The 72089-nt window shown below is 46.8% G+C and overlaps 1 long non-coding RNA gene across 1 annotated transcript; it reads right to left on the bottom strand.

The window, feature by feature from the left end:
* Window positions 1-27261: 27261 nt before the first annotated feature.
* LOC121441381 lies at window positions 27262-55656 on the bottom strand. Its single transcript, XR_005973456.1, has 4 exons — window positions 55574-55656; window positions 38766-38865; window positions 27936-28004; window positions 27262-27281 (listed from the first exon to the last, which is right to left on the bottom strand). It is a non-coding gene; the product is annotated as an uncharacterized LOC121441381 (long non-coding RNA).
* Between the last annotated feature and the right edge of the window lie 16433 nt (window positions 55657-72089).

Genomic DNA, 72089 nt, shown 5'->3' with positions numbered 1-72089 from the left:
TTGGAGTAACTCTGACCAAACAAGTGGAAGACCTGAATGACAAGAACTTTAAATCTTGGCAAGAAGAAATTGAAAGAGACACAAGAAAATGGAAAGATCTTCTAAGCTCTTGGGTAGGTAGAGAATTGACATATGAAAAATGATAGTCTTACCAAAAGCAATCTAGAGATTCAATGCAATGCCCATCAAAACCCCAGCAAAATTCTTCACAGACAGACCTCGAAAGAATGGTACTCAACTTCATATGGAAAAGCAAAAAAAATCCTGGATAGTCAAAACAATCCTGTACAATAAAGGAACTTCTGGTGGCATCAGAATCCTTGACTTCAAATTCTACTACAGAGTTACAGTACTGAAAACAGCCTGGTATTGGCATAAAAACAGAAAGGAGAACCAATGGAACCCAACTGAAGACCCAGATGTTAATCCACATACCTACAAATACCTGATTTTTGACAAAGAAGCAAAAAATGTAAAATGGAAAAAAAGCATATTCAACAAATGGTGCTGGCAACATTTAGAAGAGTGAAAATAGATCCATATCTATCACCATGCACAAAACTCAAGTCCAAATGGATCAAAGACCAACCACACTGAACCTTATAGAAGAGAAAGTCGGGAGTACACTTGAACTCATTGATACAGGAGACCACTTCCAGTAGCATAGACACTGAGAGAAACAATTAATAAATGGGACCTCCTGAAACTGAAAAGCTTCTGTAAAGCAAAGGACGTCATCAACAAGACAAAACAACAGCCCTACAGAATGGGAAAAGATTTTCACTAACCCCACATCAGACAGAGGACTGATCTCCAAAATATACAAAGAACTCAAGAAATTGGTCATCAAAAGAACAAATAATCTAACAAAATTGTGCTCACAGTCTTAGCTAGAAAAGTAAGAGAAGCAAAATATTCAAACAGGATAGGAAGGAGTAAAATTATCCCTGTTAGCAGAAAACATGTGTCTATACTTAAAATACCCTATGAACTCAATTGAAAACTTTAAAATCTGACAAATACTTTTAGTAAAATTGTACCATACAATATTAACACACAAACCAGTAGTGAACCTACTGAGAAAGAAATCAGAAAAAGTATACCACCTAGAACAGCATCAAAAGAAACAAAATACTTAAGAAAAAGCCTAGCTAGCCAAGGAGGGAAAAGGGCTCTACAGTGAAAAGTCAAGACATTGCAAGAAGAGATTGAAGAAGACACATGAACTTGGAACGACCTTCCAAACTTCTAGGTTGGTAGAACAATGTGAAAATGCCTCCATCACACAAGGTAATATGGATTCAATGCAATCTCCATCAAAGTTACAACGACATTCTTCACAGAACTAGAAGAAAAGTTTTTAAATTCATGAGGAGACATACAAGATCATGTACAACCAAACTACTAAGAAGCAGAAAGAACACAGCCATTGCTCCCATAACCCTGGACCTCGAACTATAATACAGACCTTTATGGTAGTGAAGGGTCTTGTAGAATAGTGGACCCAGAAAGAATGGACACAGCTATGGACGACTTACTTTTGACAAAGGTGAAAAAGGAGACAGAGACAACTTAGTCAAAAAAGAGTGCTGGCCAAATTATATATACACATTCAGAGGAATGAAGTTAGAACCGTATCTCTTATCCTGCGCAAAAAATCAAATAGAAAAATGGATCCAAAATCTCAATTTAAAATGAAAACCTCAAACACTGAAAGATATAAAGAGAAACCACTTCAAGATAAAGACAATAGGCAAGACTTTCTGAGTAAGATTCAACAGTACAAGGGAAAATACATTGATAAATGAACTCACATGACACTGAAAGACTCCTATTCAACAAAGGAAGGAGAGAGAGAGAGAGAGAGAGAGAGAGAGAGAGAGCACCAATCAATAAATGGGCCAACAAGTTGAATAAACAACTCTCAGAAGAAAACAAAAGTGGTCAACAGTTAGTATTGGTTTGGTTTTTAGTATTCAACATCCTTAGCCAAAAGGAAAATCCAAATTAAAAGCACTTTGAGATTCCAGATCACCTTAATCAAATGGCTAGTATAAACTGAAAACATGACCACTCCACGGTATGATTAAGAGGAAGGTTTTTATTGTTGATATGAGAGATAACAGCCAGAGGCATCTGGAAGAGTCCAGAGCAGAGAGAAAGAGAGAACTAGACTGAACATGGTCAGCAGACTGGACCCCAGGTCACAAGAGAAAGGACGGTGAAATTGGAAGCTTTCTGTCCCAACTGTCCAGTCTCAAATAACCCATTCAGTGGCTAAATGTGAATTATAAATTCTGGCCAATAACTCAGGTTTGGTACTAGCTAACTCTTTTTTTGTTTTGTTTTGTTTTGTTTTTGTTTTTGTTTTTTGTTTTTCGAGACAGGGTTTCTCTGTAGCTTTGGTGCCAATCCCAGAACTAGCTCTTGTAGACCAGGCTGGCCTCGAACTCCCAGAGATCCGCCAGCCTCTGCCTCCCGAGTGCTGGGATTAAAGGCGTGCGCCACCACCGCCCAGCTACTAGCTAACTCTTACACTTAAATTAACCCATATTGCTAATTATGCTTTGCCACATGGGGGTACCTTTATTAGCATGACACATTCATCTCCTACTCCCTCTGTGTCTGGCTGGTGACTCCTGACTCTGCCCTTCTTCTTCCTATCATCCTTAGTTTGGTCACCCCACCTATACTTCCTCCGTGGCTACTGGCCAATCAGCATTTTATTAAACCGATTCAAGTGACAGATCTTCACAGTGTACAAGAGGATTGTCCCACAATAGGGGAGTAGGGTGCAGAGAAAGAGAGCACAGTGAAAATAGCAGGGTTCTGAGGAGAATGGGAGCTGGGGGTAGGGAAGCCCATGAGCTGGGGAAGTTTAGAGCAAGCATTAGAGTGCCAGCAAGCACTTGGACATGTGTTAGTAGCTATTGTCAAACTGCAGGGTCCTGGAGGCCAGCATGCACTCTGGTATGCTAACAGGCACCATGGTAACCAAATGATCCTGTTGCCAGGGATAAGGGAAATGATTCCTTCTTGTAGAGGGGAACCTGCTCCACAAGTTTCTGGAGAATACTGGCTTTTATCCAACCACCAGAAGTCTCCTTTAGTGCAAGTTGAGCCCATTTCTGGGTATTTGGAGTCTGGGGAACTGGAGTCTCCTCTGAACTACAACTATCAAAGAAGACAATGAAATCTAGTGAAGGCGTGGGTGAAAGTGTAAACTGATTACAGCCACTATGGAAATCAGTGCTTATAGATATTTCTCATAAAACTACCACATGATCTATTTATAGCACCCTTTGGCATATACCTAGAAGATATCCTATGACACAGAATCTTGCACATCCATGGTTTATTGCTGCTCCATTCATAACAGTGAGGAAATATAACCATTCTAGATGTCCATTGTTCTGGCTAGGCTTTTGTCAGCTTAGCACAGCTAGAACTATTCAGGAAGAGGGATTTCAACAGAGAAAAATGCCTTCATCTAGATTGCATGTAGGCAAGTCTATGTGGACATTTTCTTGATGGATGATTGATGTGGGAGGGCTCAGGCCACTATGGGTGGAAAAACCCTTGGGCTACTATTCTGAACTGTGTAAGAAAGTCAGCTGAGCAAGCCATGAGGAGCAAGCCAGTAAACAGAACTCATAGATAGCTTCTGATTCAATTCCTGTCTCCAAATTCCTACCTAGAGTTTGTGGTCTGACTTCCCTCAGTGATGGAGTGTGACCTAAGTATAAGCTGAAATAAGCCGTTTCCTCCCAAGTTGCTTTTGGTCATGGTGTTTCATTACAACAGTAAAAACCCTACAATATCTATCCACAGATAATGATATTATGATACAGATACACACTAGCCTTTTATTAAGTCACAAAGAAAAATGAAACTTCGTGAAATTGGATGGATCTGGGAATTAGTATATTAGATGAGGTATTCCAAACTCAGACTGATGAGATTAATAACTAATATCATAAAGATAAATATTGGCTATTGTCTCTCACATTGGGATCTTAGCTACTAACTTTTATCCATGTGCATTAACATGGGAGTAAAATAGGGTATATGTAATACAGCTATAAGGGGAACCATAAGAGAGGAAAAGGGGTTCTAAGAAAGAGAAGAGAGGGTGCCAGAATACATGAGACATGCATGTGACTGGGGGCTGCTGGAGGCTGAAAGGGATATGCACCTGTGATGCAGGGAGATGGGGGGGTTAAGCAACCAAAGCAAAGGATGCATGCCAGTGCCATCAAGAAAAAAATTAAACTTCATTTTCCTTCTGCAGTGCCATCAAAATGTTAACAGGCTATGGCTAACTTGAATTTTCTGTGCCTCAGAACTCGGGTTCTTCCTTAGATACCAGCTCAAACCCAACAAAAGTGTACCCAGTTGAGGGGCTTCCCAGAGCTAAGGGCAACAAGTTCTACAAGAGGTTATGGAGACAGCTTACTGGTCCTTGAATGCAGTAGTACCCCATCATCATTTCACCTGATTCATGCTGGATTGCTACACAGCTCAGTCAGGAAATGCTGGGCTGTGTGCTCCTATTGTTCCTATTCAGAACTATTGAACTGAATATAGATGTGGGGGAAATTATTGGCAAAAACAGGTAAGTCCAATGCTACACTTGAACTAATGAAGGGCCCAGTGCTTTTGATTCCACAATCAAGGGAAGGCATGTTGCCTTCTGAAAAACACAGGGACAACAGGATCTGGGTTTAGAATGAGAAATGAATCTAGAAGTGGAAAAAATATAAACTTCAGAGGGTGGAGATGGATGGAACTGGGAACAAACAGGTTGTTACTGGAATAGGTCCATTTACCTGCACCAAAGCATCAGAATGGAAATGGGACAGAGAAATGGAAATAGAATAGATAGTTGAGTTTAAATGGAGACAGTTGATAAGGGAAGGCAGAGGATAAAGAAAGTTAAAATGTAAAACTTTGCAGCCTAGATTACTACTAGTCTGGGTGGTACCATCAATGTGACTGAGGGGCAGGGTAGATTAGTTGGTACAAAGCGAAGACTATGAGTTGATTTGGGATGTGTATGAGTTACTTTTCTGTTGGTGTGGCAAAACACCACTACCCAATGCAACTTATGGAAGAAAGAGTTTATTTTTGATTTACTGCTTCCTAGGGATAAGATTCGATCATGACGGGGAGGCATGGCAATGAGTGGCAGTCAGGCGTCAGGAGCAGGAAGCTGAGAGCTCACATCCCCAACCACAAACACAAAGCAGAGAGTGAACTGGAAGTTGGGTGAGGCTTTAAGCTCTCAAATTCTGCAAGGCCAAGCCCCCTAAACCTTCCCAGACAGTGCTACCAATTAAGGACCAAGCATTCAAATTCAAGAGCCTATGTGGATATTCTCCTTTAAACCATCATGGGGTGTAATAGTTCGAGAGTCTCTGGGAACATTCATGAGGAACGCCCCTCTAGATTCTGAAGATACACCACAGCTCAAAAAGACAGTTCAATTAAAACTAAATTAAAAATAAATTTAATTAACAAAATCAAGCCCTTCTGTCACTCAGATTGAGTAGTCTTGGGTAAGGTAGAAACTTACACTGAGCCTTCTAGTTTCAATATTTGAAAAGAGCAGGCAGTGATTACTCCATCACAGGAATCTGAGGATTAAGATACAAGTATGAGAAGCCCTTGTAGTCTGTTTCACAGGACGACACTCAGAAGTTAACTCCCCTGAACCAGGGCAGACCACTCCCTCTTCTCCTGGTGTCATCCTGCCCCCCTCAGTCCACCTCCGTAGGGCGAAACACGAGATCAAGAGGTCTCATCACTCCTCCTTAGAACTGCCCCTCAGTTGTCCATTGCTTTGACAGAATTCCTCAGACAAACAAGTTAAAGTTTGGGCTCATAATTTCAAACCTTTCAATCCATGGTAGGCTGGCTTTTATCCATGTGGTGAGGTAACAACACTGTGGAGGACAGCAGCTCACCATAAGAGGTAGGACAGAGGGTAATCTATCCCTGTCAAAGACATGTCTGCCCCAGGTGACTTCTAAGGGAAGACTAGCCCACTTCCTAAGAGTCTGTCCATTGACAAACCATCAACGGATTCACCTAGTGATGAAGTTAGTGTCTTCAGGACCCAGTCATTTCTCTTACCCATGGCCCTTGTGACACATTCTCCCCCCTCCTGTGCCAGCAGTGCTCTCTCTCCTTCCCCAGCTTTAAAGCTGGCTTCTTGTCCTTCTGGACCTCACATGACGTACTCTTGTGAGCGCCTTTGATGAGTCTTCATCCATCTCAAGCCTCTTCTATCCTGTTACTCTGCTGATATTTTATCTACAGAACACAATTGATGCAGATATATACAACACATATCTAGTTCTATGATTTCATGTTCCACCTCTACAGCCACTCCAGTTCCTTGACAGTGTTTGTCTTATTCCCCATAGAGTAGGTCTCCATAACAGTTGTTGGAGGTATAAATAAATATTCACAAAAGTATTAGGGATCTTTAACTATAAAATGTGTATTTCTTCCCCAGTAGGATGAAACAATTTGACTCAAACATAACCCCATTATGCTGACTGACTGTAACCCGGATGTTACTCTGAGGTGACCTAATTAACCTCCCTGGCCTCTCGCTTCCCTTCTCATTAAGAAAGAACCAACAATTGCCACCCTCGGAGTAAAGAATAAGAGAAACAAATCTGGCAAGCGTCTGGAATTTTACGATGAAAGCCACTCTGCTTAACTATTCAGCCAATCATAAAGCTGACAGGCACAGGCTAAAGAGGCACAGTAGCATAATCAAAAGCCTTGATCTCACGTCAAGCCACTGGGCTATGACAACAGTCTGCCAGAATTTCCACCAAGTACAATGACCATGTAAATCCGGGGATCACAATTCAGGGTGGAAGTTCCTGGAGTGGGGTTAAAAATGAGGTCACACTCCAGATAGACTAGCAATTACAAAGAGAATGCCAAAGGCCTTTGAGCAGAGAATGGCCCACCCATGAGCTCCCAATCTCTAGTCTTCCTTCCTCCCATAGACACATGCAGAAAGCTGTTCCTGGAGCAGAGTCTTCTAAGAGACTTGTCCTTTTTTTTTCTTTCTGAGGTTCACTCAGACAAACTGAAGACCACAGCCTGGTCTGGTGTTTCTTTTCAAGCCCAGGAAACAAGCTGGCCTTGTAAGTCCACGGATAGAGGCTCAGCTCAGAATAACTGGTTTTATACACCTTCAGTGAGGGCTTTATTAGAACTAAGTTCTCAAGCAAGCTTACATCTGGCATAGGGATTAAGAATATGCATTTTTCACTTAAGCAGCCAAGGCTGTCTGAACTTTGTCATCTGAGAGCTGAGTAACCTCAGTGAGTTATCAGAAATTCTCAACAACTTCTATTTTTAATTTGCAAAATCAACATAATAATCCATGTCTTTAGAACAGTGATTCTCAACCTTCCTAATGCTGTGATCTTTTAACAGTTTCTCATGCTGTGCTTATCCCAGCCATAAAATTTTGTTGCTGCTTCATAACTGTAATTTTGCTACTGTTATGAATCGTAATGTAAATATCTGATATACAAATCCAAAGGGGTTGAGACCCACAGGTTGAGAACCTCTGTTTTAGAGGAAAGAGGGGATAGGATAAGAGCTAAGCTGTTCAAGAATATTAGCTGTTAATATGAATCAAGAGCTCATAATTGAGTGTCAATAATAATTTACAAATCCCAGTTATTTCTTTTTAATTCATTTAGCGACTGTGGAATGGACCTGAATTTGATGCCACCATTGTGTAAGATGCTGGAGATGTAGAAACAAGCACGTTGACTGCTCTCTACTCCCACAGCAGATCTGTGTGTAGGCCATTACAGGACAGCACAGTGGGTGCTAGGAGGAGGAGAGTTCAGAGCACCCGGAAGCTTCTGGAAGAGACAAGCATGTGTCCGCAGGTGAGGAAGGCCTTGGGAGGAGATACAGCGTATACAAAGGATGTCATATGAAGGTGGAAGAGGAGGGGACAAAGGGAATCCTATACAGAAGGGACATTATTTGCAGAAGGACAGCATGTATAAAGCAAGAAATTATCAAGTTTCTGAAAATCAGAGCCATCAGGGAACACTGTGTGCTTTTAATTTAAAAGGGTGCCATGGCTGACATCATGCTTTGTAATGATTGACATGGTTATAGTACAGAAACTCGATTAAGAAAGCCACCACTTTGAGTCCATGAATTAAGGATGGACATAGTCTAGAGAGATTTAGGGAGAACAATGACTAGACTTAGCCATTGACAGGAGGGGAGAATGAGAAGGAGGAGGAAGATGGACAGCAGACTGACACAGGACACACAGATGAGAAAGACTTTGGAAGACCCAGTGTGTTGTGTGCTTGGGATGCCTCTGGAGCTGTCTGGTGGAGCATCTAGCCATAAGGTGATGAGGCAAGCCCTGTCTTTTCTCCATGGTCACCATCACAGCTACCTTCTATTGCTACCAAGTGTCCCTGTAATCCAGCCGCATGGGGCTTGTCTCCCTTGAATAGACCATGCGCATGTCTGAACAGCTCTTGCTGTTCTAATAGGAATCCTCTCAGTTTAGATGGCCAAATTCTAATATCAACTTGGGCATTATCTCCATGGAAGGGTTCTCTGTAAGACACTCTGTAGTGGTTACTTTTCCCTTACTGTGATTTAAAAAAAAAAATGACCCAAAATGACTATGGAAGAGAGAGTTTATTTGGGCTTACTGAGAGATAAAGTCTAATATAGATCTAATACCAAGTGGTCAGGCCTGAGACCATATATGTACCATAACATACAGAATGAGCAGGCTGTATTCATTAATTAATAATAATAATATATATGTTTAAATGTGTAGCAACAATTAAATAAATAGAGACCGTGAACTTGAGAAAGAGCAAAAGTAGTATATGGAAGGGTGGAGGATTGAAAGGGAAAAGAGAAAATTAAGCTATTACATTTTAATTTTAAAAATTAAATATATATAAAAGAATCCATGGGGGGGCAGAAGGGATGGCAACAAGTGGTGTTGTGGGATATTTTGATCGCATGCTGATGTTCCCGAGACTACCAATAAAGTTTGCTTTGAATCAGAGGGCAGAGGTAGTAACTAGCTGACCAAAACTAGCCACAGAAGTTTGGGAGACCGAGCACAGATAGAGAGACACAGGAAGTAGTAGGTAGGGCTTAGAAAGAATCCCCACTTTTTATATGGAGGAAGGAGAGAGAGGGAGAGGGAGGGAGGGAGGAAGGAAGGGAGGTCACTGGTCCTCCTCCGCCACTTCTCTGATCATTCAGGTTCTTACCCTGATATCTGATTTCCAAGCTTTTAATGATAAAGAATAATAAGACAAATGTTTCAAGGTGACAGCATTGGGAGATCATATTCTCAATCACAAACACGAAGCAGAGAGAGTGGACATGTGGGGGAGGCTGTAAACTCTCAGAGCCTGTACCCCCACAGTGGCATCTTCCCCCACAAGGGTACACTACCTCCCAATATGGCACCATCAACTAGACACTAAATTCCTGAACCTAGGGGGAGAGTTCATGTTTAAACCACCATACTTTCTGTCCCCAGCATCACAAGAATGTTTTCCAAGCTGTAGGTTAGTACATTAGTTCACTGATACATTCAGAAGCCTAGTGGTTTCTAACCAATAAAGTTTTATTGAAATACAGGAGAAAGTAACAACAAAAATCATATCAAATGGAAGGAAAACAAGAATTTGTCAAAGAAAATAATTTTATATTTCCTAGGTGAAATTATAAAATGTATTTCTTAGTGATAGTTAAAACAAAAGTTTATATTTATTACTCAGAGTATAATATGGGCTCCAATTTGTTTGTTGATTCAGTAAATAACAAGTTTTCCAAAACATATGTAATTTAATTTACTCCCAACTATAGTTCTGTGAGGTAGGCATTATTATGCCCATTTTAAAGATGAGAAAGTTAATGTTATGCCTGTCAAGTGTTTTATCCAGGTAACAAAATGTCTAAGACTGGGTCAAAAGTAAAATCTCAGTCTTGCTGACTGTAAAACATTGTATAATTAATAAAAAATCCCAGAGACAAATATTGGGGTTCAACCTAAAGACCAGAAAAGCAACGCAGCCAAGCCACTAGAGAGCTCTTACCTCTATGAAATCTTCAGATTGAAAGAGAATAAATTCCTGTTCCATCATGCCTTTTAGTCCTCTCTAGTGCTGGGATTAAAGGTATGCACCATCACTGCCTGCCTTCTATGGCTAACCAATGTGGCTGCTGGGATTAAAGGTATGTGCCACCACTGCCTGGCCCATATGGCTGACTAGTTATGGCTGTTTTGTGTTCTGATCATCAGGCAAGCTTTATACATTTATTCAAATGGAACATAACTACATTTTCCCTTTTTTGTCTAAAATAAAAAAGAAGGCTACAACTAATATAAGAAAAAGTATATACAATAAATACAATAACTATATACAACATATACAGGCAATAAATACATCAGCAATGTCTAGTCCATTTGCATTTGACAAATTCAGAGAAAATACTCTATATCTATCCTATCTTGGTGAGTCCAAAGTCTTGTACCTAATTTACTTTCAATCATAACTTGCTTTCTGTGTCTGGTTAAAAAAAAAAACTATAACTATCTAATCTCCAACTCCCTCGGAGACCCAAGAAGGGGATATTAACTGAGTAAGCAGAGAAAGCAAGTAAGCGACTTCCAAAAAAATGTGAGAAATGACAGAAACAGCTGGCTGCCTGGACAGTCACCCAAAGTTCCTCTGCAACATTGGGGCATCCATCTTCTGCTTACAATCCTAGCTTGTGGGACAGACTTTTCTGTGAAGCAGGATATTCTGAAGGGCTGACCCTCCTTGTCTTGATGATGTTTGGCAGTCACTCTCTTTTGTGTCCTGTGTTTCTAATTAGGACAGCCTACTGTCAGCAGTCTAGGCAAAAGCATTTTCTTGCCCAGTGTCTGTTCCTCTCTATTCTTATAATGCAATGCTGAAATTGGCGCTCCATTAAATTCCTCTGTGTGTATTCAAATATCTCTGTGATCTGTTTTATTAAGTTTTTCTAAGGCCTGTATCTTTGCACTCAGATTAACCAACATTTTTAGTAATACAAGAAAAATTAGAATGCTGATATGCTACACAAATCCCATCTAAATTAGTTATTCTCTTATTTAATTGTTTCATTTTTAAACTGTCTATCATATTATCATACAGAGACACAACCCCCCACAATGTAATGGTGTTTTCCATTTTTTAATATAGGGGAAAAATCTGTTAACTAATTTCTCCCTTTAAGAATTCCCAATTGTCTTACCAAATCTTTCACTGATGTTGATGAAGATATGAGGTTTATTGCTGCCATGTAGAACAGTAAAAGCCTGACTGGATTTCAAGGCAGCTACCTAGTTTGGCAGCAGTCCAAGAAGGGGGTTCAGGGAGAGCCCACCAGGGGAGAAAAAAGAAAAATCTAGCTCATAGGGCAGTGACTCTGGCTGCTTATAGCTCTGGTCTATGCCAATGGCTCCAAAGCCAAGGCAAATGGTTTTTCATGAATTTGTACCCCAAATGTTGGATGCCAAATGTAGTATAATAAAGACCCAAATACAGATATTGGGGTTCAACCTGATGATCAGAAAAGCAAAACAGCCAAGTTACTAGAGAGCTTTTACCTGTATAAAATCTTCAGACTGAGAGTGAGTTCCTGTCTCATCCCACCTTATATTCCTCTGTTGTGTTGGGATTAAAGGTGTGCATCACCACCACCTCCTGACCTCTACGGCTGACTAGTGGGGCTTCTGGGATTAAAGGTGTGGGCCACCACTGCCTGGCCTGTAAAGCTGACTAGTATGGCTGTTTTGCATTCTGGTCTTCAGGCAAGCTTTATGTACTAAAATACAAATGAAATATCTCTACAATAAACACTATAAAAACTACAGCTGGGTTACTCAAGATTGCGTGGGTGTAGCAAGCTCACATAGTGTGAGAAACAAGAAAATTGGCCTTGGAGCATGGGCAAGGGAGATAGATTCTGAAACATTAAAGGAACAAGCAGAATAAAAGCCCAGAAAGGAGGGAGGCACCTGAGAAGGAAGAACGGTGAACATGGCAAAATGGTCCCAACTTCAAGGACAGTGAAGACTGAAATAAAGACTTGGCCAGAATAATGTCGATTGAGCAGTAAGTTTGAGAACCCAGTGACTGAAGCGTGGGGGTAAATGAGAGACAAGTGTAGACAAACTCTACTAGGTTTGGCTGCCTCTGGGAAGAAAGAAGGTGTATCACGGCAGTTTCTGCACATCTGCCTTTGATGCAGGATGTTCTGAACACATCTGCTTGTTGATGTGAAAGGAAAAGGCACACAAACAGGATACGAAAGGAGCAGGCTTCCTACAGATGTGGGGGGTGAGGAAATGCAGGTGAGGAATGCAGAGACCAGCCTTGGGTGACCTCTCCGGCTCATCCAAGAGAAGGGAAAAATAATGGTGGCTTATAGCTATAACCCTAGCCCTCAGATGCTGAGGCAGGAGGATTGCCATGAGTTTGGGGTCAGCCTGAGCCACAGAGTGAAACCCCGGCTCAGACAAACGCACCAGCAGGGCTGTATTTACCTTCAGGAGACAAGCACCCTCAAACTTACACACAGTCTAGAACTAGAAACCCAAACTCCCCCACTACCAATGGAGTAGAAACGCAAAATGCAATGGAAGTGAACTCCAGTAGGGAGAGAATAAAGGAGGGGATAGCTGGGTCACTGAACAGCATGGAGGCTGGCGTCCATGAACTTCCAGCGACACCAGTCAGCTAATGTCCTGGAAACAATGGAAAACCTCTCAGTCTGCTTTAGCTATGGAACGCATTGGACATTTCATAACCAGAACCTGACGTCATCCTGCCTGTGAACATTTACAGATAAAGAACCAAATGACCAGCAAAGGGCCAAAGGAAAATACACTAAACACCCCTTCTGTGGAACTTACCAGACTCTAACGGGCACAATGTCCAAAGAAAAGACATATCCTGTTTATGCTCTTTTTGAGTCTTCAATGGGAGTTCCTGGGGTTGTTTGGATGAAGATGGCCCTCATAGGCTAGGCATTTGAACACTTGGTCCCCAGTTCATGCTATTTGGGGAGAACTAGGAGGTGTAGCCTTTCTGGAGGAAGTACATCACTAGGGGTGAGTTTTGAGAGTATATAGCCCTCTCCCCTCTTCCAGTTTACTTTCCTTGATTCATGTTTGCAGTTGAAGAAGAGATGTGGCCCCTGGAGGTGGAATCAGGTAGGTGGGGGCAGGAGCCCCTGGAAGTGGAGTCAGGTAGGTGAGGGCAGAAGCCCCTGGAGGTGGAGCTGGTAAGTGGGGGCAGGAGCCCCTGGAGGTGGAGTTAGGTAGGTGGGGGCAGCCTGGCTAAGGTCTGAATTACTGAGCTGATTTATCTATCCAGTCCCAAGGTTAAAGATTTAAAAATTAAAATATTTAACCTTGATTAGCAATTGATTAACAACATTTATATTAAAAGCACACATTCTGGAATTGCTAACAGGAATGTAAATTAGCATCATTTCCTAGAAAGTAATTTGACAATAATCGCTTATTTGAACCTGAAACTGTGTTATGCCTTGAGATGGGTAGACCCCCAAGATCTAGTGTAATTTGAAACAGAATAGCATATATGGCATGCAACCATCTACATAACATATTTGTATGTGTAGAGATATGTGTATATATGCATATGGTTATAAGCATATAACATGCACACACAAATATATATATATATATATATTTATTTATTTATGAAAATAGGGCTTGTAGCTGGGAAAGGAATTGGATACCTAGAAAATAGGGAAAGAAGGAGGTTTTCTAGTCTATGTGGACAGACTGAATTTTTAACAGATGATAACAAGCTCAAAGCATCACTATCTAGCAGACCAAATAAGGATAACCGAGCTCCTATACACACAAAGTCCTCTCAGCTGTAAATGAAAGTTCAGGAAGGCTGGGCAACCTCTGCAGACTTTTCTCTAAGCATAAATTCTAGCTAACCAATCGAACTTAATATTCTTGGGATGACAAAACCACATGGGCAAGGGTCAGAGTGTCCCGACCCCTAGAGAACAGAACAAAACAGTTCCAGCAGCAAACATGTGAACCTTGAAACCCCCTTGCAAGCCACCACTGTAAGACTGAGACTGAGTTCCCATGGAAATTAAAAGGATGTTTTTGTTTTAGTGACTTGCAGTAATAGCAGCAGAAAAATTAAAACAAAGAGAAATGTCTCTAACTTGTCCTGCACCAAACCGAGGAGCGTTTCCTCTGCTCCCAGTTAAGAAAAGAAAAGGCTAAAATGGCTCCTAAGGCAAAACTTCAGACGAGCAGAAATCTGACTGGTTGTAGCCCTTTGCAGACTCCATCTCTAAAGGGATCTGGCATGCTTCGTAGAAGCAAGGATGCGTGTGACTCCCATGCAAACCTACAGCTATAGGGACCCCAGTCACTCAAGCTGATGCGAGATCTAAAGTGCTGGCCCGGCTGACATCAGAGACGGGGAAGCAATTTCTTTTCCTAGATTTTTCTCCTCCAACATATTCAAGCAGCCACACTAGGATGTGAATATTTACCCTGGCAGCTAGGCTCCCTGTCTCCATCTCCAGGGAAGTAGTTCCCTGGGCTATAAACACGCAGAATGCTGACTCATTATCAAAAAGGAAGTTCAGTTTGGTAAGAGAGGTAAGAGAGAGGAGGACATACTTTAGAGCATGCATTTAAATGGTAGTTGTCAATCATTGCCAGAAGGAAAAGAAAAGAATGCTGCTGAGCTGATTGACTCAAACCCAGACTTTTATCAGGACCTCTGACTCTGACTGATAAGGCTGTGGGCCCAGCGTGAACTTGCATCTCAAGAACTTTCCATTTCATTGTAATTGTAATAATTTTTCCTATTGTGCTACAGAGGACACCATTTCTCTCTGTTTTGTCACACAAAAATTTAAACCTGATTTGCCTATACTCAGGTTGTAATGTTATATACTTATCAGCTATGATGTGAAAAACTCCTAAAACAATCATCTTTCAAAACTAGAAACAAAATGTATATAGAGAATGTAGAAAGTGCATAGTTGGCCAGGCCATGGTGGGAGCATACCTTTAATCCCAGCACTCAAGAGGCAGAGACAGACAGATCTATGAGTTCGAGGCCAGCCTGGTCTACAAGAGCTAGTTCCAGGACAGCTAGGGCTATACAGAGAAACCCTGTTTCAAAAAAAGACAAAAAAGGAAAGAGCGTAGTTGTTTGGGGGGTGGGACGGGCGTGGGGAGTTGGTGATTTACCATTTAGCTCACTGGTGGAGAACTTGTATGGCATTCACAAAGCCCTGTGTTTTGTCCCCAGCACTTAATAAACTGGTCTTGAACCCCTTTCCTGATCCTCATGCCTTCCCCCCATAATCTGAATACTCAGAAGGTGAAGGGGTTCAAGACTATTCTCGGCAATGCGATGACTTCAAGACCTGAGACTGTCTGAGCTACATGAGACCTTGTGAAAGCAAGGAAGTGGGGAGGGAAGGGAGAGAGAGAGAGAGAGAGAGAGAGAGAGAGAGAGAGAAGCTTTATTTATCACAGAATTATAGCTATATACTGCTCTATTCAACTCTACTCACAAATGTATAAGTAGAATTTTGTCATAATTTGATTGTATATTTCCTTCCTTTTCTAACATAAAAACTAAACTAAAACTAACCTTGGGTGCCTCTCCAAATGGATGATTTTTTTTCTCCCCTTGCCTGGGCATACAGCCAGTAAAGATTAAGCCAGGGAGGAATTGATAAAGCAGGGGTGGGGTGGGGCGGGGGGGGGGTGTTAACCCCTTGAATGCCACTCTCTTCCTCGGTAAAGTAAAGACTACTACTGTACAAGAAGGCCTTTCCAGACCTTGGTGACTTGTGAATAGAATCTGTGTATCTGAAGATGTTTTTACACCGTGTGGGAGGCTCCGACATACACCCAGGTTGGAAGATCCCTAAATTCAGCTAAGGTTTTGGCTGACTCTGAGAGCTGGCGGTCCTTAAAGATGGCCTCTCCGGACACTCAGGAGACTTTATGTAAGTGCAGAACTGCAGTCACAGCTGTAATGGGGCGGCTGCATTTTTCTTCCTTTTTGTACCGCTTCTCCTCCTAATCCTCCTCCTAAGAACTCCATATTAATATTCTGTCAATGGCTTCAATAAAAGAGGGGACTGCCTGGTCCCTTATTCAAGATGTGAAATGCTGAATCCCAAGGCTCAAATACATTTTTTTTTTAATTTAACAAAAATGTCAATCCTCTTCTAAGTCTGTAGCTTCTTTTTCTTCCTCACACAGCCAGCTGATCTCATGTGACCAGTCAGCGGTCCTGCGGTCATGGTTGTCTGCTTTGACTCCAGTCAGTGTTTGGGTACTTGGTTAGTCATTGTCCACTGACTAGCTGCTCGGGAAAGCATGGGGGGGGGGGTGTTAGTCTTTATCTCTGAGTTTTGGGTGTCAGAAGTCACCGTCTTTTCCGAGAGCAGACTGTAGAGATGAATGACAATTGCAAAGGAACCAGCCTCTGGGGACTGGGTTACCACAGGCAAAGGAGACTGAACCCCGACAGGTTTAAAACATAAGAAAGGTAACCTCTTCCAAAGCAGGTAAATAGAATTAAAAAAATCACCGTATCATCTATATAAATATCAGATGGTGCCTCCGCAGATCAGTGTGCTAGGTCTCATTCGATTGCATTTTAATTCTGTTTTCGCAAAAATTAGACCACGAAAAGAAATTAAATGCCTAATGAAGGTTTATTCAAATAGAAACAATAATAATAAAGCTTGTAATTTTGAATATTTGGCAGGAATTGAATATATACTTCACCAGTGGGTGGAAATCTCCATGAGCCAACACTGACGTCTGCTTTAGTGACTCACCTACGGCTAGGGAGTCAGGCTGAGATAGGCCGCTCTGCCCTTCTCCCAGGGCTTTCCCTGGCTCCTCTATGTTTAGCTATTGGTCCACCCCCAAACATGCTGATAAACAACCCAGTACAAGAGTGCATGCGCTGAGAGATGACTGTCCATCTCCGAGGTGCCACAGACGTCTGCCAAAACCATCAGGAGGATGCACGGTGCTGCCTCCCTTGGCAACACAAATGACAGACAGTATTTCAGCCCTCAGCCAGGAAGTCCCTTCTCCCGCTGTCATTAATGTATATTATAAATTTAATTCAGAATTCAGCGGGAGCTGAAGTCAAGAGTATGGCCCATGATACATCCTTGAGTCCATGAAGAAACCAATGCTCAACACACGCTGGCCTGTCTTCTGGGTATTTCCAGTGTTATCACGTGTTCTGAAGAGCACAGCACAGAGAAGCCTTTGGTCTTCAGAACAAATTTCCCACCTTAGGTACTGAAGTAAACATTAATCATGCTGAAGTGACCAAGTCAAATCTTTAAACAAGTTTGGGGCCCAATCCCACAGCAAGTCACCATCCCTCTTGTGTGAGCCACAGTGGCCATATTCAGGGTTGGGAGCAGCAAAGGCCAGCACAAATGGCTCAGCCTTTTCTGAGGTCAACTCCTGCCCCCTTTCTTGAGACCTTCAAATAAAACAGCCGAAGCAGTTCAGTCCTTCCCTCCAGGTGCCCAGGGAGCTGGTCTCACAATCTGACGTCGACTATGCTCAGCTCTATGGTCTCTGGAGAGCAGCAGAACGTAGTGAGAAGTGAAATTATTGGAATACAGTAATATATCAGCAATGATGAAAATCGCTCTTTTGTGTTACTCAGAGAACAGCGCTAGGAGTTGCTCGGTTAATGCAGAAGCAATAACTAGATGGGAGACGAACGAGCTAAGCCATCAAGCAGAGCAAAATCGAGTCACAAGGAGATAGAGTCTATGGCAAACGGCATCTGTATTGGGAGAAGAACATCTAATGTAAATTAATGTCCAAGAATATTTGAAAAATCACATGAATATCTCTGCCAAATAATACACTAATTATTACTTCATTAAAATAAACAGTGCCTCTCATATGTTCCATTAACATGGTCTCTCACTCTCTAAATGATCATCCTTCATCTGGACCCTGAAATCAGACTGCTTGTTCTCCGGGATATATTGCTATCTTTCCCTCAAAAAAGCATCCAATCTTCCCAAAGTTCCAGCAGCACCAACAAGAATTCCAACCCTCCTCTGCCGTCGCTCCTGTATCTAGAGATTCAGCCAGGTGTTTTTATTTGTATAGAACACGGATGAACTTCCTTCTGTCACTATTCTCTAAACAGCCCATAACAGCTACTGACATGGTATTTACGGTATAGTGGGTACTATATAAGTAACGCAAAGGCAATCTCAAGTCAATATGAGGTGGTGTTAGATATTTTGATCTTGTGTAAATATTGTAAACTTTACACAAAGGTTTTGAGCACCTGTGGATCTTGGTATCCTTAGAGGGGCTTGAAACCGCTCTCCCAAGCTCTGACAGTCTGGATACATATTAAATATCCCACTGTCCACCTCTTCCCAGCTCCCATGACCCTGGCTTTAGCCAAAATCATCTCCTTCCAGACCACTATACCAGCTGCCAAAGTTCAGCCTTCCACTTCCCTTCTTGCCCTCTTCAAAGCCATTCTCTGTCAGCCAGCAAGATGACCCTCGCCTGGAAAGTCTGACTTTCCCATGACTTAGGATAAAATGTACCCGTACCTGGCTCTCACAGCCAAGTGCATGCCTGGGTCTCCCACGCTGTCCCTTACCATGTCCTTTTTCTTGATACCCTTGGCCACTTACTTTCTCACTCCGACCCCCTCAACAGAGCCAGCTGCCCGCCCCCTACCCCGCCACCACACACAGACTTGGGGTTACCTCCTGAACTGTTGGGTCCCGCCCTCCCCTGGTTTTAATTCAGAGTCAGCACTCACAAAGAAACGCTTTGGTCTCGCTATTTCTAAAGCAGCCCCAAGTTTTGATTCCCTGTCACTTCACCCTGATTAGCTCCCCCCCCCCCCCCCCCCCCCCCGTCAGTCTAGAGAGCAAAGTCTACACTAACTGTGCTTGGGTTGGTTGCAGGGTGCTCCCTGAGGTCAGTTAACTAATATTAGCCAATTAACGAGCTAACCTGTACTCAGTCGGCTGGCTGTTCAAGCTGTAGCCAGTTAAGTTGTTTTCTATGCCTCATTTCCACCTCTCAATAGATGAATTAACATTGTTTGTTAAAATTCTACTCCATGAATTATTCTTTATTTTCGTTTGTCAAATAAGCGCTGATAAATGTAATTTATCGTAAGAGACTGCCTTCTTGTGGCTTCAGTACAATGAGCAGACTCCTAACAGCGCTCTAGTTCCATAGGTGGTTAGGCCTTAGGGAGCCGGGGTGCTTAAACTGGTTTCCGGGGAAACCGCTTCTCCTGCCTTGTGGGCCGCCATCTTGACGCTGCGTGGTACTGACTCAGCTCTTCCGGCAGGCACGGTGGGGGTGGGGAAGTGGGGAGCCCTGGTGTTTCTTTTCAAAAGGACACTAGCCATGTCAGATCGCGGGCCCCACCTGATCGCGTCATTTGAACACACCAGCTTTTGCCCTGCACTCCTCAGTCTGTGGACTCTCTCCCTGAAGTGCAAGGAGAGTGGGCGGTCTTTTCTCTCCCAAGTGCAACTGCATTTTAAACTTGGAATGACTAGCAGAATCAAAGGAAGGGGTCTGAAAGGGCGCAGCAAACCATGGTCCGTGCAGGCGTCTCAGGTGGGGTGGGGAGAATGAACAGCAAGGCTGTGCGCTCCTGTGCCCTAGTCTCTATGCGTTATCGTGGGGGTGGGGCTAACTGGGACCTTATAGCTCCGTAAATGGAGAAAAGAAGACGTGCATTCTTATGCAATTGGAAAATAAAGACAAATCCGGTGGGGAGGGATTTGCTACTCTTCTAGCAGTAGAGCTAGAAGTCTGACATTTAAGCAAATGTGTTGCGGCTATCAAATGTAGGAGTAAGAAAAATCCTTCATGGACTAGGCAACTCTAAATCAGACTCCTAAATGTTCTCACTTGTCTTCTTGTAATTTTCTATTATTTTAAAGCTAGAAATAAGTCTATAAGAATTGTAATTAGTCATTAAGTAAGCAGAAACTTAACATTTTTGTCAAAATCAGTTTCCTTATATTCTTCACTGTTTCTATTTGCTTTGTGCATTCTTTATTTTAAAAGACACTTTACTTCATTTTATTTAAGTGTGTGTGTGTGTGTGTGTGCATGCGTGAATGTGTGTGTGTGCACGTGTGCGCATGTGTGTACCACAGTTCCCATGTGCTGGTCAGAGGACAACCAGCAGAAGTCAGTTCTGTCCTTCCTGGAGTCCTTCAGGACCCTACTTGGATTGTCACCAGGCTTGGTGGTGAGGACCTTGACCCACTGAGCCGCCTGGCCCAGACAGTGAATTCTTGTAGAGAATCTAAGCATATCATTTCATGATACAGTGCAAACATACCAATATTATCATATTGATCAAGAACGCCCATCTGTAGCAGTTTTACATTTTTCTGGGTCCTGTACTCCTCCTACACAGTATGAAAATGACAGAGGAAGAGAGGTGTCCTGAGAAACAGCAGCTGGCTCGTCTGCACACTCCAGAGGCGGGGGTGGGGGTGTATGTGGTGTCTGTTCTGGTCCAGGGGCAAATGGGTTTTCCTACTGCCCAGCACTTTCCTTACCTGATACAGAACAGTGAAGGAGGGGAAGGTATCCTCAGTACCTCAGTAACAACATGCTTGAAAAACTAGATTGCTCTAGAGCACCCGCCAGGGAAGGCATCCAGTCAACGTGTGGTAAATGAAAAGGTTCATGAAATGATTGGTCAAAGTCACAAGTGTGAGACATCTTTAGAAATTAAACTTCTGAAATTTAGCAATTCAAGATCCCTTCTGGAGCCATATCTTCTTGAATGTACCCTTCTTCTTCATCATCATCATCTTCTTCTTCTTCTTCTTCTTCTTCTTCTTCTTCTTCTTCTCCTTCTCCTCCTCCTCCTCCTCCTCCTCCTCCTCCTCCTCCTCCTCCTTCTTTTTCTTCTTCAAACAAACTCGGATTATCAGAATGGAAAAAGTAGACCAAGAAGCCAACTCATAGGCACCAACCTGACTACAGCTTATTAACAGGATCGAACACTCCGGGGGTTGTATGGTTGTGTGTGACTATCGCTCCATTTATCCCTGAATGAACAAGGCCTGTCTCCTTCACAGGGGAAACAGGCCTCTTCCACCACCCTCTACTCAGGTGACTTTCTCCCAGTGTATTTTTAGCCTGCATAGGAAACACTAAAGACAAGGAAGCTGAAATGTCACTGACCTTTTACCTGTACCGATGCCAGCGCCGCTGACATCTGCCGACAGTGACGCAGACCCAAGCAGACAGCTTTTTGGCCAGCGAACTACACAGCTTCTTTTTCATTAGACCCGATACCCTCACATGGTTTTACAAGGCCCGGAAACTACTTTAGACGTTATTTGATTCTGAGACAGGGTGCAACACATATTAACTTTAGAATTCACTCCTTCTGGAAGAAAGAGTGGGGCAGTCATCTCAGCGCTGTTTCCCTTGACTGACAGAGCCCTGCAATGGGAGTCCAGCAAGACTGTCTTCAGCCAAAGCAATCGGCCTATCCCTTGTGCATGGCCGTAGGCTGCACCTTGCCAGGACAGCTGTAGTAAAATCATCTGTGTCCAGCCATGCAAAGTCAAGGACCAACATTTTGGTCACTAATATGAAACAGTCCTTTCTAGTCTGAAAATTTTTCACACACGGGATCTAACACATAGGCAATGTTATGTAATATTTTCTTCCTTCGTGGCTGCAAACCACCGACAGAAGACATCTTCCTCACACTTAATTAGATAAATCAAAATTAATGTTTTAGTTCAAACCTGAGCCTTTGAGGGTGTCATGTGACCCAAAACAGGGCGGAATGCAGAGGGGCAAAGGAAACAGGGACCCGCTGAATGGGGAACGAGGAGGGGCAGCTATCCCTCACCATGGTTAGTCCAGTCTCTGGAAGCAAACACTGACCCATCTGTGAGGGCTCCACCCATCCCCCTAAAGCCTCCCACCAGGTATCATTATCCAGCACCAACACCCTGTGACACCAGCCATCAACACAAGTTTCCATGAGGATGAACAGTATTCAAACCAGAGCAAGTGGGATCAGAAACGGTGGCTGTAACAACCAGGAAAAAAAAGTCACCGGACAGGTAAGAGGAAGAGCTGCAGAAGGTGGAAGAAGACTAGGTGGAGTTTTCACCACTGAAGGGCCAGCAGGTGCGTCCAGCCGCCCCACATGGTGCACGGAGCTGACTAACCGGGAAATGCCGTAAGGAGGACAAGCTCCTAGTTTTGCATAGTTTATGGAGGTCAGAGAACAAACTAGACCTCATTCTTCAGCCCTTCCTTCATGAGTGGCTAGTTCCTTTTACTAAAACTCTTCTCCTAAAATACAATTATTTCTCCTTCCTTGTCCTGTGCAAAAATCTATACTTCTGTAGACTCCAAGTTAAGTTGCTGACCCTGCTCCCAATTCGGCACCTTAAACAGACTGAAGTTTGCTTTTTGTTTCCTTGTTTCTTTTCCTTTTTTTTCCCCCAGAGGTAGGTGAGGTCACACAGGTGAAATGACTCTACCTTCATCAAAATGACACTTCTCTCTGCAGTCAAAAGCAGCTCCAAGGCTTGGCTGCTTCTCTCCCAGTTGAGGGGTGGGGGAGTGGAGAAAAGACAGTGATTTTCCCATATTTTCAAACCTCCCATTCAGAGTACTGGCTAGCACTGAGTCACACAGGACTCCTACACACAGAAGAGACTGCGGGAATTAGTCATTACGCAGCCAATCAGGTGGCCAACTTGTGGAGAGAAGGGAAGTCGTTTGTAAAGGAAAAGTGGTTTCTAGAGCAAATGATTAGTACTCACCAGGACTACCTCCAGGTCCACCCCCAGGTCTAACTTCAAGTCTACCTCCAGGTCCACCTCCAATACCCTCTTTAGTGAGTAGACCACTCCATCCATCTTTAACTAGGATCCTTATGTTTTCTAATCTTCATGTGTCAGAAACAGAGTTTTAAGTCAAATTCCTATTTTACTTGCTGGTCTTTCTGCCTAGCTGGCCCTCTCCATCAGCAGGGTACCATTCTCCGGATGAGATGTCCTCTCTGTCACAGACATTGGCTGGTGTTTCTAGAGGTTTCAGTGCACCGTTTTTGACTATTTTTCTGAGTACTGAAACTGAACACCACTGTGAAGTCTACGATGAGAAGGCTGCTGTAGCACAATAATTGTTACCAATGCTCCTAGCTGAAGATGTCCATGCCATCCTCTGTGCTGGCCAATAAAATAAACTTTTTATATTTATTATGACACCTGTTAAAAGACTCTTATAAAGATCCCTCCCCCCAAAAAAATACAGTGTCTTCATATTAAGGAAGTTCATTTCTCTTTTCTCACAATTGAGCAAGGAGACTCTGCTACAAATCCATGACATCAATGTGCTCCTTATAGCTGTTATTATCACTTCTTTGCCAGGACAAATGGTTTTATACAAGTAAGATTCCGAAGATTTGTGCTAAGGCTCCAGTCCTAGCTGTCCTCTGGTGACATGTATCATCAAATACTCAGAATGCCTTTCTCTATCACCTTATCTTACCATCTCTATCCATTTATTCTCATAGCTGACTTTACCGAATGCCTAATATGTGCCCGGCTTTTAGTTAGGCAGCAGAAATACAAAGGCGAGGCAGAATCACCTAGAACATTTACACAAAAGTTCTTATTTGGATAATTTACTTAAAATTTTTGTCACTCTTTCCTGAACATACAATTATGTCTAGAAATTAAATTCAAGAGAAAGTGTATACAGGAAAGCATACTTGCCTTAATTTTGTATTGTTTACATCAATCAGCCTAATTAAAAATTATAACTTAAAGTAAAATTCAGTGGATCATTGAAGATACAAAACCTTGGCAATAGGGTCAAGCTTCAACCCATCTCACCTCTACGTTCTTACCAATCAGCTGCCACATTGATACGAGCTTTCCATCACACAAATGAAACTAGACCATGCAAAAGCCATTCTCTTCTGCGGAGTTCTCTCCGGCTCGGAATCCCACTTCCTGCCGATGTGCCTCCATCCTTCTATTTGTAAGAAGCACATAACCAGGAGAAGACTGGTCTGTGTCCTTGGGGTGAGGATGGGGTATCAGTGTCTAGGGCATCTAAAGGGCTGGGGAAGTGTGGCTGTAGATGCAGATGTTGGCTGCAGGTACGTTCAGCTTGCAGCTTCTCCTTAGCTTATGCTAAGGAGGATTCTGTCATTCTTCCACAATTTAGAAGGGATGAGGAGAAACTTACAAGGTCCCAAACACTGTATCAGCTGTGGTGGTGGTGTCAAACTACGTATGATATATGTTATCTTCCCCCAGAACTGTTTTCTTTTCCCCTAAGGAAAACCAAAAAGAAATGGGGCTGGCATATAGCTCAATGGGTAAAGGCACTTGACTGGCAAGACTAATGGTCTGAGTTTGATCCTTGGAACCCATATGAGGAAAGGAGAGAACTGATTGCCTCAAATCTGTGTCTGACCTCTATATATGTAGTATGGTGCATGCCCCCCTACACACTCACACAGACACACATGAGCACACACACTCACACACACCCACCCACACCCACACACACACTCTCTCTCTCTCTCTCTCTCTCTCTCTCTCTCTCTCTCTCTCTCACACACACACACACACACACACACACACATCACTAAATACAGTCATCTTTTAAGGCTGTTGTGATGAGGAAGATCTGAAGGGCTGGCTTTGTATGCCTATATTTTCCCATCAAAGCCTGAGTTTCCTGAGCCACAGCTGCACTCTGAAGCGTTCTGCTCCCTGGTCCTCTCCTGGTTCAAATAATTGTGGTTGTTTTTCTCCCCCTTTTGACCTGAAGAAGCATCAGAGGGCAGGAACTCAAACAGGCAGGAACCTGGAGGCAGGAGCTGATGCAGAGGCCATGAAACTTACTGACTTGTTCCCCTTTGCTTGTTCAGAAAACAAAGCCAGGTGGGTACAAAATGATTTTATTATAACAAATCCATGTAGCTCTTTGCCCAAGGAAAGACAGTAGAGCCAGTCAGAAAAGTCTGGAACCGCTGATTCCTGAATCCTTCTTCTGTCAGTAGGCAGCCACAAGCTTGCTCCGCAGACTTGGAGAAAGCCCCTCTGTTTTTCTACCGTAGTCTTGTCCATTGCTATGTCAGACTGATGATCTCCACGCAGATCCTGCCAGTTCTAAATCTTTAAATCTGCGTTGGTCAGTTTGACACTGAAATAATAGGTCTAAGATTCTGGATGTTTGTCATGAGCCTGGTTTTCTTGCTCTTGATATGTATGCTAAAAACCAACCCACATTTAGACTTTTAAATTATTTTAGCTTAGTCTATGTATTGGGTGCGCCATCTCTGATAGACACATGGGGATCCAACCCTCAGCTCCTTCAGGGAATCCACACTGGTGTGTACCCGTCTTCCACCACACTGGTGTGTGTCCGTCTTCCACCACACTGGTGTGTGCCCGTCTTCCACCAAACTGGTGTGTCCCCGTCTCCCACCACACTGGTGTGTGTCCGTCTCCCACCACACTGGTGTGTGCCCGTTTTCCACCACACTGGTGTGTGCCCGTCTTCCACCACACTGGTGTGTGCCCGTCTTCCACCACACTGGTGTGTGCCCGTCTTCCACCACACTGGTGTGTACTCGTCTCCCACCACACTGGTGTGTCCCCGTCTCCCACCACACTGGTGTGTACCCGTCTCCCACCACACTGGTGTGTGCCCGTCTTCCACCACACTGGTGTGTGTCCATCTTCCACCACACTGGTGTGTGTCCGTCTCCCACCACACTGGTGTGTGTCCATCTTCCACCACACTGGTGTGTGCCCATCTTCCACCACACTGGTGTGTACCCGTCTCCCACCACACTGGTGTGTGTCCATCTTCCACCACACTGGTGTGTACTCGTCTCCCACCACACTGGTGTGTACCAGCTTTCCACCACACTGGTGTGTATCCGTCTCCCACCACACTGGTGTGTGCCCGTCTTCCACCACACTGGTGTGTGCCCGTCTTCCACACTGGTGTGTACCAGCTTTCCACCACACTGGTGTGTGCCCGTCCCCCACCACACTGGTGTGTACTCGTCTCCCACCACACTGGTGTGTGCCCGTCTCCCACCACACTGGTGTGTGCCCGTCTCCCACCACACTGGTGTGTGCCCGTCTCCCACCACACTGGTGTGTGCCCGTCTTCCACCACACTGGTGTGTGTCCGTCTTCCACCACACTGGTGTGTGCCCGTCTTCCACCACACTGGTGTGTACCGTCTTCCACCACACTGGTGTGTGCCCGTCTCCCACACTGGTGTGTACCCGTCTCCCACACTGGTGTGTGCCCGTCTTCCACCACACTGGTGTGTGCCCGTCTCCCACACTGGTGTGTACCCGTCTCCCACACTGGTGTGTGCCCGTCTTCCACACTGGTGTGTGCCCGTCTTCCACACTGGTGTGTACCCGTCTTCCACCACACTGGTGTGTGCCCGTCTTCCACCACACTGGTGTGTGCCCGTCTTCCACCACACTGGTGTGTACCCGTCTTCCACACTGGTGTGTGCCCGTCTTCCACACTGGTGTGTGCCCGTCTTCCACCACACTGGTGTGTGCCCGCCTTCCACCACACTGGTGTGTACCCATCCTCCACACTGGTGTGTACCCATCCTCCACACTGGTGTGTACCCGTCTCCCACCACACTGGTGTGTACCCGTCTTCCACACTGGTGTGTACCCGTCTCCCACCACACTGGTGTGTGACCGTCTCCCACCACACTGGTGTGTGCCCGTCTCCCACCACACTGGTGTGTGCCCGTCTCCCACCACACTGGTGTGTGCCCGTCTCCCACCACACTGGTGTATCCCCGTCTCCCACCACACTGGTGTGTGCCCGTCTTCCACACTGGTGTGTACCCGTCTTCCACACTGGTGTGTGCCCGTCTTCCACCACACTGGTGTGTGCCTGTCTTCCACCACACTGGTGTGTGCCAGCCTTCCAGGGGCAAAGCAGGATCTACGGCTTCATCCTCCCAAGGCTAGACCTTCCTTCTCCCTCTGGAAGCTGGCAACTGGTCCAAAGTTCATCGAGTATGCCTAAAATACATCCAATCTTAAGCAAAATCATCTTCTTTTAGTTTCCTCTAGCTGAGAAAGAAAAATAAGAATTGAAAGTTTATACTTTTTACACATATAAAATTTTGCATAATTTGTTAAAATTATGAACACCAACAGTTCACACTATTTTTCTTGTTAGGGTACTAGTGTTATGATAAACACCATGACCAAAAGCAAATTGGGGAGGAAAGGGTTTATTTGGCTTATACTTCCACCTCCTAGTCTTTCATTGAAGGAAGTCAGGACAGGAACTCAAACAGGCAGGAACCTGGAGGCAGGAGCTGATGCAGAGGCCATGAAACTTACTGACTTGTTCCCCTTTGCTTGTTCAGCCTGGCCAGGGATGGCTCCACCCACAATAGGCTGGTCCCTCCCTATCAATCACTAAGAAAATGCCCTACATGCTTGCCTCCAGTCCAATCAGATTGAGGAATTTTCTCAACTGAGGCTCCCTCCTCACTGATGACTCTAGCTTGTGTCAAGTTGTCACAAAACTAGACAGCAGTCCATGTCTCCAAATCTCAATATTTTTTAACACTTATGTTAACATATATCTTCACATTTTATCTATAAGATACAACTTCTTTGGTCTGTAAGAGGTTTTATGAATATGTACAATCAAAGATCAAGAGGGATTTCCCAGTCTTTTTCAATAACGCTGCTAAAACAGGAAAGATTACAAACCTGTCACTCATCCTGACGTGACATCCCTTGTCAAGTGTCCTGCATGATACGGGGACTTGCCTCTCCCATCTACAAGAAGCAAAGGGAAATAGCTGGAACTGAAGTATCAGAACAAACTCTTGGCACGCTTAGAAATACTTTGCATGTTGTCTCGACCTGACCTATGATTGTTTTAGGACAAGGATCCCACTGTGGCTGGACACTTGACCTGCAGAATTCCTTAAAAGAAAGGAGTAGGGCAGTGCGAACGTATCATATGTTCCACAAAGATACAAAACGTTCTGGACATGGCCTAGCTCTCAAGGAGTTCTCAGGCTGGCTAGGTCACTTAAGTACTTCTAAAAATATGATGGGATAATGTTCCTGGCCCTGTTTTCATGAGACACCAGACCAATTAATAGACAAAGAAACAGCCATCATCAGAGTTTGCTTTGAGAAAACTGTGCAGTCTTTATTGTGTGATTCTTATACATGGAGTCTTCCATTTGATCTCTGTCCCTAAATTCAAAGCTAAACTGCACAGCAAGATTTTGGGTTAATGTTATGTACAATAGGACATTTTCTAAACCAGACATTTTGAGCCTTCATATTTGTTTTTTTTTCCCCTGTAGTTGTAAATTTGCAATGTGTTCCCGCTAACACTGTGTTCTCAAATTTCCCTGTGCCCCCCCGACCTTAGCCCCTCCCCCAATCCCAGAATGCTGACCTTACTAAGTACAAGAATATCTCTTGGAAGCCGCTTACTTCCAATAGCACTTTCTAGAATTCCATGTATCACTTGTTAAACATGCTTTTACATTCTCCTATGCCAAAGGCTAGTCGTTACAGATAGAGCATTAAACAACACAGGAATAGTCCTGTCTCTACAGTAATGACTGCCAAAATAGATTTGGACAGGAACCCAGGGGCACCGAATGGGAGAGCAATAGAAAATTCTGCTGAGGCCAAAGCAGAGGCTCCTGAAAAAGGAATCTCACCCCAGAAACAAGAGCCAACACTCTACTCAAGCTTGAGTTCTCAGCCCCCCTGAACTCAGTCCAAAACACAGGTCTACCCACTCCCACGCATGCCTGAGTACAGGGGGTGTTCGTCCTGCAGAGACAGCCTGATGTATTCCTTGAATAGTATCAGTAGACCTGAGCCAAATGCTGTCTTAAGCTTTTTATACACACCTGTGGTTTGGTTTTGTTTTTTTTCACTTAATCCTCGAAACTTCTCTTCCAGATAGTATACAGGATCACACCTATTTTTTAAGTATAGAGAAGGTGAGTAACTTGTCCAAGGTTGCATAGCTGTGACTTTTGGAGCAGCGTTTGAATTAGACAGCCTAGCTTAGCCTTATCTCTCTGGCCCTGGCCTCTGTACCTCTGTACCCCAGCATGTTTTCTAGAGCAACACCCCCCCCCCCCCCCGCTTTGATGTGAAGAGTAAGGGGAAGTCTTTCAATTCTTGCAATTACTAAACCCTGTAACAGGAAATTGGTGTAAGCACACCAAGACACAGAATGCACCCTAGCCTGGTTGCACAGAACTCTAGCTCCAAGCACCCATCAGGAATGCTGTCAAACCTCCCTGATACAGAAGGTTCCAGTTTGTGTGTGTGTATGTGTGTGTCTATGTGTCTATCTATGTGTCTGTGTGTCTATGTGTGTGTCTATGTGTGTATGTATGTGTCTATGTGTCTATCTATGTGTCTGTGTGTCTGTGTGTGTATATGTGTGTCTGTGTGTGTCTATGTGTGTCTGTGTGTCTATGTGTGTCTATGTGTCTATCTATGTGTCTGTGTGTCTGTGTGTGTATATGTGTGTCTGTGTGTGTGTCTATGTGTGTCTGTGTGTCTATGTGTGTCTATGTGTCTATCTATGTGTCTGTGTGTCTGTGTGTGTATATGTGTGTCTGTGTGTGTGTCTATGTGTGTCTGTGTGTCTATGTGTGTCTATGTGTCTATCTATGTGTCTGTGTTTGTATATGTGTGTCTGTGTGTGTGTCTATGTGTGTCTGTGTGTCTATGTGTGTCTATGTGTCTATCTATGTGTCTGTGTGTCTGTGTGTGTATATGTGTGTCTCTGTGTGTGTCTATGTGTGTCTGTGTGTCTATGTGTGTCTATGTGTCTATCTATGTGTCTGTGTGTGTATATGTGTGTCTGTGTGTGTGTCTATGTGTGTCTGTGTGTCTATGTGTGTCTATGTGTCTATCTATGTGTCTGTGTGTCTGTGTGTGTATATGTGTGTCTGTGTGTGTGTCTGTGTGTGTCTGTGTGTCTATGTGTGTATGTATGTGTCTATGTGTTTCTGTATGTGTCTGTGTGTGTCTGTGTGTATATGTATATGTGTCTCTGTGTCTATGTGTGTCTATGTGTGTATGTGTGTGTGTCTGTGTGTATGTGCATGCATGTGTGTGTCTGTATGAGTATGTGTGTGTCTGCATGTCTATGTGTGCATGTGTGTGTGTCTGTGTATGTACATGCATGTGTGTGTCTATGTGTGTTTGTGTGTGTCTGTGTGTGTCTATGTGTGTGTCTGTGTGTCTATGTGTGTATGTGTGTGTCTGTGTGTCCATGTGTGTCTGTGTGTGTCTGTGTGTATGTGCATGGATGTGTGTGTGCCTGTGTGTGTATCTGTGTGTGTGTCTGTGTGTCTATGTATGTATGTGTGTATCTGTGTGTCTATGTGTGTGTCTGTGTGTATGTGCATGGATGTGTGTGTGTCTGCGTGTGTATCTGTGTGTGTTTGTGTGTATGTCTGTGTATGTATGTGCATGCATGTGTGTCTATGTGTGTGTATCTGTGTGTGTATGGGGGAGTGGCACAAATGATCCCTCTGGCCAAGAAAGGTGGCAGCACACACATAGGAAGCTCCCCACCTCCTGTCTGCTGAAGGAGTCAGGTAGATAGAAATGCCTTCAAATAACCTAAGATGTGAGAAATTGAAGGCATAGCAGGCTGGAATTGTCACTGGATATTTTTAGGAGAGCTTATTTTGCAAGCTAGAATTACAGAACAGAACGATGTAGTCAATTAAAAATATTTCAGGATGACTTTCTGGCATTGGGAGAGGATAACAGGAGAGTCACAACCGGTGACAAAGAACCAGAAGAGACTACCGTTCCTGCAACGCACTGGGTGCCACTTTAAAATGACATTTTAAGATAAACTGACTTATCCCCCAATAGCCAGTTCAAGTTGTCAACAAAAGGAAGCGGCTTATAGAAGAATTCAGAACAAGGACCAAAGAGTTTTTCAAGGGAGAGCGTTATTCATTATTTAGGCTCATAGTCTTCATCAAAGGGTCTAGGGGGGGTGGGACTATAAGGCCATACACTAAAGAATCCGCACACTCAGCTTTCATGGCGTGTGAGGCACCTCTATCTGGCTCCTGTTCCACTGGAGCCCCATACTTCCTATATCCATGTAGGGGCTCAAGAGTTATTATTGAACAGATGGGAAAATCGAGATGTGAGAAGGTCAAATATATTTATATGGGCACTAAGGTAAGAGTACAGAGTGCAAGGCCCATGCTTTCTTTCCAAACCGCCTATAGGCCACAAGCTTCAGTGAAGTGAAATGTGAGAAAAAGATATTAAAGAATTGAAATCTTGGGCAGTGGTGGCGTGTGTCTTTAATCCCAGAGCTTAGGAGGTAGAGGCACACAGATTTCTGAGAGTTCGAGCCCAACCTGGTCTACAAATGCTAGTTCCAGGACAGCTAAGACTGTAACACAGAGAAACCCTGTTTTGAAAAACCAAAAAGAAAGAAAAAGAAAAATCTGTGGGTACTCCATTTTACAGGAAAGAAATGAAATTTCAGTTATCTTGTCTTGCTCTGCCAAACCTGTCTCTTAGGTTGCCTCGACTCTTAGTGACTGTAGGGGTACCCACATCTTCTATTATATTTCTTGTAGAACAATGGGGTCCCATCATCAGCATGGAAACTTCCAGAAGATTCCATTACACGTTGTCTATCTTGGTTCTCATCCAGTGATTGCATCATTTTCCAAAGCCTGCCCTCTTTTGGCATGTTTCTTTCCTTTGGACATGACCGTCCTCGTCCACTTACAACCGGAAGAGCCACCATGGCTACTCTCTCATGCCCCATCTGTCGCACCCTCCCCCACCCCAGGATGCTGGGCACATAACAGATGTTCATTACAACTGTAAAGAATCGGCCACTCAAGCTGGAGAAATGACTCAGCCTTTAAGAGCACTGACTGCTCTTCCAGAGGATCTGGGTTCAATTCCCAGCACCCACATGGCAGCTCACAACTGTCTGGAAATCCAGTTCCAGGGGATCTGACACCTTCACACAAATGCACATAAAATAAAGATAAATAAATCATAAAAAAATTAAAAAAAGAATCGGCCACTCTCTAGCCTGTTCTCCCCCTCCATGACAAACATGATCTAATTATGGCCTTATGAAAACTTACATCATCTGCTGTGGGAAACGTATAAATTTCATAAAACATGATATTTCAGTTACCTGAGATTCAAATTTCTGACTTTGTTTGAATCCGTTTTTTTCTCACTTTGTCCTTTCACCAGGCCTCCCTTTGCTCACGCACTGACAGTGGGTAGTAGAAGCCAGCATTTATGGAATGTTTACCATGTGCTGGGCATGCTAACTTGTGCATATGTGTTATCAATCTTCATAATCGCTCTCCTCAGCTTCTAGCCCAGGAGACCAAGGCACAGAGAAGTAAGACAACTTTCCCGAACTCCCACCGTGAGGGGTAACATTAAAATCCACCAGTAACACACTGAAGAATGTCGGGTGGCGTAGTTAGAGAAATGATTGTATGATGGTTTGTGCTTTCTCCTTGATGGTTATTCAATTGTAAGCATTTTGCATGACTTTTTTATTTTTAATCTCCTCAAAACATTTTTGAGGTTTATATTATTGCATTTCTAGCTCTATAAGTAATGTTCTAAGAACTACTTGCCTCAGTTTCCCCTTCTTACAATGAGATCACGAATATCATTGCAAGTATTACTCTAATGGAAACCATGCGAATTAGCCATAGTGTGTGGCAGACTCTGTCACCGTAAACTATTATCACCTTTGACCTATCACCCTGACTTTCCTTCCTCATCAAGGTCTCCGTTTTAAGTTGCAGATGCTCACTCACTAGTGAGTACAGAGGTGTGATCATTTCTTTCTAATATTCAGGGTATGATTTAAAATAATTGTTTGACCAAATAATGAAGAAATACGTGAAAAGGAAAGGCTCAAACCTGTATAAAACATAATTGCACCTAGTACCATGAATGGAACATAATTTAAGGTGGACAAGCATTTGGTAATCAATGTATAAATAAGTGCATGCAGAAAAATGAGAGAATGCAGCCAGGAAAGAAAGGGGATAGTGAGATGGCTGGGAAGCAGGGAGGGAGGAACTCGGAGGCACGGGATGAAAAGCACACAGTGTTTCAAAGGTCATGTTTTAACACATTCACCTCATGCACAGTAAACCTTGTCTATTTAAATGGAATTAATATTTCCAAAACGCACAGAATGGAATCACTTAAAAAACAAATATGGGGCCCACGTCCAAGGGGAGAGAATCTCGTTGAAACGTGAGGAAGGAAGTTTATGGCCAGGTTTGTATTTCATCCTAGGTTTCCCACGCTTTTCAAAGAGCCGTGTTCTAATTCCTTCTCTAACATTTGGAAGGAAGTAAGGCAATTGTGAAAATAGATGTCCCAAATATCTAACCTAAATATTTACATTCTGCTTTTGTAGTTAAACAATTGGCTTTGTTCTTTAACATTTAGGTCAAAATACTTAAATGTTTTAAAACATCAATAGCGGGAGGATATGGGTGTTTTTATTTCCACTCCATAGTCTAAACTTACAGGTTTTAGCAAAACCTTCACAAGAAAAGAATTGGAGCTTTAAAGCCTAATGCACTCACACCCTGAAAACAGGGGGGAAGGGAGACTGCTGGCAACACAAAGGCAGCCCCCTTCACCTCCCTCAGTGAACCCTGGCAAGCCGTGCTAGCCCTGACATCATGATGAGAGTGTCCTCAACCTCAGGGGAGTGAGGCCAGCGGCTCCTGACGCATCAGAATCCTCATTTGGGAGCATTCTTGCGCACTCACACACACCAACACACTGCCCTTAGGACTCAGGAGTTAAACCCAGACACGAGTGCCAAGGATGTCACACCTCAAAGCCATTAGCTTGGGACACCTGGCTTACAGAACGTGTCTTTCCTTAAGGTAGGAGACCATTGTTCCTGCTAAGCTATCTTCTCTTCCCTCCAAAAACAGAAGCTGTCACCTCGGATAGCAGAGTCGGGCTAAGCAGGAAGGACTCACTACCTGGGCAAACGCCAAGAGGACTCTTTTGAGGTTGGTCAGCATGGCCCAGGAGTAGCTCTGAGATTCAGAAGCAAAGGGAACGCAAGTGAAAGAAAAATCAGAATTTGTGGCACTCAGTGAGCGACAGGCACACCACGGCTGCCACGTCAGCAAAATGAAACCGGATGAGAACAGGCGGGAAACGCGAGCATCTTCCAGTAAAGCTCTCTCTTTGCTGCCTTTGTTACACTGCTCTGGCCCTGGGATGTGTGTCAGAGCCTTGGAGCAAGCCCTTGAGCTGAGCTGTCCCCCGAGTTTCCAGAATTGCTCTTGTCCACACCAGAAGCCAGAATGGGACAGGCAGGTAGGTGTGTGTGTGTGTGTGTGTGTGTGTGTGTCCAGTTGTCCTGAATTGGTCACCTTTCTGACACCGGAACTGAGCCTTTGGTAAGGAAGCCACTCAAAGGTCTTTTGTTGCATAAACTTCAAGGAAGCAGCCGGATTCTCCCAGTCACCTCTATCAAACCTGACTTGGGCTTCCAGAGCTGAGTCATCCGCTCACTGACTTTCCACTGCGGGTCTCACTCCTGGGATCAGGTTCCACCTGTACCAATACTTTGTTGATGACAACAGTTTATCCTTGATGACAACAGTTTGCCCTTGAGAGCTGAGTGACAGGGGCAGCAGCTGATAGACAGCCTTCCAAACCAATTACAGGAGAGACCAAGAAAACTGATGCCCTACGAAAAGGCTCATGAAGGCCACGAGGCCAAGCGGGTATTCCAGTGGGCACCTTTGCCCGCAGATGTTCCTGGGGTTGCCCAGGGTGGGGTGATGGGTCAGTTCCAACAGCAGCAGAGGCGTTAAGTTCACGTTGTCACAAAAGGAATGTAGATCTGAACACTGAGGGTCGTCTGCACATATCCAAGCTGGCAAAGGAGAGCAGACTACATAGATCACTAAAGTAGACATGGAGCAATATCCACCATGATCCTTTCTAGTCCTCCAGTTCTCCGTGGGAAAGCTGGCTTTGACTGCCTTTTGAGAGAGGATAGACACAGCTTCTGCTGCATCAGAAGGCCCTACTGCTACATCCACACATCCCTGCCCTCCACAGCCCCCACGGCTGGACCCTTCTGTGAACTCATTCTATATTCCTTCCAGTGTCTTCCAGTACAGCTTTTCCTCATTCCTCAGGGCATCGCCCCATTCCTGTAATCTCTCTTCAATGGGCACGAGGGGAGCTCTGACCACTGATAACTGGTCTTGTCATAACCTTGCAAGCCTAAGAGAAAGGAAGAGTGTTAGGGTGGCTAGGAAACAACGTCTTAAGGACCACAGGACCGGGCTCTAGCTCCCCGCCACTGTGTGTGTGGTCTGTGGATGGTGTCTCCAGGGCTTTCTCCCCATCACCCAGCTCGTGTCTCCAGCTTGACGTGCTCTAGATAATTAATGCAGTGCTTGGCACACAGTCTGTTTCCTTCTGTACCTGGAGCGGCGATCATCAGTATTTTCATTAGTCACACATATTCAAGATTTCACGTCATTTCTCAAAGACACTTTTGTTTCTAGACTGTATGCCAGAAGGTCGTTATAGCCCCAGAGGAACACAGGAGTTGGTCCAGGTCGCCAGGTTCCAGTCTCTATTTTGTTTAAAGTTAGCTCGTCTTAAGTGCCCACAAGATGTTAGTTCTCTCTCTCTCTCTCTCTCTCTCTCTCTCTCTCTCTCTCTCTCTCTCTCTCTTTCCCCTCTCCTTTCCTCTCCTCTCCAAAATATAGAATCTCACTTTACAGGAAAGAACAATTCTTCAATTTCAGTGAAGTCAATCGTAGGGTAGTCTTGAGGTAATTAGTTTGTGCTTGAATAATCTAATCTTATAGGCATCGTTCTTTGATTTTGGCATGATGTTGGAACCTCTGTGGGAGCCATAGCTTCCCCCTGGGTGAGGAAAGTATTAGCTGGGTTCCCATCAGATGATGTCCAGTCTTTTCCTTATGTCGTGACTGAAGTTTTGTCTTCTACAAAACCTTTGGATCCTGACACACGGTGAAAAGGGGTCCTTTGCAAGACAGAGAAAGAGCACAGGAGAAAGGAGAGTTTGTGTGAACTGCCAAAATAGGTTCTTGTGATAAAAAAGACTGAACAGAGGCCTGCTAGATGACTCACACAGTCCAGGGGATCTCGTGGCTTTCTCCGTGCCTTCCAAGAATCCAGCTTTAGAGAAATTATACTGTGCCTTGCCCGCTTCAGCCCCCTTAAGCAACAGCCTAAGAGCAAGTGGTTAGAAAAGAGGGAAGAACAAGAACACAGCCCCTCTCTCCTCCTCCCTGGAGCCCTTTCCCATATACTGCTCTGCAATTCACGGAGCAACTGGGATGCATTCTTCAGTCATTCATCAAAAATGTGCTGAGAACCTACCTCACTTAGCCCTAGGGGACAAGCAGAGTCTCACTGCCAAAGAATGCAAAGATCCCCCTCCCTCCTACAGAGAAAGAAAGATTAAAAAGTCAGCATGAGCAGGTAAATAGGTGAATGCATGCCCTAGCAAAGGTGTTTAGACTGAACAGATCCAAGGGCACATCCTGTCTCGACCCCTCGCCAGCTGTGTGGCCCTGGGTAAACCACGAAAACCCCTCAGAGTAGAGGGAGTCTGTGGTGATTAAATGAGATTGCAGTTTCTTTGTTCTTTGTTGGTTGTTGCTGTTTGCTTGTGTGTGGTTTTAATTGTAGCATGCCTGGACATGAGAAGGAGCTCAGTGGGACTTGGTAGCAGACACCACCAGCAGAAAGGAGCCCTTACCTCCACCTGCAGCTGAACCAAGGCTGGCAGCGAGATGCTGCGAGTTCCTTTGCCTCCCCTTCCAACACACAGCAGAACACTTTTCCTCCTGCCCTCTGTTCCTACTAAGTGATAGAATTACCCATGGGCTGCAAGGGGCCTCGGAGCGCCTTATTTAGTCAGCTTTACTCACAAGAGGACCTCTTGACTGCCTCTTTCCATCCTGACCCCCCTCTTTCCTTTTCCCATTCCCTCTCCCACCCTCTCTCTCTCTGCTCTCTTCCTTCCCCCCTCTCTCATTTCTCAGGCTGACTTTCTTAGTAAACCACCACTTTTGAATTCCTTAAAACCAATGAGTCATGCACCCGTCCGAACTTGTGCACATTCCTGTCCCATACAGAACCCTTGCCTAATAAGTTTTTAGTTAATAATAAAACATCAGGCCAAGAGTAGAACTCAATTTAAACCCGCGCGTGCACGCACACACACACAGGAAGGTGTGCATAGAGAGCTTCCCCCCAAACACCCTTTACCCATGGTCTCTATACTTCATTTCACACACAACAGGGTGACGTGTAGTAAGTATCTGGCTCCCTCTCCAGAGCCCATCTGGAGGAAACAGGACAGACACTTGGGAAAAACTGAGTGACAGACATGGAAACACGGAGGCAAAAGGGCCATCAAGTTCAAGAGCATCTAGAGAATACAGAACTACCTGGACTTTTCATTTTAAATTATTTTTTTCTAAATATTTTCATGGTCATGCCTTGCCAAGTAGTATTGCTAGTTCTTAATGACCAGAAAGTATATTATTTTCGCTTTTTGTATGATGAGGTCTACAACACGACTACTCGTGTTGACAGTAGGTATGTTCATAAATACTTGCTGACTCACTGCCATGGTTCTGACTCAGGTCTTAAGGCTCGCACACAGACCGCTTTCCAGAACCCTTGACTCACTCCTCTACAAAGTCCTACAGGCCCTTGGGTGGCAATTTCTACAGGAAGTCAATGACTTCATCCCGAAAGCTTGTTCAATACGATGGGCACTATGCTGGAACCTTAGGAGTCATTACCACCCTGTGCTAAAACAGAGGTCAACAGCCTTGAGAAAGCGTCACCCTGGAAGGAAGAAGTCCTCAAGCCGCACAGTAAGTCCTGAGAGGAGACAGCGGCCTGGCTTTACCTGACGCCACACAAATTGAGCGGTCCTGCTCGATCAGCCAGAATAGGACTGAGGACAAGGTAGAGAGAGTTTACCTTACCTGGCATACACACCTCTATGGGTTCAGAGCCAACACACACACACAAACAGAAGAGACAGACAGACAGACAGACAGACACACACACACACACACACACACACACACACACACATCTTGCTTAAGAACCAGACAGAGATGGGAGGGGAGGAGAGAAGAGGTAGAGAGAGAACAGATTTCTACACATAACCCTCAACAGACACCTCACAAGGTCAGAACCAGATTATTTAGCCAGCCTAAACAGCTAAAGCCCTTTTCTCCATTCCCCAAGAATCAGGGCTAAATGAAGGTCAGATGTCTTCAGGTTCCCAAACACCCTCCCTGTAACGCTACCCCTGTGCACCACGAGATTTAAACAATTGAAGCCTGAGGTCATTGGTAGCTAGACTCATCCCACAGGGTTCAGTCCACTGCGTCCGGGGACACCTGCCACTCAGAAAGAAGGACATGGCACAGGAGCCTCCCTGATCACTCTCCAGCCCTGGCTCACCTCCACGAGAACTGCTGTGGCTAAGGAGCAACCAGCCAACTTCAACACCGGCCCAGCTCCCACAGCACACTGGCTCCGTGTTCCTCGGGATGGGACCTGGCTGGAACACAGGAATAACATCAGTCCCACAGCAGCACCAGGAAGGCAGTGTGTCCACAGTGTTGTTTCTGGAAGGGTGGGCAAGTCTGCGCCGGGGAACCTGAGGCCACACCAAACTGAAAGAGGCCCTTGTTGAAACAGAGCTGTTGCTTCAAGTTCCCACAACAATAGCCCGAAGCCCACTGCTTGCACCCACCCCCATCTCATCTGAACTCCTGAAACCCTACAACCACAGCCCTGAGAAACCTTGGAGGTGTGGTGACTCGGTCACTTGTGGACCAGGAATGAAGAAAACAAGACAGGCGATGTGAAGGGGTAGTGGGGTCTGCGGCCATGCAGAAACGGGACTGTGTGAGTTAGACAGGGATGAGAGGCTCTTCAGGGGCTGCTGCACAATTAATTCAGACAAAGCCAGAACAATGCTGACTGGGACATAAAATCCCAGCTAGACGATTCCAGCACTTGGGAGGTAGATGCAAGGACATTGCAATTAGGGGCTGGCTTGGGCTACGTAGTGAGTTCAAGGCTAGCCTTGATTAAGGTCTCAAAACTCAGCCTCAATAAGATAAACTCTAAAAGGGAAAGAATCTTTACTTTGCCTTTCTTAAACAAGAGACGGTTTGGAATTCCAATCAGCCATCTCTCCCAACCTAGAAAAGGTTTATCGGACCTCCCGAGTGCTGGGATTAAAGGCATGTACTCCCATGTCCAGTGCCTAGAACAATCCTTAATGTTTTCTTTTTTGCTCTGTTTTTTGATATCTGATTAGAGCTTTGATCACTTTTGTTTATTTGTTTGTTTGTTTTTATGTGCACCAGCATAAGGACGTCAGATCCCTTGAAACTGGGTTTACAGACAATTGTGAGCTTCCATGTGGGTACTGAGAATTGAACCCAGGTCCTTTGGAAGAGTAATCAGTGCTGAGCCAACTCTCCAGGCCCCTGGTCACTTTTTTTTTTTTAACCACTGTATTTTTAGATAACTCATCCACAACCGTTAAAGCCTGAGCCACCAACAACCCTGAGCCTAGAGCAGAGGTCTCCAAAGGAATATGCCCTTGATCATAGCTTCTTAAGCTGTGGGCTGCAACTCCACCTGAGGTCATAGAAGAGAATGCAGAGGTCACAACCGAAAAATGTTTCCGAGGGCACAGCAATGAGAATGAATTCACAACCAAACGTATAATGAACCTCAGGTATTTCCAGCAGCAGGAACCCATGATGCTGCAGACAAATTCACTCAGCTTTGGTTCTGAAAACACAACACAGACACTTTGCACTGTGCCGCCATCCCGCCATGCAAGGCCAGTCAACACTGCCTGAAACCCCTCAGCTCAGAATGGAGATAAGTATACGCTTTGAGTTGCAAATGTTCTGATCCCAGTAGCGACCCACGGTTTATGGGAAACAACAATTGATGGGTAATTTTGTTATCTGAAATTTCATACATATATATATTTTACTATCTCACACCTCTTCTCTCTTTCATCCCTATCAACACTTCCTGTCTCAACCAATTTCTTTCCCAGAGTCACGACTTTGGGTTTTGTTAGGTGGCGATTTTAGTTTAGCCAGGGACATCTATGTGCACAGATTAGAACTATTAAAACCTATAGGGTCATTAGTAGGTTCACGGCTGAAGGCACTTTCTTCTTCTTCTCCCTTTGTCTCTCAGTTGTAAATGGTTCAGCAACGACAGGTAAGGCCTCCTGCATCCCTCTTCCGTTCACTTCTGACTATTCACAAGCCGTTCCTCTGCAGACCCAGTGCAGGCAACCCCAGTTTCTCTGAGTTGGAGATTGCAAAGGTTATGCCTTGCCCATGAAGCTGCACTGGCTGGACGTATGCCCCCAGACATGTCAGTGAAGAGGGAATCTCAGATGAGAAACCACATCTATCAGAATGTCATGTGGGTAAGTTTGGGAGTTGTTTTCTTCATTCAATTGATGTGGGAGGACCCATATCACTGTGGGCAGTGCCACTTCTGGGCATGTTGTCTGGACTGTATAAGAAAGCAAACTGCTGAGCAAGCATGGAAAACAAGCCAGTAAGCAGGGTACCTCCATAGCCTCTGTGACTGTCCCTGCACAGTGAACTAACCCTCTCCACCCCAAGGTGCTTTCAATCATTGTTTAACAGGGCAATAGAAATCAAACTAAGACAACAGCCTTTCTCCTTGTTTTCCAGCTGTTGCATTCTTCCTATTCTCTTCTGCCATCATGCATTCTCAGCACCTGTGTAGCCAGGTTGCATTCTTCCTGTCTTCTCTTCTGCAGTGTTCCCTGAGCCTTGCAGAGGATGATATAAATGCTCAGCCATCATGCATTCTCAGCACCTGTGTAGCCAGGTTGCATTCTTCCTGTCTTCTCTTCTGCAGTGTTCCCTGAGCCTTGCAGAGGATGATATAAATGCTCAGCCATCATGCATTCTCAGCACCTGTGTAGCCAGGAATCTCCACATTCACCACCATACGCTGGAAAGACAAGCCTCTCGGATTCAGAGAGAGAGTAGTGTCTATTTGAGATTGGCTATGTAGAAGGCAGCTTGATGCTGTGTTAATCTAACAAAGTAGCAGTACTCAGTAGCAGTACCCTAGGGCTTACCACCTTCCCCACCGTGTTTTTCTTTTGAAAACAAGGTTCAAGTACCAGGAATATACTTTCTCCTATAGGCTGGGTCTGACTCAAAACAGAGAGCAAGCAGTTGGTCACTCTATTACCACAGTGTCATTACTGCACATCTTACTGGTCAAGTTGGTATCGTAGATCATAAAATTCATAGCTGGATATGACCACTGATGCTCCCCCGACCCTAGCAGCCTGGGACTAATAGAGCTGCCAGGAAGGAGGAAGCCTCCATCTCAGTTCTAACTTGGGGAAACAAAGAATTTTATTATTTTCTTATCATAATTCCTCAGCATGTGAGTATCAAATTAGTATTCCTTTGGATTGTATTATATTAGAATGTTTGATTTCAAAACTTGCTGTCTGAGCTGCTGACTTAAGCTTCATTTTACAAAAACATTAAATGAATTTTGGCTTGGAATTAGGGTAAAACTTCCAATGGCCTCAAACACATGTCTCCATTTTGGACTATGTATTTATGCATAGTGGCATTCTCTGCATTTGACAATTAAATCAAAATATCAATCAACTCTAAGAATACTGAAGATGCCCTACATCTCACAGTATCAAACATTCACCCAAGATTGATTCCTTATGTAAGAATAAATACTTACATCTTATTAGCAGGCAAATTTATTTTAATCTTTAATACATTGTAAAATTCTGTATATTCAAAATAAATATTTTCAAATAAATTTCTTTATAATTTCTCTGCATGATTAAATGTTTGACTGACATATTATTTTATATACCTATATACCTTAGGTCATGTAAAAATATCTCAAGCAAAGAAGTATAAGCAGAGACTGCTCGTTTGTTTCCCAGCTTCCCAGACCTGAATAATCACACTGAAACTATATTAATTATGCCACTGCTTGTCCAGTGACTCAAGCATATTCCTAGATAGCTCTTACATCTTGGATTAACCCATTTCTATTCATCTGTGTATCGCCACAAGGCTGTAGCCTGCTGGTAAAAGGTTCTGGGCATCTTTCTCCTTCTGCAGCTACATTGCATCTCTTTGACTCTGCCTACTCTCTATCTCTTCCAGTTTGTCTGTGATCTGCTAAGCCATTGGCTGGAACAGCTTTATTCATCAGCCAATAAAGGCAACACATATACAGAAGGACCTCCCACATCAAAGAAGGTGCAAATGGAGAGACATTTAACGAGCTCTGAGTGCTCCACAGTGGGTCAACAGTTAGATTTCTACATATCCTAATCTTCAATAAAACTAAAAATCAAGTAACAAGAAAGCATAAGCGTAATCATAGGGACTACATACAGACATGACTAGATGGAACGGCTCCTGCCCCGTCTCTCCTGCACCCACACATCTTCCTTAAAGATAGAATGGGGGTTCCACCAGTACTCATGCTTCCCTCTCGGTAGAGCAGAGTGAATTTCAGGCTACCAACTAGGCAGCGGTTCTCAAGCTGTGGGTAGTGACCCCTTGGTGAAAGATTCTCTCACAGGGCCTGCATATGAGGTATTCTGTATATCAACTATTTACACTATGCTCCATAACAGTAGCAAGATTACAGTTATGAAGCAGAAAAGAAATAATCTCATGGTTGGGGGTCAGCACAACATGAGGAACCGTATTAAAGGGTCACAGCATTAGGAAGGCTGAGAACCGCTGAGCAAGAAGATTCCACAAGTGGTTCATTTCATATAATTCAGAGCTTCAGAAAGTAGATTCTTCTAATGTAGATTAAAAAGTTTATACCTCATACTAGTGAACCAGTTATGTGAGGTCGAAAGACAAAAGAACAGTCACATTGAGAGGTGACTGTCACCTTCTCTCTCTTAGGGATACGGTGCGATGGCCTCTCACCGGCAAATATCCTCATACGAACAACTATGCCTACTATGTCTCTTTTAGGTAAAGATGACATTTCAATAGTGAACAGGAAAGCAGCTACCTCTCTAAATAAAACTCTAGTTTTGAAAATGGGTATGGTTGGCAGCTTCTGCAACAGTCTCACCGGATCTCACCAGTCTGCTTGGTTACCACGCATTTTGGATAAGCCCGTCACCTTAAGTGTGAGCCACAGGCAGTGACTCTAACAAAGAGAACATGGATTAAGTACCTGACCATGGCATCCATTCTTTTCGCCCTCTTTCTTTACAGAGAAGCTGAGTAGACACTAAGTCCGTGAAAACCTGAAGCCTGACAGCAACCGTGAGAGCGAACTTGGAAGCAGGTTGTCCCCTAATCTGGCTGGAGGCCTGGCATCACCCCAACTGCAACCTAAGAGAGGCTCTGAGGCAAAAGAGCACAGCCGAGTCTCTCCTGGAATCCTGACCCTCAGAAACTATAGGCAATAAGCATTTTCTGTTTCGAGACACTGGGGCAGAAGTGATTCCTTACTCTGTAAGAGCTAGCTCATGCTGTAGAGAAATCTTTCCCTGTCATTGGGTAGGTACTGGGAAATAATAAGAAAATGTTTCTTTTTCATTTTTTAAGTGTTCTATCTGTACACTTTAAAAAACTGGAAACAGAATTTCCTAATCTATTTAAATATTTCAAATGAAGGCTATTCAAAGACTTGATGCAAAGCTAAAAACATAAAATAAACAGTCTCTAAAGAGTTTGTAAGAGGGACTAAAAGGTGGGAAGTTACTAATTAAATTAATAAAAGTCTGAAAAGAGTGCTTCAGAGTTAAAAAGAAAAATCGTCCCAATAGATACATCTACAAAATCACCCCTGTGCCTCAGGGAACACTGCAGAGGAAGGGGTGGAAGATTGTGAGAGCCAGTGGACCAGAGAGCCAGTGTCCAGTGAGGCTGGACACACTCCTAGGAGTGTCAGAAGCTACACCCATAAAGTCTCACCAACATGGCTGTCTAAACATGAGTAGAAAACAGAGAACAGTAGACATGCCACAGTGGATAGGGGAAAGCCCACGTGACTTCAGTCCTACACAAAGAGCTACAGACAACTAAGGAGTATGAGTGTGAAGGAAATAGCCTTCCCCAGGGAAGAACACACCAATTGACTATCCAATAGCAAGTGGTCAGCCCTGAAAACACACATCTGATTAACACATGCAGACTGAGCAGGCTGCATTTAGGAATGCATATACATACATCCACACAGGTATGTAACAACAGTAATGAAGAAAGAGGCCGTGGATTGGAAAAGAGAGCAAGGAGGGTCTGGAGAAAGGAGAGGGAAGGGGACCAACATAAGTATATATATATATATATATGTCACCATATAGCCACTAGAGGGGAAATTCGTGAGCTGCCAGTTGGAACCTTGCCTGTAGGCCACGAGCCTCATGGTAAAATATAAAATAATGAAAATGGGTTAATTCTAGATTTAAGAGCTAATTAGCAATACACTTAAGCTATTGGCCAAACAGTATTACAAATAAAAAAAAAATTCTACGCCGGGCGATGGTGGCGCACGCCTTTAATCCCAGCACTCGGGAGGCAGAGGCAGGCGGATCTCTGTGAGTTCGAGACCAGCCTGGTCTACAGAGCTAGTTCCAGGACAGGCTCCAAAGCCACAGAGAAACCCTGTCTCGAAAAACCAAAAAAAAAAAAAATTCTAAAATGAAAGAAAAAGAAAAATAGTGTCTTGTATTTAATTAGTCCTGCCTGAAAGAACACTTCAACAGGAACTGTAGTTGCTTGTGTGGCAAGCTATTTTGATTAAAACTAGAAATCAGAATAAACTGAACTTAGAAGCAGTCCTTGAACATATCCTATTGCGGGACATTAAATGAAGGTTTTCAGAGCTGTGAAATAGGGCCTGGGAGACAGCTTGCTCTGAAGAGTGCCTGTCTTGCACTATAAGGATCTGTGTTTGATCCCCCGAACCCATGTAAGAAAAGTGGGGTGTCGTGACTGTTTGCAGTCTAACCCTGGGGAGACAGAGACAGGCAGATCCCTGGGCTCTCTGGTCAGCAGATATAACCTACTTAAGGCGCTCCAGACCAATGAGAGACCCTTTCTCAAGACAAAAGGGTGAATGACAACTGAGGAATAATACCTGAAGTTTCCCCCTGGCCTCTATACACATATGTACACACATGCATATCTATCCACATATATAAATGTATCTGGGAAGAAGGAATTTAACTGAGAAAATGCCTCTGTAAGATTGGTATGTATGCAAGTCTATGGGGTATTGTCTTTATTAGTGATTGGTGTAGGAGAACTCAGCCCACTGTGGGTGTTCCCACTCCTAGGCAGGAGGCCCTGGGTTGTATAAGAAAGTAGGCTAGTCAAACCATGTGGAGCAAGTCAATAAGGAACACTCCTCCATGATCTCTGCTTCAGTTTCTGCCTCCAGGTTCCTGTCTTGAGTTCCTGCCTCCAGGTTCCTGTCTTGAGTTCCTGCCTCCAGGTTCCTGTCTTGAGTTCCTGCCTCCAGGTTCCTGTCTTGAGTTCCTGCCTTCAGGTTCCTGTCTTGAGTTCCTGCCTCCAGGTTCCTGTCTTGAGTTCCTGCCTCCAGGTTCCTGTCTTGAGTTCCTGTCTCCAGGTTCCTGTCTTGAGTTCCTGTCTCCAGGTTCCTGTCTTGAGTTCCTGCCTTGACTCCCTTCCGTGATGGACTATGACATGGAAGTGTACACCAAATAAGCCCTTCCTGGCCAAGTTGCTTTTGACTGTACTGTTTTATTATAAATGATTAAATAACTATATATTTCAAAAGGACATGCTCAAGTTACTTCTCCTGTCGGGTATATGTAAACTGGAAGAGTTCAGGCATCTCTGGCCATGACAGGGAGTCCCAGTACCTTCGCTTGGTTAGGACAGCCCTTCCTTCTAAGTCCTGAACTTTTTTTAGCTACCTGAAATTCTCAGGGCACCTTGAGCAACCTCAGCAGTTTCCCATAAATCCTTTCCCACACTGACTCCACACCCTCTATTCAGTGAAGAATTCCTGTTTATTTTCTAACACTCAGTGCCCTTGTCAATCAGTCAAAACACCTTCCTCTCCTCTTCTGGATAATCTCAAGTACCTTTGGAAATATTTCACAGCAGGACTTGTTTCTTTTCCAGCCTTTACCAGTCTTGGAATTTTCTGTTGGGAAAGAATGGGGGAAAGATGGATGGGAGATAGATAGGTAAAGAAGGAAGGAAGAGAGAGAGAGAAGGAAGGAAGAAAGGAAAGGAAAGGGAAGGAAGGAAGGAAGCCAGGCAGTGGTGGGACATGCCTTTAATCCCAGAACTCGGGAGGGAGGGGCAGGCAGATCTTTGTGAGTTCGAGGCCAGCCTGGTCTACAAGAGCTAGTTCCAGGACAGGTTCCAAAGCTACAGAGAAACCCTGTCTCGAAAAAACAAAAAATCAAAAAGAAAGAAAGAAAAAAAAAAGAAAGAAAAGAAAGAGAAAGAAATTAATTTAGCATTTAGTCCACCAACTATTCTGTTGAATAAATGCAACAAATAGACAAATTAAGTTTTTTTCTCTATAGCTAGAAGTCCATATAGCAAGCTGAGAAGAGAATTCCCCATCATCTCTCCTGACCAGTTAGTCTTATACCACACAACCAATATTCAGCCTAATTAATTTTTTCAAAAATTATTCAATGATGCCAGAGAGATGGCTCCATGGTTATAAGCACTCGCTCTTGAGAGGACCTGGATTCAGTTCCCAGTACCAATGTGGTGGTTTACAACATCCATACCTCCCATTGCAAGAGGTCTGATGCATTTTTCTGAAACCAGGTACACATTTGGTACACACACATACATATATAAGACAAATCTTTTTAAAAGAAATTTAAAAATATCTATTTAATGGACTTAAGTACCATATCCCACATTTCTGAGCAGATTTCTCACATATTGTACAAACAGCATTATCCAATATTGAGGAGCCGGATTTTCTGGAAGCCAATTCACCTCTGTCACCTACTGGAGCCATAATCAGTCCAGTTTCTTTATTTGGTAAAATACAGGAAACAATAATGAATTCTATTACAGAAGTGTAGGGTTGAATTTCAATAAATGTTGACTGTGGCCGTGTTGTCCATGTACAGAAACAGTTAAGTAAAGAAATCCCGAATGAGTTCTCAGTCTAGATCAGCTCTGTACCTCTAGGGAACGCAGGGGTAGGACTTACCAAGTTGAGGAACAGAAGAACCACATTAATGAACACATATTAAGGTTCTATCTGCCGGGCGGTGGTGGTGCATGCCTTTAATCCCAGCACTCAGGAGACAGAGGCAGGCAGATCTCTGTGAGTTCGAGGCCAGCCTGGTCTAGAAGAGCTAGTTCCAGGACAGGAACCAAAAAGCTATGGAGAAACCCTGTCTCAAAAATAAAATAAAAAAATAAAATAAAAATTAAAAAAAAAAGGGGTCTATCTACTTTTATCAGCATTGGGTCCTACTGTTTAGTGTGTGCTCAGTCAATTATTTTGGATTATGGAATTCACCACATATTACCCCATAATTTCCCAAACTTTCCACATCTTCCTGCCCTGTACAGATCTGAATCCCTGTTGTGGCCCAGACCATTCTCTCCAAAGCCCTCTCCAGCTGCCTATTGTTGGGAGCAGGATGTGAGGAAACAGTTAACGTGGCTGATGCTGAAGGAAAAGAAAAAGACACGAGAGGAAGTGACCGTGCAGTAGGGACCAAAATTCTATCAGTAATGTAATGGGAAATGATTCATCAATACAGCATCTATGCACTGCACAAAATGTTCCAGGACTTCGGAAAGTAAGGGAGGTTTCTTTGAAAATAAACGAGTAAGAACCTTGGCAGGTTCTAAGTAGAATAAAAACATTTTTTTTTTAAAGTAAAGAATCTATTGCCCAAACTCTTTCTATGGCAGGCAACTAGCATGATGTTAGCTAGCTAAGAAAGGGATTGCAGGGGCCAGTGAGATGGATGACTCGGTGGGTAAGAGTGTTTGTCACTCGAGCGTGGTGATGAGTTCAAATCTCCATCACTCACAAAGACAGTTGGACATGGCCGCACAGTAGTCTGTAACCCCAGCACTGTGAGAGACAGACAGGAGGACTGGAACATGCTGGTTGCTGGTCTAGCTCCAGGTTCAGTGACAGACCCTCTCTCAATGGTATAGAGTGGGACACCCTCCATCTTCCTCTGACCTTACACACACACACACACACACACACACACACACACACACACACGAGAGGGGTTTTACAGGCTCATGTAAATGTCCAACTTAGACATCTGTCTTAGGAACTTCATAGCTGTCTTCGGGTCACCTCCCCTTTCCCTACCTCTGCACACACTTCTCTGACTCTTGGTCTATCTCCTGAGTTTTACTGCCTCCTACCACAGGCAAGTTCTTTCCACAGAGGACTCATGACCAAAGTCACCAATAAATCCAGATAAACAGTATATTAGCCCGCTAATCAAACCGGAGCAATTTATTCTCTTTAAGGATGCTGGCAAGACTAGAACAACCTGACCCCACCTGTTCATCTCTGTTACATGCACCAGGGAGAAGATGCTCAGAGCTCTGGTCCCCGACACATGCCTCTTCCTGTCTTCTAACCACGTCCTGCCTTGGGAACAGTCCTGGCACTGAGGACTTTGACTTTTTGTCATAAGCATCTCTCTTGCTCCTAGAGCTTATGAGCATTTCCAGTGCCAACCTTCTAATGATGTCATTATTCAATAATCTGTGTGTCCTTCATAATCATGGCATTTCCAAGTGTTGCTACCTATTGAAATACAATTATTCTCTTCTTCCTATGTTACTCTTTGGTAAGCGTTTCCTTAAGACAGTTCTCAGAAGTTGACAGAGTGAACTGTCAAGAATGTGTTGAAATCAGCCACGGCATCATTGCGTCTTCCTGGGCGTCAGGTTTCACCGTCTCCACCATGTCACCCGGGCACGGTGCCTTTGCCAGTTCTCCACTGCAGCCTGACCTCCCGACCTGGGAAGACACACCTGGCACTGCCAGGCAGAGCTCCTGGCGTGCAATTGGTGCTGACTCAAATCAGGTCACTTTTCTAGAGAATGTCTCAAAATTCCAGCTTTAGAAATTTAGTGAATCATGGGGAAGCTGAGGCAGGAGGACTACATGAGAAATAAGTCACTGTCTCAACTCTCGTCCACCCAACACACACACATGAGCGCCCACACATGTGTACATATGCACACAAGCATGCACGCGCACACATGTGCATGAGCATGCACACACACACACACACACACACACACACACGTTCCCTACTGTCTTAAGTATTCAATGTATAGAATTAAGAGGAGCAACAAACACATCTTCACAGTCATTTCTACAAGAACAGCTAACATTTCTATAAATGCTGCTCCACTGAACTCCCCTCGTGTCTGTCTTGGCGAAAAGGCCCAAATCAATCTGGGGGACTTTCCTCACAAAGAAGCAATCATGAGATTAGTGTTGGTCCCTTTTGAAAAGTACTGTATTTACAAAAGTGAGCCACGCCCAGAATTGCTTCCTTAATATGGGACCCACAGAGGGTTTGTTCATTGTAGCTGCCTGGACCCCATTCACAACCCTTCCACTTAGACTTCCCCACAAGGTAGCCAACTATTTACACCCTCTTAAGTCTCCACAGGTGATTCTAATACAAAGCCAGGATGTGGGAATCAAACAACCCCAGCAGTAATGAGGTATTAATGCCAGCCATTCTGAGCCCCTGGCTGAAATTGAAAACAAACCTCACTGAGGGCCTGCTCTTCCTTTCCCCTGCCTCATACTTCCTACCGTCCCCTCCACTCATCTCTGAGCTCCAGGCCACCTTCTCTAGGACTGCCAGCATGGGCAGGAAAGGGTGCAGATTTTCAGGCTCCTCAAAGTCACCCCTATTTCTGCATTTCGTTCCCCTCCCGAACCACATACTTATTGAGGACAAGTTTGAACATGGCCCTGGAGTTGGAAGGCACAGAGCCTCTAAGCCATCCGAAGGGCGTTGTGCTACGGAAGGCAGGAGGCTGAAGCTGGCAAAGCTCCACTCACTGTCACACACCCAGTGGGCTGGCTCTACGTTATTGCATGTACATACACCACACCCCTGTCTAGGGTAGGACTCAGTACCCCAACTGGCAAGCAAGACTAGAACTTTCTTGTTGAGTGACGTGTGTTCAACCAGGGCAGCGTAGTCAGGAGTTACAAGAGGAGTGTGTTCGCAGTTTCCTCCGCTGCCTAGCTTTCTCGAACAAACTTAAGCACGTTGCCAATATGACATATGTCATACTGCATCCCCAATATGACAGTTACCTAGAGATGAGTTCTCTGTTGGAAGTGATCATGCTAATGAGGCCTGACCCAGATGATGGCCCTTTCTCTCTCCATATTGCTCATGATTATAAAATCTTTGTGTTTCAAATGAGATTATACCATTTAGGTTGGGCATGTGACATTTCCTTCAAGGTCAAGGCTGAGTTGTTTTCTGGTACTGCGCAATAACGTCCTCCACAGAGAGAGACCTTCTGAGTCACCTGAATCTGCACCACGGCCCTCAGAGGGAGACAGTCAGTAGAGCTAGCACTTCCCATAACTGATCTTGGGACCCAAAACTGGATCATTGCCTAGGCTGGTTCCAGAGTCATTCTCCACTCCCTTACTGTGCCAGAACTGCCCTGGAATGCCAACCTTTCTCCAGGAGCCTCTAGAGTGCCTCTGAGGCCATGTCTTCCCACACAGAGTAAAGGGATCCTTTGGGTTCTCACTGCAGTCAGAGGGACTCAGGTCTTCAGTTCCCTGGGCTCAGAGAGTGGATGATCAGTCAGACACAACCTTGGGCACATCGTAGAGAATGCACAACCAGTGCTGTACCATTGAACAACTCTGAACGTGAGATCCCGCAACTGGCACAGTCCTTTCACGGGGGCAGCAATGGGCTCACAGAGGAGCAGCCTACAGGCAACAGGACAGCGGATTAGAGGAGACTACCTGGAAGGGCACAGGAAGCTGAGCCCGAGCTTTATTCCAGGATACAATAATTGATTGTCTAAAAATAGCACGACTGAAGATAGTGGCGAGGGCATGACAACAAAGCCCATGGTTTGCCTGCTTGAAAGAACTGTCAGGTTTGAGGAAGTGGGCGGGAAGGATCAAAAGTCCCTCTTTAGCAGTTGGCTCATTTGGGAAAGTTGGCAGACCACTGTGAACTTTAAGATGTCTTACCTGAAAATGAAGCACTAGGAGCCATTACGAAAACTAATGAAAATGCAACAGATAGACTAGCAGAAGACAGCTGCCCGATAAATGTTACTTCCCTTCTTCTTTATTTATTCACGGGTTCTTTTTTACCGCGCTACACACACGCGTGTCATTACACATGGTTACGTGCATCCCCCCACCCCCTGTTGCTGTCCCCTTTCTCCTCCTCTGCTCATATCACTTGCATCCCATTACAATCTCTCCTCCTCTTTCACATTCCCCTTCCTACTTTCATAACCTAAACAAAAGTATAGAAATTTAAATATAAATTAACCATGTAAGAGAAAACATGTATTTATATTTCTGGATCCAGCTTGTCCCATTTAACACAATGGTCTCCAGTTCCATCCATTATCTGCAAACAGCATGATTTCACTTTTTTGTGGCTGAAAAATTCCATTGTGTACATGGACCACATTTCCTAGCTGGACTTCATTTCTTGGAGTGCAATTCTTGCACATTGTGAGTAGTGCAACGGAAACATGGATATACAAGTATCTCTGTCGTACATTGGCTCGACATCCTTCTGGTAAATTCCCTATAAGGTTTACTTGGGTCATCTGGTAGTTTTGATTTCAAGGTTTTGAGGAACCTCCACAGGATTTCTATTCTGGCTGCACAAGTTTACATTCCCATCAGCACTGAACAAGAGTTCTTCCTCATTTAACTGGAGTGAAGAGGAATCTCGATCAGTTTTAATTTGCCTTTATCCAATGGTAGGAATATTGAATTCTTTTCCAAGTTATTTATTGACCATTTTAGGTTCTTATTCTACAAACTATAGCCTGTTTTGTTGGTTGGATTATTTTACTTTAGCATTTAATTTTTGCAGGTCATATAGTCTAGATTGCCACTGCCCTTTCTTGGAACAGCTGTGCTGTGGTCATTACCTGAATCTACTCATTGCAGAGTTCCCTGGGGACCGTTACTTGATGCTTGGTGGGAAGGGGCTGTTACTGTGTTTGCTTGCTAATGTATTGCCTTCATTCTACTAGAAAGCAAACTCAGAGGAATGGCCTTTTTCTGTCCCCTTTTGCTTGACTCCCAGTTCCTAATCCAGGGTCTGATCCATAGTGACAATGGAAGAAAAAAAAAAAAACTCTTGATGAGTGACAGAAGGGAGCTTGCTCGTTTGCCTCCTCCTTCATTGTCTTTTGAGAAGTAGTCTGTCTTGCTAATTTTTCCTTGTTCTGTTTGTGAGATAGCATCTCACTGTGTAGTCCAGGTTGGCCACAAACTCACCAGCTCCTTGCCTCCGCACTCTGAGTGCTGGGATTGTAGGCATGCACCACCACACTCAGACTTAATTAATTTTTCCATCCAAGATTTGTCCTTTGTAAAGAATATTGCTGCATTTTTTTAAATTTAGCTGTCTATGCATTATCTACCCAGAACAGTGTATACTATGATAATAAGTAATATATTTAGGAACATGCATAAGATATCCAGATGAAAATAGCATGTTTGTGATCATGGTTGTCTCTGGAGGAGGAGGAGAGGACCAGCGTTTGACAAGAAAGGAGTGCTCTGCGGGGATCTGCAGATGTCCCGTGTTCTGGCTCATTTGGTTTTGTTTTCTTTTGTTTGAAGGAGTCATTTCTTTGCTTTTGTTTCCATTTTTGTCTTTTTGTTTTGTTTTTCGATGTTTGTTTTTTGCAGTGAGAATTAAATCCCAAGCCTTGAAAGTTCTGGAAAAATATTCTACCAGTTAGGTATATTCCCAGCCTACCTCTCTTGATCCTCCTGCCCCCTTTATTTTGTTCTAATGAAGGGCAGGTAATGAAAACACACAGCATGTAACTGAATCCGAGCAGGTAAACGGAATAGAAGGGAGCTCTGGTATAAAAGGAGCAGCAGGCAGTGCTTCTGCCCTCACAGCTTAGCGGGGAAATAGTCTTCCAAGTTTACAGATGAGGAAACAGAGGTCAAGCAATTTGCCCAAGGTCAGTCAGGCAGCAAACTGCTGAGGCAGATGGGAAGCCAGGGCAGGGACTGTTAGTCATCAAACCCTTTCCTGCATCGAGGGTCCAGCTTGATTTCCCAGCAGATCCTAGAACCATCAGCAGAATTCACAGCGCATCCTCCCCTGGAAGAACCTGCCATTGCCCTTAGGGCAATGCCACTCTCCAGAGGGTGAGGCCACAAACTGTCCTTTAGCTGATGAACACTGTACTTGTGAGAACCAGTTCGTGATTAGGCCCTATCAGTCCCGTTCCCCAAGATCTAAATAACCTCCTAACCTCAGTGACTTCTCATTCACATGTCACGTGATGGCTGTGACTCCCTGTAGCTTCTTCATCGGCATCCAGGCTGAAGGACAGGGAACACATGGGACTTGTGGTGGGGGATATGAAGGGGAACACCAACTTGCCATGGCCTTTAAAGAGTTGGCCAGAACTTTTCCTCAGACCTGGATTGCATCACTTCCCCTCACTAATAGTCAAAGTGAGTCACATGACCAAGCCTGGCATCCGCAGGAAGGTATGTGGTGTCCCTCCATGTACAGCACTATCTATCTCATCTGTAGGCGGGGTTTCTGTTCCATCCCAAGCAAACACACGACTAATAACTTGCTTTTTGTCGCTGACACGTCATTTGGTTGAGAGGTGCAGGCTGCTGGAGAGTTGCAAATATCCCCCAAACTTTCCAGAAAAATGCAGATCTGTGCAGGAAGAGCGATTAATAGCAAATGCCCCCATGACCCTTCCTAATGTCCTTGGTTTCTCCCCCAAAACTACCAGGGCCACGCCAAACTGCTTTAAAAATAATTCTCTTGGAGTGTAATTAGATTATAAAAATGCTTCAAAAGAAACAAATAGCATTGGTGCCCGGGTTGGGTTCATTTTCCCATTGTGGGCTCTACAGTTCTGGGTGGAAGAAACATCAATTTGAGGTGCCCATATTTGCTGTGATATTTTGAAAGTCTTCATAGTCTCTGAGTGAATAAGCATTTTCAGTCACTGGGCCTCACAAACTATGTGGCCAATGTAGCTAGGAATAGATTACTCCTTCCTGGAACATTTCCCCTGACACCTCCGGTGATGCCAAGCGCCTCCCGGCTGTGCCCTCATTTGGCCCTATGACTACAGCCCTTGACACCCCCATACTTATCTCTATCTTCTCTTCCTCTCTGCTTCACGGGTTCCTTGAAAGCAGAGCAACGATGAACTTATAACTTTATTATGCAGATTTGATGAGGAAATGCTTATCTGATATAACTTCATATAGCCTATGAAGATATGATACCTTCATGAAGTTCCTAGTCTTGTGACTTCTTTTTTAACTTGCAAGAGAAAAACTCCTAAATCAGGCATAGGGTGTATATATATATATATATATATATATATATATATATAACCCCAAAGTTTTGAGGTGGAGGAGAAGGATCAAGAGTTCAAGGTCAGTCTCAAGCTGAAGCCTGTGCTTATGACAGAGAGAGAGAGAGAGAGAGAGAGAGAGAGAGAGAGAAGAGAAAATATGTATTTGTCTTTCTGAATCCAGCTTATTTCATTTAATATAATGATTTCTAGTTCCATCCATTTTCCTGCAAATGTCATGATTTTTCACCTTTTTGGAGGGCGAGGTGGGGTTCAAAATATGGTATCTCAGTAGCTATGGAGCCAGTCCTGGAACTCGCTCTGTAGATCAGTTTGGCCTCAAACTCACAGAAATTTGCCTTCCAAGTGCTGGGATTAAAGGTATGTGCCAACAACCCCTGGCAATTTCACTTTTTTTTTTAATGGCTGAAAAATTCACGACCATTCACAACCCTTCCACTTAGACTTCCCCACAAGGGAGAAAGGGGACAGGGAGGGGGTGTGGAGTCAGACACATAGACAATAGCACAATAGCACATGTTCAGCCACACCATAGTGTTCTTCCTAGAGCCTTGTGGCAGACAGCAACCAGTAAAATGGCCAAAGCAAAGTCCTCTTTACCTTCAGACCGCTGTGACTGTCTCCAGGAGGACACAGGATGGAGCTGCACTCTCGGGTCACTTGGGTCTGTCCCCAGGTTCATGGTTGTCCTCTCATGAAGTATAGATAATCATATGCTCCTTGATTTTAATTCTTGAAATTTTCATGATCTGCCAAGAGCACAAGACAGGAGAACAAATGCAAATTAGCACGCTCCAAAGGCAGAGCTAGAAACTTACACAGTGTACCTTATTCAGATCCCACATGAGAACTAATGCCTCTGTTTTCAACAAATCAAGCCATTCTGATGCACAGTGAGTAGTAAATATAGAATAAATTTCAACAAACCATAAAAGGACCTGCAGCTCTCTATGTACTCTTATCTCTGAATGAAAATAAACCGGAGTGTGTGGCACTCACACTGAAAAGAATGCTGGGCAGCTAACCAAAGGATAAATGGGGAGAAATTACTACAGCATTAGCATTTCTTGGATGGCCACAGGCAGCATCGTGACACGCTAGCATGCACACACATATGCACGCACGCATGCATGCACTCACAGGCTTAAGGCCTCCATACTCCTGAGTTCAAATCCTGATAGCAATTTGCCAAAAGTCTCAGTTTGAGATATTTATGAAAACCTCTCTGAGGCTGTTCCTGCCTCTGTTAGATATAAAGGGTGAAACCTGCTGCCTCACGGGCTTATTAAGAGTGAGGAGAAGGAACGTGTGCGCAGGACAGTGCCCAGAGCCGGGAAGCCTAGGTGACAGCTTCACGCCTTTCCAGTGGTCCTAGTGACCAATCACCAGAGAGTTCGGCAGTTACTGCTCTCGCATGCCCCATTCTCCTCTTCCCCACCAGATTAGTCTTTAATTAATGATGCTATTAATTCCAAGTCACAGTGACCAATAAAATAGTTTTGCAAAGAAATGCCCAGAATCTATGGGTTTCCCTGCTGATGGAGAGAAGTCTGCGTACTTTAGAAATAAATGGGTGAACACACACCAAAGATGCTCTCTAGTCACTATCACTGAGTAATGAGAAGAGGTCGAGCGGATAAATGGAAGCTTTGCCCCACTGGGAGAACAAACGGTGCCCAAAGAGGCACCTTGTCCAAAGAACTTCTTAGATTCATCTCAAAAGAACTGTCCTCTGTGACCTTATCCCTCCCTTAATGGTACCCTTAATGTACCTCAAAAATAACATTTTGTATTTTAAAAGCTCAGCAGTAAAGCTATAAAAAAATCTTCAAATACATATATCCAATATTCTCTGTTTATGTTTTCATGTAATTCAAGGAGGGGAAAAAAAACTTAAAACCAGCAATTACCAGCAACTGCCTTGACCAAAATAACCAAACAGTTCCCCAGATCTTGCCTTGGCATGAAATTGCATAGACAATCAATAGATCGTATTTTAGTAACAGCAGAACTTTCTACAAACCAAGTTTAAATGTTATCAACCGGCATCCATCGACGTCACAACCTGACACTAAGTGTTCCAGGCAAACATAGTTTTACTCAACTCTGGAGAGTCCCAAGCCTGAAAAACTGAGTCTTCCATTAGAATGAGAGAGGCAGAAAGGTCCCTTGCGTCCAAAAGGCTCTGACACCATTCATTTCATCTCAGAAGCCCTACGCCTCCCGAGCTGTTCAAATGGAAGCAACAGATCCTTAGTTCCAGGGGTTTTGGACATTTAGATGAAACTGTGAGATGTGATTTTCTTTAACATTGCATAGGCTGGGTGGTGGCACACACCTTTAATTCCAGCACTCGGGAGGCAGAGGCAGGTGGACCTCTGTGAGTTCAAGGCCAGCCTGGCCTATAGAGTGAGTTCCAGGACAGCCAGGGCAGTTACACAGAGAAACCCTGTCTCCAAAAACCAAAACCAAAACCAAACAAAAAAAATTGCATCGATAAGTGGCCTTGAAGTCTTATGTCACTTCCAAACGCTACAGTAAAAGGGCAAGTTGGGGGAGGGCACAGTGCCACAGTGCTTGCCAGCACTGAAAATAAGGAAATAAGTAAGCTATATGAAGGCTCGTAACTGGAGGTCCACAGTGCACAACGGCCATGCCCAGCATTGCACACAAAAGTGTGTGTATCTATTCGAGGCCATTTTTCTGGATCAAAGGTCGGAGTTTTCATCAGATTCTGGAAAGGAGCCATAGTTTCTCTCTGTGCCCCTCCTACCACACCCTTTGTTTCTCAGAACTGATCCTCCCTGAATTTCACTCTTGCATCTTCCCCATTTGTAGTTCTACCTCTAAGCGCCAAGCTCTGTGCACAAGGGAGCCACTCACTCAGGGGGCTCCCATTTTCCGTAAACTCTATCATTAACTCTGTGGGCTTCTCTGTTTACATTCTGGCTCGGTTATCTTGCTTTAAGACTCTTCCTATAGTCAAAAAATGGAAGGGTTAATTTTTAATTACTAGTCTTCTAGCAGTTTAATGCTTGTTTCTTAGCAAGAAACCCTTCGTATCCGTTGGTAATTCTGATTTACATAAAGAGCTCTCTTCGTCCCCTCCCTCGAATGGCTAGCAAGTTACCCCAGCACCATTCAGGAACAGCTCATCTTCTTATGATTCTTCACATGTATTTGGCCGGTTTTGAACTCAATATTGGTTCCATTTTCCTGTCTCTTTGGAGCTAAGACCACATTATTTAACTACTGAATGTAGTTTGTTCTCTTGTTTTCTGGAGTGCAGAGGACTGAACCCAGGGCTTGGCACTGCGAGTAAGCACTGTCACTGACTTTATTGACGATGTCTATTTCTGTCTACCGTCTCTCCTAAAGCACAACTCTAGGAGCGTTGTGTGAAGTGGTCTTTGTCTCTATACAGTCTGTCCTTTAACAGTGAAATCCTGTTTTCCTTTACTTATAAATTATAATTCTGAAGGCTGAGGCTACAATTCAGCTGGTAAAACATTTGCTTTTCACCTACAAGATGTCACTCACCTGGGCTCAACCCCAGCACTGCAAAAACTAAACAAATACTACCAATTTTAGTTACAAAAACTCTTGTTTCCAACATCTTAATTTTTAATGTGATTACTTACTAAGAAGTTAATCTTTTCGAAAGTAAATTCACTTACTGTTTCTAGAAACCACTGCTGCTGGGATTCCTGTCTTACCAAATAGTCATCATGCTACCTACAGAGATCATGGCAATTCCCTCTGCCCCTTCCAAGATACCCACTCCTGGTTCACTTTTTATCCAGTAGCATAGTGAAGTGCCCAATGAAATCTATGTGTTTATGCTTGCATTTCTAGGGATTGGCTCCATTTTTATAGTCGGAGGAAATTATGACATACTCTTCGATTTTTCTCCCATGGGTCTCACTGGGCAGCTTTGGCTGGCCTGGAATCCATGTCTAGACTAAGTTGCCTTCAGCTCGCAGAGACCCGCCTACCACCATATCAGTGGTATTGGCCTGCGCAATGTCAGAAATTTTAATCTAAGGGAGTTAAAACACTGGATAAGATTCAATTGACAGCTGCATGCAATTGATACAAAGAGATTTTAAGAAAATATGATTTTCCCTTTTTCCTGGCAGATTGTTGTGAAATTGATAAAAGAAAAGTAAAAATTGGATTATATTTAGGAAGCAGAATTATCAGCTGAATTTAATTTTAAAAACAAAACAAATAAACAATCAGAAACCCATAGGGCCATGTTTCACCATGGAAAGCTAAGAAACATCAAATCTACCTCTCTACACCACTTCTCATTGACTAGCTGAACACACCTTAAAACTGGTGCAGTTAACGCACATGTCTACACACTAAAACAAGGCTGTGGAAGTTTGATGCCGCATCTCCGTATGACGGTTTTCAGGTGCCACGTCTGACATCACAAAGTAAGACAGTTCCTTTCTAGATCTGGAGAGAATGCAACTCAATGTTCTCCCAAGTTCACTGAGTTGACTGTGGGGCTGGACTAGATCCTGTTGCCAGCCACACTCACACACACAGTCCCCCACACTCACACACACAGTCCCCCACACTCACGCAGTCCCCCACACTCACACACACAGTCCCCCACACTCACACACACAGTCCTCCACACTCACACAGTCCCCCACACTCACGCACACAGTCCCCCACACTCACACACACAGTCCCCCACACTCACACACACAGTCCCCCACACTCACACACACAGTCCTCCACATTCACACAGTCCCCACACTCACGCACACAGTCCCCCACACTCACACACACAGTCCCCCACACTCACACACACAGTCCCCCACACTCACACACACAGTCCCCCACACTCACACACACAGTCCCCCACACTCACGCAGTCCCCCACACTCACACAGTCCCCCACACTCACACAGTCCCCCACACTCACACACACAGTCCCCCACACTCACACACACAGTCCCCCACACTCACGCAGTCCCCCACACTCACACAGTCCCCCACACTCACACAGTCCCCCACACTCACACAGTCCTCCACACTCACACAGTCCCCCACACTCACACACACAGTCCCCCACACTCACGCAGTCCCCCACACTCACACACACAGTCCCCCACACTCACGCAGTCCTCCACACTCATACACACAGTCCTCCACACTCACACACACAGTCCCCCACACTCACACACACAGTCCTCCACACTCACACACACAGTCCCCCACACTCACACACACAGTCCCCCACACTCACACAGTCCCCCACACTCACACAGTCCCCCACACTCACGCAGTCCCCCACACTCACACAGTCCCCCACACTCACACAGTCCCCCAAACTCACGCAGTCCCCCACACTCACACACACAGTCCCCCACACTCACACACCCAGTCCTCCACACTCACACACACAGTCCCCCACACTCACGCAGTCCCCCACACTCACGCACACAGTCCCCCACACTCACGCAGTCCCCCACACTCACACACACAGTCCCCCACACTCACACACCCAGTCCTCCACACTCACACACACAGTCCCCCACACTCACGCAGTCCCCCACACTCACACAGTCCTCCACACTCACACACACAGTCCCCCACACTCACACAGTCCCCCACACTCACGCAGTCCCCCACACTCACACACACAGTCCCCCACACTCACGCAGTCCTCCACACTCACACACACAGTCCTCCACACTCACACACACAGTCCCCCACACTCACACACACAGTCCTCCACACTCACACACACAGTCCCCCACACTCACACACACAGTCCTCCACACTCACACACACAGTCCTCCACACTCACACACACAGTCCTCCACACTCACACACACAGTCCCCCACACTCACACACACAGTCCTCCACACTCACACAGTCCCCCACACTCACACACACAGTCCCCCACACTCACGCAGTCCCCCACACTCACACACACAGTGCCCCACACTCACACAGTCCCCCACACTCACACACACAGTCCCCCACACTCACACAGTCCTCCACACTCACACACACAGTCCCCCACACTCACACACACAGTCCCCCACACTCACACACACAGTCCCCCACACTCACGCAGTCCCCCACACTCACACACACAGTCCCCCACACTTACGCAGTCCCCCACACTCACACACACAGTCCCCCACAGTCACACACATAGTCCCCCACACTCACACACACAGTCCCCCACACTCACACACACAGTCCCCCACACTCACGCAGTCCCCCACACTCACGCAGTCCCCCACACTCACGCACACAGTCCCCCACACTCACACACACAGTCCCCCACACTCACACAGTCCCCCACACTCACACACACAGTCCCCCACACTCACGCAGTCCCCCACACTCACACACAGTCCCCCACACTCACACACACAGTCCTCCACACTCACGCAGTCCCCCACACTCACGCACACAGTCCCCCACACTCACGCACACAGTCCCCCACACTCACACACACAGTCCCCCACACTCACACACACAGTCCCCCACACTCACACACACAGTCCCCCACACTCACGCAGTCCCCCACACTCACACACACAGTCCCCCACACTCACACACACAGTCCCCCACACTCACGCAGTCCCCCACACTCACACACACAGTCCCCCACACTCACACACACAGTCCTCCACACTCACACACACAGTCCTCCACACTCACACACACAGTCCTCCACACTCACACACACAGTCCCCCACACTCACACACACAGTCCTCCACACTCACACAGTCCCCCACACTCACACACACAGTCCCCCACACTCACGCAGTCCCCCACACTCACACACACAGTCCCCCACACTCACGCAGTCCCCCACACTCACACAGTCCCCCACACTCACACACACAGTCCCCCACACTCACACACACAGTCCCCCACACTCACGCAGTCCCCCACACTCACACAGTCCCCCACACTCACACAGTCCCCCACACTCACACAGTCCTCCACACTCACACAGTCCCCCACACTCACACACACAGTCCCCCACACTCACGCAGTCCCCCACACGCACACACACAGTCCCCCACACTCACGCAGTCCTCCACACTCATACACACAGTCCTCCACACTCACACACACAGTCCCCCACACTCACACAGTCCCCCACACTCACGCAGTCCCCCACACTCACACACACAGTCCCCCACACTCACGCAGTCCTCCACACTCACACACACAGTCCTCCACACTCACACACACAGTCCCCCACACTCACACACACAGTCCTCCACACTCACACACACAGTCCCCCACACTCACACACACAGTCCTCCACACTCACACACACAGTCCTCCACACTCACACACACAGTCCTCCACACTCACACACACAGTCCCCCACACTCACACACACAGTCCTCCACACTCACACAGTCCCCCACACTCACACACACAGTCCCCCACACTCACGCAGTCCCCCACACTCACACACACAGTGCCCCACACTCACACAGTCCCCCACACTCACACACACAGTCCCCCACACTCACACAGTCCTCCACACTCACACACACAGTCCCCCACACTCACACACACAGTCCCCCACACTCACACACACAGTCCCCCACACTCACGCAGTCCCCCACACTCACACACACAGTCCCCCACACTTACGCAGTCCCCCACACTCACACACACAGTCCCCCACAGTCACACACATAGTCCCCCACACTCACACACACAGTCCCCCACACTCACACACACAGTCCCCCACACTCACGCAGTCCCCCACACTCACGCAGTCCCCCACACTCACGCACACAGTCCCCCACACTCACACACACAGTCCCCCACACTCACACAGTCCCCCACACTCACACACACAGTCCCCCACACTCACGCAGTCCCCCACACTCACACACAGTCCCCCACACTCACACACACAGTCCTCCACACTCACGCAGTCCCCCACACTCACGCACACAGTCCCCCACACTCACGCACACAGTCCCCCACACTCACACACACAGTCCCCCACACTCACACACACAGTCCCCCACACTCACACACACAGTCCCCCACACTCACGCAGTCCCCCACACTCACACACACAGTCCCCCACACTCACACACACAGTCCCCCACACTCACGCAGTCCCCCACACTCACACACACAGTCCCCCACACTCACACACACAGTCCTCCACACTCACACACACAGTCCTCCACACTCACACACACAGTCCTCCACACTCACACACACAGTCCCCCACACTCACACACACAGTCCTCCACACTCACACAGTCCCCCACACTCACACACACAGTCCCCCACACTCACGCAGTCCCCCACACTCACACACACAGTCCCCCACACTCACGCAGTCCCCCACACTCACACAGTCCCCCACACTCACACACACAGTCCCCCACACTCACACACACAGTCCCCCACACTCACGCAGTCCCCCACACTCACACAGTCCCCCACACTCACACAGTCCCCCACACTCACACAGTCCTCCACACTCACACAGTCCCCCACACTCACACACACAGTCCCCCACACTCACGCAGTCCCCCACACGCACACACACAGTCCCCCACACTCACGCAGTCCTCCACACTCATACACACAGTCCTCCACACTCACACACACAGTCCCCCACACTCACACACACAGTCCTCCACACTCACACACACAGTCCCCCACACTCACACACACAGTCCCCCACACTCACACAGTCCCCCACACTCACACAGTCCCCCACACTCACGCAGTCCCCCACACTCACACAGTCCCCCACACTCACACAGTCCCCCACACTCACGCAGTCCCCCACACTCACACACACAGTCCCCCACACTCACACACCCAGTCCTCCACACTCACACACACAGTCCCCCACACTCACGCAGTCCCGCACACTCACGCACACAGTCCCCCACACTCACGCAGTCCCCCACACTCACACACACAGTCCCCCACACTCACACACCCAGTCCTCCACACTCAAACACACAGTCCCCCACACTCACGCAGTCCCCCACACTCACACAGTCCTCCACACTCACACACACAGTCCCCCACACTCACACAGTCCCCCACACTCACGCAGTCCCCCACACTCACACACACAGTCCCCCACACTCACGCAGTCCTCCACACTCACACACACAGTCCTCCACACTCACACACACAGTCCCCCACACTCACACACACAGTCCTCCACACTCACACACACAGTCCCCCACACTCACACACACAGTCCTCCACACTCACACACACAGTCCTCCACACTCACACACACAGTCCTCCACACTCACACACACAGTCCCCCACAATCACACACACAGTCCTCCACACTCACACAGTCCCCCACACTCACACACACAGTCCCCCACACTCACGCAGTCCCCCACACTCACACACACAGTGCCCCACACTCACACAGTCCCCCACACTCACACACACAGTCCCCCACACTCACACAGTCCTCCACACTCACACACACAGTCCCCCACACTCACACACACAGTCCCCCACACTCACACACACAGTCCCCCACACTCACGCAGTCCCCCACACTCACACACACAGTCCCCCACACTTACGCAGTCCCCCACACTCACACACACAGTCCCCCACACTCACACACATAGTCCCCCACACTCACACACACAGTCCCCCACACTCACACACACAGTCCCCCACACTCACGCAGTCCCCCACACTCACGCAGTCCCCCACACTCACGCACACAGTCCCCCACACTCACACAGTCCTCCACACTCACACACACAGTCCCCCACACTCACACACACAGTCCCCCACACTCACACACACAGTCCCCCACACTCACACAGTCCCCCACACTCACACACACAGTCCCCCACACTCACGCAGTCCCCCACACTCACACACAGTCCCCCACACTCACACACACAGTCCTCCACACTCACGCAGTCCCCCACACTCACGCACACAGTCCCCCACACTCACGCACACAGTCCCCCACACTCACACACACAGTCCCCCACACTCACACACACAGTCCTCCACACTCACACAGTCCCCCACACTCACACACACAGTCCCCCACACTCACGCAGTCCCCCACACTCACACACACAGTGCCCCACACTCACACAGTCCCCCACACTCACACACACAGTCCCCCACACTCACACAGTCCTCCACACTCACACACACAGTCCCCCACACTCACACACACAGTCCCCCACACTCACACACACAGTCCCCCACACTCACGCAGTCCCCCACACTCACACACACAGTCCCCCACACTTACGCAGTCCCCCACACTCACACACACAGTCCCCCACACTCACACACATAGTCCCCCACACTCACACACACAGTCCCCCACACTCACACACACAGTCCCCCACACTCACGCAGTCCCCCACACTCACGCAGTCCCCCACACTCACGCACACAGTCCCCCACACTCACACACACAGTCCCCCACACTCACACAGTCCCCCACACTCACACACACAGTCCCCCACACTCACGCAGTCCCCCACACTCACACACAGTCCCCCACACTCACACACACAGTCCCCCACACTCACGCAGTCCCCCACACTCACACACACAGTCCCCCACACTCACACACACAGTCCTCCACACTCACACAGTCCCCCACACTCACGCACACAGTCCCCCACACTCACACACACAGTCCCCCACACTCACACACACAGTCCCCCACACTCACACACACAGTCCTCCACATTCACACAGTCCCCACACTCACGCACACAGTCCCCCACACTCACACACACAGTCCCCCACACTCACACACACAGTCCCCCACACTCACACACACAGTCCCCCACACTCACACACACAGTCCCCCACACTCACGCAGTCCCCCACACTCACACAGTCCCCCACACTCACACAGTCCCCCACACTCACACACACAGTCCCCCACACTCACACACACAGTCCCCCACACTCACGCAGTCCCCCACACTCACACAGTCCCCCACACTCACACAGTCCCCCACACTCACACAGTCCTCCACACTCACACAGTCCCCCACACTCACACAGTCCCCCACACTCACGCAGTCCCCCACACTCACACACACAGTCCCCCACACTCACGCAGTCCCCCACACTCACACACACAGTCCCCCACACTCACGCAGTCCTCCACACTCATACACACAGTCCTCCACACTCACACACACAGTCCCCCACACTCACACACACAGTCCTCCACACTCACACACACAGTCCCCCACACTCACACACACAGTCCCCCACACTCACACAGTCCCCCACACTCACACAGTCCCCCACACTCACGCAGTCCCCCACACTCACACAGTCCCCCACACTCACACAGTCCCCCAAACTCACGCAGTCCCCCACACTCACACACACAGTCCCCCACACTCACACACCCAGTCCTCCACACTCACACACACAGTCCCCCACACTCACGCAGTCCCCCACACCTACGCACACAGTCCCCCACACTCACGCAGTCCCCCACACTCACACACACAGTCCCCCACACTCACACACCCAGTCCTCCACACTCACACACACAGTCCCCCACACTCACGCAGTCCCCCACACTCACACAGTCCTCCACACTCACACACACAGTCCCCCACACTCACACAGTCCCCCACACTCACGCAGTCCCCCACACTCACACACACAGTCCCCCACACTCACGCAGTCCTCCACACTCACACACACAGTCCTCCACACTCACACACACAGTCCCCCACACTCACACACACAGTCCTCCACACTCACACACACAGTCCCCCACACTCACACACACAGTCCTCCACACTCACACACACAGTCCTCCACACTCACACACACAGTCCTCCACACTCACACACACAGTCCCCCACACTCACACACACAGTCCTCCACACTCACACAGTCCCCCACACTCACACACACAGTCCCCCACACTCACGCAGTCCCCCACACTCACACACACAGTGCCCCACACTCACACAGTCCCCCACACTCACACACACAGTCCCCCACACTCACACAGTCCTCCACACTCACACACACAGTCCCCCACACTCACACACACAGTCCCCCACACTCACACACACAGTCCCCCACACTCACGCAGTCCCCCACACTCACACACACAGTCCCCCACAGTCACACACACAGTCCCCCACACTCACGCAGTCCCCCACACTCACGCAGTCCCCCACACTCACACACACAGTCCCCCACACTCACGCAGTCCCCCACACTCACACACACAGTCCCCCACACTCACGCAGTCCCCCACACTCACACAGTCCCCCACACTCACACACACAGTCCCCCACACTCACACACACAGTCCCCCACACTCACGCAGTCCCCCACACTCACACAGTCCCCCACACTCACACAGTCCCCCACACTCACACAGTCCTCCACACTCACACAGTCCCCCACACTCACACACACAGTCCCCCACACTCACGCAGTCCCCCACACTCACACACACAGTCCCCCACACTCACGCAGTCCTCCACACTCATACACACAGTCCTCCACACTCACACACACAGTCCCCCACACTCACACACACAGTCCTCCACACTCACACACACAGTCCCCCACACTCACACACACAGTCCCCCACACTCACACAGTCCCCCACACTCACACAGTCCCCCACACTCACGCAGTCCCCCACACTCACACAGTCCCCCACACTCACACAGTCCCCCACACTCACGCAGTCCCCCACACTCACACACACAGTCCCCCACACTCACACACCCAGTCCTCCACACTCACACACACAGTCCCCCACACTCACGCAGTCCCGCACACTCACGCACACAGTCCCCCACACTCACGCAGTCCCCCACACTCACACACACAGTCCCCCACACTCACACACCCAGTCCTCCACACTCAAACACACAGTCCCCCACACTCACGCAGTCCCCCACACTCACACAGTCCTCCACACTCACACACACAGTCCCCCACACTCACACAGTCCCCCACACTCACGCAGTCCCCCACACTCACACACACAGTCCCCCACACTCACGCAGTCCTCCACACTCACACACACAGTCCTCCACACTCACACACACAGTCCCCCACACTCACACACACAGTCCTCCACACTCACACACACAGTCCCCCACACTCACACACACAGTCCTCCACACTCACACACACAGTCCTCCACACTCACACACACAGTCCTCCACACTCACACACACAGTCCCCCACAATCACACACACAGTCCTCCACACTCACACAGTCCCCCACACTCACACACACAGTCCCCCACACTCACGCAGTCCCCCACACTCACACACACAGTGCCCCACACTCACACAGTCCCCCACACTCACACACACAGTCCCCCACACTCACACAGTCCTCCACACTCACACACACAGTCCCCCACACTCACACACACAGTCCCCCACACTCACACACACAGTCCCCCACACTCACGCAGTCCCCCACACTCACACACACAGTCCCCCACACTTACGCAGTCCCCCACACTCACACACACAGTCCCCCACACTCACACACATAGTCCCCCACACTCACACACACAGTCCCCCACACTCACACACACAGTCCCCCACACTCACGCAGTCCCCCACACTCACGCAGTCCCCCACACTCACGCACACAGTCCCCCACACTCACACAGTCCTCCACACTCACACACACAGTCCCCCACACTCACACACACAGTCCCCCACACTCACACACACAGTCCCCCACACTCACACAGTCCCCCACACTCACACACACAGTCCCCCACACTCACGCAGTCCCCCACACTCACACACAGTCCCCCACACTCACACACACAGTCCTCCACACTCACGCAGTCCCCCACACTCACGCACACAGTCCCCCACACTCACGCACACAGTCCCCCACACTCACACACACAGTCCCCCACACTCACACACACAGTCCTCCACACTCACACAGTCCCCCACACTCACACACACAGTCCCCCACACTCACGCAGTCCCCCACACTCACACACACAGTGCCCCACACTCACACAGTCCCCCACACTCACACACACAGTCCCCCACACTCACACAGTCCTCCACACTCACACACACAGTCCCCCACACTCACACACACAGTCCCCCACACTCACACACACAGTCCCCCACACTCACGCAGTCCCCCACACTCACACACACAGTCCCCCACACTTACGCAGTCCCCCACACTCACACACACAGTCCCCCACACTCACACACATAGTCCCCCACACTCACACACACAGTCCCCCACACTCACACACACAGTCCCCCACACTCACGCAGTCCCCCACACTCACGCAGTCCCCCACACTCACGCACACAGTCCCCCACACTCACACACACAGTCCCCCACACTCACACAGTCCCCCACACTCACACACACAGTCCCCCACACTCACGCAGTCCCCCACACTCACACACAGTCCCCCACACTCACACACACAGTCCCCCACACTCACGCAGTCCCCCACACTCACGCAGTCCCCCACACTCACGCACACAGTCCCCCACACTCACACACACAGTCCCCCACACTCACACAGTCCCCCACACTCACACACACAGTCCCCCACACTCACGCAGTCCCCCACACTCACACACAGTCCCCCACACTCACACACACAGTCCTCCACACTCACGCAGTCCCCCACACTCACGCACACAGTCCCCCACACTCACGCACACAGTCCCCCACACTCACACACACAGTCCCCCACACTCACACACACAGTCCCCCACACTCACACACACAGTCCCCCACACTCACGCAGTCCCCCACACTCACACACACAGTCCCCCACACTCACACACACAGTCCCCCACACTCACGCAGTCCCCCACACTCACACACACAGTCCCCCACACTCACACACACAGTCCTCCACACTCACACACACAGTCCTCCACACTCACACACACAGTCCTCCACACTCACACACACAGTCCCCCACACTCACACACACAGTCCTCCACACTCACACAGTCCCCCACACTCACACACACAGTCCCCCACACTCACGCAGTCCCCCACACTCACACACACAGTCCCCCACACTCACGCAGTCCCCCACACTCACACAGTCCCCCACACTCACACACACAGTCCCCCACACTCACACACACAGTCCCCCACACTCACGCAGTCCCCCACACTCACACAGTCCCCCACACTCACACAGTCCCCCACACTCACACAGTCCTCCACACTCACACAGTCCCCCACACTCACACACACAGTCCCCCACACTCACGCAGTCCCCCACACTCACACACACAGTCCCCCACACTCACGCAGTCCTCCACACTCATACACACAGTCCTCCACACTCACACACACAGTCCCCCACACTCACACACACAGTCCTCCACACTCACACACACAGTCCCCCACACTCACACACACAGTCCCCCACACTCACACAGTCCCCCACACTCACACAGTCCCCCACACTCACGCAGTCCCCCACACTCACACAGTCCCCCACACTCACACAGTCCCCCACACTCACGCAGTCCCCCACACTCACACACACAGTCCCCCACACTCACACACCCAGTCCTCCACACTCACACACACAGTCCCCCACACTCACGCAGTCCCCCACACTCACGCACACAGTCCCCCACACTCACGCAGTCCCCCACACTCACACACACAGTCCCCCACACTCACACACCCAGTCCTCCACACTCACACACACAGTCCCCCACACTCACGCAGTCCCCCACACTCACACAGTCCTCCACACTCACACACACAGTCCCCCACACTCACACAGTCCCCCACACTCACGCAGTCCCCCACACTCACACACACAGTCCCCCACACTCACGCAGTCCTCCACACTCACACACACAGTCCTCCACACTCACACACACAGTCCCCCACACTCACACACACAGTCCTCCACACTCACACACACAGTCCCCCACACTCACACACACAGTCCTCCACACTCACACACACAGTCCTCCACACTCACACACACAGTCCTCCACACTCACACACACAGTCCCCCACACTCACACACACAGTCCTCCACACTCACACAGTCCCCCACACTCACACACACAGTCCCCCACACTCACGCAGTCCCCCACACTCACACACACAGTGCCCCACACTCACACAGTCCCCCACACTCACACACACAGTCCCCCACACTCACATAGTCCTCCACACTCACACACACAGTCCCCCACACTCACACACACAGTCCCCCACACTCACACACACAGTCCCCCACACTCACGCAGTCCCCCACACTCACACACACAGTCCCCCACACTTATGCAGTCCCCCACACTCACACACACAGTCCCCCACACTCACACACATAGTCCCCCACACTCACACACACAGTCCCCCACACTCACACACACAGTCCCCCACACTCACGCAGTCCCCCACACTCACGCAGTCCCCCACACTCACGCACACAGTCCCCCACACTCACACAGTCCTCCACACTCACACACACAGTCCCCCACACTCACACACACAGTCCCCCACACTCACACACACAGTCCCCCACACTCACACAGTCCCCCACACTCACACACACAGTCCCCCACACTCACGCAGTCCCCCACACTCACACACAGTCCCCCACACTCACACACACAGTCCTCCACACTCACGCAGTCCCCCACACTCACGCACACAGTCCCCCACACTCACGCACACAGTCCCCCACACTCACACACACAGTCCCCCACACTCACACACACAGTCCCCCACACTCACACACACAGTCCCCCACACTCACGCAGTCCCCCACACTCACACACACAGTCCCCCACACTCACACACACAGTCCCCCACACTCACGCAGTCCCCCACACTCACACACACAGTCCCCCACACTCACACACACAGTCCTCCACACTCACACACACAGTCCTCCACACTCACACACACAGTCCTCCACACTCACACACACAGTCCCCCACACTCACACACACAGTCCTCCACACTCATACAGTCCCCCACACTCACACACACAGTCCCCCACACTCACGCAGTCCCCCACACTCACACACACAGTCCCCCACACTCACGCAGTCCCCCA

The sequence above is a fragment of the Microtus oregoni genome, unplaced genomic scaffold (assembly GCF_018167655.1).
Source record: "Microtus oregoni isolate MIOR12 unplaced genomic scaffold, Mior012 000077F_ref0000221, whole genome shotgun sequence".
NCBI lineage: Eukaryota > Metazoa > Chordata > Mammalia > Rodentia > Cricetidae > Microtus > Microtus oregoni.
Note: the sequence above shows the minus strand (reverse complement) of the source record. Positions and strands in the feature narration are given on the sequence as shown.